The 69,433-nt window shown below is 42.3% G+C and overlaps 3 protein-coding genes across 7 annotated transcripts in view; 1 reads left to right on the top strand and 2 right to left on the bottom strand.

Moving 5' to 3' along the window:
- Nucleotides 1–13,482: 13,482 nt before the first annotated feature.
- On the bottom strand, nt 13,483–31,653 carry dtx3l.L (deltex E3 ubiquitin ligase 3L L homeolog). The gene is made up of 5 exons (XM_018235598.2): nt 31,028–31,653; nt 29,813–29,994; nt 25,229–26,638; nt 21,234–21,451; nt 13,483–14,332 (listed from the first exon to the last, which is right to left on the bottom strand). Exons 1-5 carry the CDS (start codon nt 31,233–31,235, stop codon nt 14,263–14,265), a joined length of 2,088 nt encoding a protein of 695 aa, XP_018091087.1. The 5' UTR covers nt 31,236–31,653; the 3' UTR covers nt 13,483–14,262.
- parp9.L (poly(ADP-ribose) polymerase family member 9 L homeolog) lies at nt 31,521–51,450 on the top strand. Of its 3 annotated transcripts, none has more exons than XM_041575577.1 (10): nt 31,521–31,588; nt 35,145–35,227; nt 37,038–38,097; nt 39,537–39,761; nt 40,170–40,385; nt 41,047–41,110; nt 41,944–42,474; nt 43,018–43,184; nt 49,933–50,089; nt 50,393–51,450. In XM_041575577.1, exons 2-10 carry the CDS (start codon nt 35,178–35,180, stop codon nt 50,683–50,685), a joined length of 2,763 nt encoding a protein of 920 aa, XP_041431511.1. In that variant the 5' UTR covers nt 31,521–31,588; nt 35,145–35,177; the 3' UTR covers nt 50,686–51,450.
- Nucleotides 51,451–63,819: 12,369 nt separating this feature from the next.
- faim.L (Fas apoptotic inhibitory molecule L homeolog) overlaps nt 63,820–69,433 on the bottom strand; it is an 8,093-nt gene continuing 2,479 nt past the window's right edge. For 2 of the 3 annotated variants that reach the window (XM_018234592.2, XM_041575748.1), the window contains 2 exons: nt 64,877–64,926; nt 64,117–64,561 (listed from right to left, as the gene is read on the bottom strand). In XM_018234592.2, the coding sequence (XP_018090081.1) occupies nt 64,412–64,561; nt 64,877–64,926 (200 nt within the window). In that variant the 3' untranslated portion in view covers nt 64,117–64,411. 3 annotated transcript variants of the gene reach the window in all.

Raw genomic sequence — 69,433 nt, 5'->3', positions numbered from 1 at the left:
CAGATGCTGTATGCTGCTATGCCGAAAAACCACAATGGTGTACTATAAAAGTAAAATGGGAAAGAGGTACAAGCGTTACTGGATTCAGAAAGTATGGTAACCGTAGTAACCCGTTCCCTTGTACCCCAGTGTAAAATTGATCATACAAAAAGAGTGGGAGTTGTCTGTGTTCATGGGGATAGACAGGATTATCCTACTGCGCAAGTCACCCTGGCAACCCCATGTGGGTCTATGGAGTACCAAGTCTGAGTGGTTCCCCAACTTGCACATGAAGTTGTGTTAGGAAGAGATTTCCCTTATTTCCTTGATTAATGGGCTTTTGTTAATAGTAAATCACAAGAACCCTTAGGTGATACAGATAACCTTAAGTATGTATTTCCGTTTGCTGATGTACAGTGTGATGAGGTCCCAACCCCTCTCCCTGGTTTGGTAGGAATTAGTGGGCCTAGAAGTCAGTCCTATAAATTTTAAAAGTGCTCAATGGGAGGATCCCACTTTGGTGGCACCAAAGCATAATGTTCAGGTGACAAATTGGGTTGTCAACCCAGATGTCTCACTTTCATATCCTTACTTTCAAGTGTCTAATGACCTCCTGTATCGTGTAGAAAAGAGAAATTATGTTGTACACACACAGTTACTGGTTCCCCGGGTGTTTTGTAATGCTGTACTAAGTCTGGCACTGTCAGGGAGCCGGATGCTCCCACCAGGGAGGTTGTCAGGATCTAGGAGGAAGCCCACTGTGGGATCAAAAGTCGCGGAGTGCAAAGAGGTAATCAAAAGGATTATCAGAGTCCAGGCAAGAGTTCAAGGGCAGGCAGATAACAAGCAAAATCCAAAGTCGAGGCAAGGGGTCAGGCAACAATCAGGAACAAGATACAGCCAAAAAGTAGTTCACGGGAAACCCAGGAAACACACAGTAATGAATCCTATACTTGGGCGCCATTCTGGCGTCTAGGATGCACTTTTATATTTGAATTTGGCGCCATAGTGACGTCACTGGCGTCCTTACGCCGGTGTGTTTGCGCATGCATTGGGGCTTTGCGGCGTTGGCGTCCCCGCGCCCACGTGGGTCGACTGGGCGCCGCCATTTTGGATTCTTCACCGCCGGGAGCGCTCCCGGCAGCCTTGACAGGCACGTAGTCACGTATTCGGAGGGCATTTAGGGATGGAGAAAACAAAGGAACGGTTTTTAAAGAGGTTTTACTGGCCTGGTGTATTTGTCTCCATTAGCAATTATTGTTCCTCATGCCGTGATTGACAGCATACTGCCCCCTGAAAGTTTATAGAAGCCCTCTTGTACCTCTTCCAATAATTGATGTTCTGTTTGATAGGATATGCATGGACCTAGTCGGCCCACTTATAAAATCTGCTAGGGGACACCTATATATTTTAGTTGTTGTGGACTATGCCACATGATACCTGGAGGCTATTCCCTTACGCAATTCATCAGCAAAGACTATTGCAAAGGAGTTAAGTAGGATGGGTATCCCAAAGGAAATTCTAACTGACCGAGGGACACCATTTATGTCTAGGGTCATGAAAGAGTTTTGCAAGTTGTTGCAAATAAAGCATCTTAGGACATCTGTTTACCACCCTTGTCGAAAAGTTCAATAAAACCCTAAAAACCATGCTCCGCAGATTAATTGACAAGGATGGAAAAAACTGGGACTTCATGTTGCCTTATTTAATGTTCTCAATCAGGGAAGTTCCCCAGTCTTCAACAGGGTTTTCTACATTTGAATTATTATATGGCCGGCACCCCAGAGGGTTGTTGAATATAGTGAAGGAAACCTGGGGGCATGAAACTACCCCTTTCTGAAGCATTGTAGAACATGTGGCTTAGATGCAGGATAGGATTGAGGCTGTTATGCCTATTGTAAGTGAGCATTTGCTAAAAGCCCAGAGAGCTCAAAGAGACTCATACAATAGGAATGCTAGGTTGCGTGTATTTCAGCCAGGAGACAGAGTACTTTTCCTAGTCCCTACCGTAGAAAATAAATTTCTAGCAACTTGGCATGGCCCATATGAAGTAATGGAGAGAATCAGAGAGGTTAATTATAAAGTATGTCAACCTGGTAGAAGGAAGCTGAAAAAGATATATCATGTTAACCTGCTAAAGCCGTGGAAGGACATGGAGGTGTTAATGGTGTCCCAATCTCCTCTTGAAGTGGAGAAAGCACCAGAGGTAAACATGGCTGATACCCTGTCGACTCCCCAGAAAAGGGAAGTCAAAGATTTTGTGAATCGTAATAAAGATGTGTTCTCAGCAATGCCCGGGTGAACTAAAATAATTGAACATGACATTGTTACAGATCCGGGGAAATGGGTACATCTCAAACCATATAAAATACCAGAAGCTCGTAGAGAGGTTGTTAATAAGGAGGTACAGAAAATGCTGGAGCTTGATGTGATTGAGGAATCCCAAAGCGAATGGTGCATTCCCATTGTCCTTGTCCCAAACACAATGGGGAGATTTGATTTTGCAATGATTATCGCAAGTTAAATGCTGTATCTAAATATGATGCTTATCCCATGCCCAGGGTTGATGAGCTAGTAGAGAGGTTAGGGAAAGCAAGGTATCTCACAACTATTGACCTGACAAAAGGTTATTGGCAGGTTCCTCTTACGAAACAAGCAAAAGAGAAAACTGCATTTTCCACCCTTGAGGGGCTGTTCCAGTATAAAGTATTACCTTTTGGCTTATATGGGTCCCCAGCAACTTTTCAAAGAAAGGTGGAACCTATTCGGAGCTGGCCACGACCTTCCACCAAGAAACAAGTCAGGACCTTTCTGGGCTTAACAAGCTACTATAGAAGGTTCATACCTGATTTTGCTACTATTGCCAGCCCTTTAAAGGAGAACAAAAGCTTACCCGACATAGTTTGCTGGAATGTAGACCTCCTGATAGTGTCCTGAATCGCTAGGTTTTTATTGCTGTAAAGGCATTCAGCTACCCATAAATCATGACTCTAGCTGTCCAAACTGCAGACCCTTTTGCGCATGTGCTAAAGTCCCTTCTACAGAAGGAGCATGAAGGATCAAAAGGAGCATGCGCCATAATGAGAGACAATGGAGATACTGCCTGTGGCAGTGGGGGTGTGGAATGCTAGCAATGCAGTGACTTCACTTTACTTCTACAGAGAGATTTGGAAGACTGGAGCGTGCAGAGAGAAAGGAAGCAAAGTAAGGGGAAACAGTGAGTGCTTAGAACACTGTTTGAAAATCATGTTAAAATAAAACAGACTTAATTTTAACCTTTCCTTGTCCTTTAAGTGACCTTGCAAAAGCTCCTGTAGTAGTACGATGGTCAGCAGAAGCTGAAGAAGCTTTCGTAAAGGTTAAAAGAAGCCCTCTGTGCGCATCCAGTCTTGGTGGCGCCTGATTTCACGAATCGATTTATTGTGCAAACAGTTGCCTTGGATGTGGGCTTAGGGGCAGTTCTGTCACAAGAAGTGAATGGGGACGATCACCCAGTAAACTACTTGAGTAGAAAACTTAGTTCCCAGGAGAGGAACTATTCAATTGTGGAGAAAGAATGTTTAGCCATAAAATGAGCTCTGGAATCATTGAGATATTATCTCTTGGGCAGACAGTTCAGGCTTATTACAGATCATAACCCACTTACTTGGATGAGCCAGAACAAAGACAAAAATGCAAGGGTTACCAGGTGGTTTCTGAGCTTGCAGCCCTACAGTTTCACTATGGAACACCGGGCTGGAATAAAAAAAGGCAATGCTGATGGGCTGTCAAGGTTATACTCTTTAATGTCCATGGTCACTCACTCCTCTAGGTCTAAGCTGGGGGGAGGATGTGTAACAAAGCAGCTGGGGTAGTTATAGATGGGCGATATGTTTCTCCCTGGGTGTTATTAAATACAACACCCTGGAACATGGAATAATTAATACAGACCAAAGCTGCTAGGTAATTGCTGCACCTTAAAGTACCTGACTGACCTTGGGAGGAGGGACCCCTCCCACCTCTGATTGATTGAGAGAGAGAGCAGGAGTTGCACTGCACAGGGAAGGTACTGGTTACCAGTGATTGTGTTGCATGTTTTGGTTCTTTTGCTGTTAAGTTGGTGTTGGGAAAGCCACTCAACTGTAGTTAGGCTGTCAACTGTGTTTAGCCAGCGCTCTGGTGCAAGGGTTTATTTTTCCTTGTTTTCATTTCTTTGTGTGCTTGTTACCAAAGACTGTGTAACAGAATAAACTGCAGGCACTTGCCTTTAAGAAGAGCAACTTCTGTGATTGCTTGGTTTACCCTAAAAGACTGTGGAAAGCAGCCCCAAGACACTGACCCAGATACCCCTAAAGGTCTAGTTGTCACAATGGTCATGGAACTCCTCTTATATAGCTGTTAATTTTCCTTAGTTACCTGGCATTTAACCTAACCACCTCCAACCTCCCATCTATATGCCATTTCTCTGTTTTGTTGTAGTCTCCTCAGTTTGAATTGCAAATGCATAGTCATGTCAATGGGTCCTCCCGATAAGCCACACACAAATGTCAATGCCCCCATGCAGCAGTTGCAGGTTGAATTTTTTGTTTATATTATCCTTATATTATATAAATAATAAAACCCCTCTGCAAAATATTAGGTTATCACCATTGCCTCTATTGCCCCTTTTTCTACCCCACGGAACTGATTTTACTTTTGCTAATTCTGTTGCTGAAATCCACTTGAGAAATAATACCACATGATTGACCCAATTCTCGCCATCTGGACAACTGATATATACACTTAGATTGTAAACTCTGAAGGGCAAGGATCTTTATATATGTATTGAGTGCAGTGTCTGTGTTATACAAGGGCATTTACCAATAGCACTATGTAAAGATATAGAGCAGGTGGACAGAGCAATACCCAGCCAGACAGTTCTCCCTCTCCAGTTGGCACCTTAGGCCCTTGGGACAAATTAATTTGTTTCCTCCTCTAAAGCATCAACTCTGTGTGTTGCATTGTAACGGGCAGGTTATTACATACCCCCATAACTAGCCCCTCATCCCATTTCTAACAACAGTTCAATTCCAAAGAGAAATAAGATTTTATCATTGAATTGAATCTGGGCAATTATTTATATAGTAACATAGTAAGTAAGGTTAAATATTTGTTTAATTAGTTTTAAATAACTGAACGATAATATGCCTTTAATCTCTGCCTTTAATTATTGTCTATTAAAATATGGCTGAAGGGGAAGTGTGTTGGGTAAGTTGTATATCAATATACTGCAGCCATGGGCTCAAAAATGTCTGCTTTGTTTGTCCCAACCACCCCACGATTATGCTTTTGGGGAGCTGCTAAGTGTGTGTAAAACCCTGAGCTCTGCACTTGCAACAGCAATAGTTTAGAAATATTGCTCTCCCAGCACTGAGATTTACCTGGGAGTGTAAGCCCCAGGTCTTTCGCCTCCAGGCTTAGCCTCCATTCACAAACTTATTTGGAAAATATATCAAACAATGGAATCCACACTCACCAATTGACTTGGGTGGCCTGGGTGCAATGCCTCGAACCCATAGCTTGGGGTGATACGCAGATGAAACAAATGAAGCACACACTCCTGCAGCCAACCGTTGAGGATAAAACTAGATTTTATTTCATGAAGTTAAAAAAACATCCTGATGCGTTTGTATCAAAAGCTACAGTATGTAATCATATGCAAATGTGGACTTAATAAAGGTTTTCGCAATGCAAGACTTTTATTGTTGTTGCCAAATTTCACCTTTTAACCTTATGCTAGACTCCTCCAACCTTTTCTCCATCAGCATCATTGAGGTGAAGCCCATCACTTCAGAATGGTCTGTAACTGGCTACAAAGTCTCAAGTTTCCATTAAACCCAAATGCAATTTACAAACAAATGTCCCACACAGCCCACAGTACAGATATAATTTGATTATTTTGTGCCCATTTCTGCAATCAATGCCTTGGGCTGTTTATGTGCAGTACCAACTAGGTTTCCCATCCTCGGAAAATAAAAATTCCTGTCTGGACATATGAGAGCAGGAGAGTGATGTTTTGGGTAGGGACAAGTGATATAGGAGGGTGGGACTGGGTGAGTTAGTAGGGTCTAAGAAATCAACCACTTGGCTAGAAGGTATATGCACCTAAGATATGAACACCAACATGCTCAACAAACACTGCTGTGCAACAACACTTCAACTCCTCTCCCATCCACTGTGTTTGCTCTTCAGCTACAAAACAGAATGGGCTGGATGTGCAGTATTAACAGCTCAGGAGAGAAGAGGCATGTGCCCCCACTGAAAAGATCATTGATTGGCAGGAAGCAGGGATTGGGGCACAGATAGGTGGGCTAGTGGGGAACAATACTAGATTAGAACCCATGGCATGGTGGGTGGGGTCTGTGAAAGCTCACCTGTAATGGCCACTGATTTAAATATATATGATTATTTTTTCATTGTGTGCACTATGTGTTAATCATGAATGCTTATATAGGGTAGAGGGCAGTGCACTAAACTGTGCTGTCATGTTTGTAATTTTCCCCAAATCTGTTTCTAACTGGGATATTCTTTCTATGGGCTTCAGGAATTTCCAATAAGCAGCTCGGATGATGTACCTTAATCTGCAACACTTGGGGGAATTACTATCTGTTTTATACATATAACAAGGCTGTATCTTTTATAGGCACTCAAGTGAGGTGTTCATACCTCATGCCAAGACTAAAAGTACCCACATTGTTCTCGTGATCAAACCTCATACAAACTTCTGGAGGGGCACCAGCATTGTGTCACTGTATGTAACACAGTATGAACTGTTCATCTTACAGTTGTCCTGATAGGTTTCCCTGTCTCTTGCTGTTTTCTGTCTTCCCTATGCTCCCTGTGTGGGCCATACTCTGCCTGCCCTATGCTTAGGGTTGCCACCTTTTTGCCCGGTGCAATCCAGGCAGGGGCAGGGTCGTGACACGTCAGGGCGGGCTGTGACATCAGGAGAGTGGCTATGATATGGCGATTGCTGATTGCCCCGTTGCCGCGTCAATCACAGGAAATCCATTTACCCTCTGACTTGGGGTTCACGTCCTCCCAAATCACCTATGAGGAGATCACATGAATCCTAATCATAATATACAGAGCCAATCAAAACCCAGAGTCTTGGTTTCTGGGTAGTGGGTCCTCAGACACTCCTCGTGTTGAGTATCATGCTAATCACCCACTTATGAAACACACCATGACAATATGTGGTACTGGCAAGTACTAATGCCATGCAGAAACTGTCCTGGAACCACCACACATTTAGCATGGTTTTATACATGACATGTTCCTTGGCACTCCTACCTCATGCATAGGCAATAAGAGGGTGTGGTAGAGTGACCAAGGAAATGTGTAAAAAGGTTTGTTTTTTCCTGTGATTTCTCCCCAGTAGGAGATGTAGGCACCATGAAGGGTGTTAATAAGCAGAGAAGGGTTTCTTTGTTTAAAGACTTTGGTGGCCAAATCCTGGAAGCTGCAGTATTCTGTGGCTGCCTGCACGAGAGTCTTGAGTGAGACATTGAGGAAAAGCCTGAAAGAAGGATTGTGAGTACCACGGTGAGCCCAACATATATATTTTTACTGGTAGTCCACTAGGGGCCCAGTTTAGTGAGGGAACATATCAAATGTGTGAAGTGCCCAGTGGGCAGGATTTATTTTTATGATTTTTGTTTTGTATCCTGAAATGGTCACCCCTGTGTGTAAATAAACTGCCTCAAAGTGAAAGAAAGTGTCTGTGTGTATCCTGCAAGCTTGCAAGGGGAAGGTGCATAAACATATGTTTACATGTATTATTGTTAAACACACCTTAATCCTCATAACATGATACTCTAACATACCATGTCCTAATGGTATCTCATCTTGTTTCATTGGGAAGTGGGGGATTCTGGGACTTGAAGTTCATCTGTTTTCCATAGTGTGTGGTGCACAGATTCTCTGGAAAGCATGGAGAGTTATGAGTATCAGTGCAGGGAACAGAACATCCTGAGGGGCAATACATAATAGTTACATAAGTTACACTGTAGTATGAACACATTCTACATGCAGGGGTCTGCCCCTGACGAAGCTGCTTGGCAGCAAAACGCGTAGGGCGACGTGGGTAGAAGGTGGTGTGGATAGCTCCCACTCTTCCCAACGTAGCAAGGTAGGAGGTGTGCTGGGGGAAGGGTGGGCACTTATGGTTACTGTACTCTGACAAGTATCCCTTGTGGAGCTGGCAATAACAGTGGATATTAGAATCCTTTACTATTATATGTCATTATCCATCACCGTTCCAGCCTGCGCAACTGTTTTTAATAGTGTGTGATTTTAGGGATATGGTCCCAGACGGAGTAGAGTTTTACACGCTGTGAGTGTTTATATTGGTGTTGCCAGAAAAGTTTTTTACTTTAATTTAAATTAAAAGTTATATTTTAATACATTGTTGCAACCCTAACCTGAACTGGTTGGCTTGCTACATTGTAGCTGGATGGGTGGTTGTTTTACTCCCCACTACTGAATGTAGCTGTTGTGTATTTCTTCAATTAAACAGTTTGTTGCCAACTTGCAGGCTAACGGCTGCATATGATTCAGCTTGCTCCCAATATCCTTTTGCACCTCTTACAGCTATTGCAAAAATGCCTGTGTTGAGACAGTACTATTGGGCAGATGCTTCCTGGACAAATCAAATGACACCACAAACTTGATTGGAGGCAAGATGTGCCCTACCCTCCTCCTGAAAATGGTCCACACTCTCAGGCAGTGGAACAGAAAATCTAGTACTCTAAGTTTTTAAATGGGCAAGCAAGAGAAGCCTACAGGTGAGTACGCGGGGAAGTTGTGGAAGTGAACGGGTGTTGGGACAAGAGGTACTTGTTTTGGGTGCCACTACCTCTTAGCCGGGCTCTGATTTGGAGTAAATACTTCTCTAACTTAATAACCCAGATTTGCACCTTGTATTCTAATGTATCAACCGGTACAACCGATTCAGGGACAGAATTCCACATATTCACAGCTCTCACTGTAAAAAAACCCTTCCGATTATTTAGGTGGAACCTCCTTTCTTCTAATCTGAATGGGTGACCTCGCGTCAGCTGGAAAGACCTACTGGTAAATAAAGCATTAGAGAGATTATTATATGATCCCCTTATATATTTATACATAGTTATCATATCACCCCTTAAGCGCCTCTTCTCCAGCATGAACATCCCCAACTTGGCCGGTCTTTCCTCATAGCTAATATTGTCCTGTTTGAGCACTGGAAACCAAAACTGTACGGCATATTCTAGATGGGGCCTTACCAGTGCTCTATAAAGTGGAAAAATGACCCCCTACTCCCCTAAGTCATTAATGAACAAGCTAAATAAAACTAGAAAGGAGCTGTGATGCCCTTATATATTTATACATAGTTATCATATCACCCCTTAAGCGCCTCTTCTCCAGCGTGAACATCCCCAACTTGGCCAGTCTTTCCTCATAGCTAAGATTTTCCATAACTTTTACCAGTTTAGTTGCCCTTCTCTGGACCTTCTCTAATACAATATTGTCCTGTTTGAGCACTGGAAACCAAAACTGTACGGCATATTCTAGATGGGGCCTTACCAGTGCTCTATAAAGTGGAAAAATTACCCCCTACTCCCCTAAGTCATTAATGAACAAGCTAAATAAAACTAGAAAGGAGCTGTGAAACCATCCAAACTCCCTCCCACTCCACCAATGCTTTGTGCTTTTCAATGATATTCATCTCCTTATTGCTTCTTTAGATAAAGGTGAATTTCTGTAAAAGAATAAAGTTCTTAATTTTTCTAAAAGTGTGGAGTTTTTCTTTTGGTCACATTTATCTTGCATGCTAGCATAGTAATGAAAAAAGTTGAAATCTTACCGTAATTTCGCTTTCTTTTTCAGTCAAATTGGCAGCACACAAATGGGTATTTGGGTCTCTCCCCTATTGATAGCAAAGTAGGAACAAAAAGTTACACCCCATAAAAGGACCCACCCCTTCCTCCTCCCCTCATGTTCTTTTCAATTAATAACCACAACCAGATTTAATGCATAGTAGTTTAATAGGGGATAGTTATATAATTTTGTGCTGCGTTTAACCTTCGCAGGTCGATTATCATCTGAAAAGTGCCACTTGGCTTTGGAACCAAAAATATTCTGGATTATGTTCCTAGACCTTCTTCCAAACATGGAACTTTCTCTAATACTGCCATCTGTAGAAATTTTAGCACAGATTTTCCAGTACTTGTTGTTTTAGAGGTGAATAGGCCCTTTTGTAATGCAAAATGGTTGAAGAGGTCTTCTTACAAATTCTCTCTTATCAATGACTTCCACCGGTGAAAGAAAAAAGCTAGCCTGCCTCCTACCTCTAAACTTCTGGCATCATGAGGTGAATCGCTGACCTCCTGAACTGCCTCTAGGTCTTCCTCGTGTATATCTGGCCATTCCTTGACCTCTAAATGATTGAGGTCTATCTTTCTCCTTTTCCCTCTCCAGAAATCTTGACTGTAGAACTCTGGGTGGGGATCTTCTTTGTCTATACAAAAAAAGAAACTCCTACCTCTTCTAGCTCTATCCTATGGAAGAGACTTCCCTTTCTCGTCAGAGAGTTTCTCCATTAGTGAATCTAACTTAGATCCGAATAAATGGCCCGCTTCAAAATCCATGTTACACAGGTTTAACTTAGAGGTAGAATCAGCTCTCCAGGGTTTGAGCCGAATGGTCCTTCTAGCAGCCGTTGCCAAAGCTATATTTCTGGATGCGAGTTTTAAAGCTTCAATGGATGCATCACATAAGAAATCAGCCACCTTGATCATTTTTACTTCTTTTATAAACTGTTCTCTAGGAATCTTCCTCTGCACATCATCTTCTAACTGGACAACCCAGTTTCTGAGAGCTCTGGACACCTCTGACGCTGCAATAAGAGGTTTGCATTGATTAGATGCTGTGGAATAAATGCGTCTAAGAGAACACTCTGCTTTGCGATCCATAACGTCCTTCAGACCTGAACCATCCTCCACCGGAATGGTGGTCCTTTTAGAGGGACCACAACATCCACCTTAGGAGGTAATTCCCATACCTTGGCTTCTTCACTGATCGGAAACAATGTTTTAAATCTCTTGCTAATTAAATGAGCCTTGTCCGGGTTCTTCCACTCAAACTCAATGAGATCCTTAATTACAGGGTGAACTGTAAAACTTTCTGTTTCTTCTGAGACCATCCCTTCTCTGCATCTACTGCTAAGGATTTTCCCTCTTGATCTTCTATAGCCGTTCTGACCGCCTTATTTAATTTCGACACTGCTTCTGCTTGGAATACTTCCATCTGTTTCTTCCTCTTCCGAAGAAGAAAATAATTAATCAATTACAGTGTACTCTGCATCCTCTAGAGATTCCAGAGACCTTTCCACATCTCCTGTCTCTCTCTGTATAATAGACTATTTCATCTCTGAAAACGACTGCTGCAGAAACTCTTTAAGCCAGACCATAGAACTTTCTGTCTACTGAGGTGCAATATCCGCTTTAGCCAAACAGTCTTCACAGCATCCTCTTTCATAATTATCAGGTAAAGGAACATTGCATTCCCGGCAAACCAGATGCATGGACTTAGATTTCCTTTTCCCAGAAGGAGTTTCCTGACTAGACATCTGAAAAAAAACCATATGAAAAAGAAAACACTGTGGCATCAGTATAACATCTGATATGAAGAGAGAGATAGATACCAAGGTAGGACAGAAAAAACATGAGGGGAGGAGGAAGGGGTGGGTCCTTTTATGGGGTGTAACTTTTTGTTCCTACTGTCCTATCAATAGGGGAGGGACAAAAATACCCATTTGTGTGCTGCAATTGGACGATAAAGAAATGTGAAAAAGTGATTGTGTTCATTCACAAAGAAAAACTTCATTGGTAAAATTAATATTGATTCCATTAATTTTTCAAAATCTAAATAAAAAATGTATTCTAAAAGAGCTTGAATACTTTTTCTAGGTTTTATTTTCATTCACATGTTTTCAATGGATACATCTCTTTTTATAACCTTCTTAAATTGCACTTTATAGGGGTTATCAAAGGTCGAGTTTTTTTATACCTTGAATGAACTCACAACTTGAATGGTATCTTATTTAAGAAAAACCCTATTGGCCAGTTCAAGTCCCAAACCTGAAAACTCAAGTTAATCAAGTTTTCCTTATAGGATGTCTTCTGCGCATCCCAGAATAATGTGACACAATCATCTTATCCTGCATTATTACTAAGGAAATTTTCCCAATTTTCTTTTAACATATTTTGAAAATCTGGTCTAGAATTTAAAAATGTTGGAAATCTTCCAAGAATATAGAGAAAAACATATTTCCCAATCATGATCAGAATATAAAAAATGTCCTACCTATCTACCAGCCAGACTTGCAGAGTGCCATATGGAGGCACTGACATCTTGGAATTTTGTGCCAGGACCTTGTGCCTATTGCCTAGTATATGCCCAGACTAGGGCACATGATACCATGTTGTTGAACTTGTGTATTCAGTAGCTACTGTGCCAAGGGGCTTCACATGCATCTGAAACAGCCTTGAATTCCAGGTAACACTGTGCCAGAATGTTTCCTAGATCAATTTCCTCAGCTATAGGTACCAGGGGAGGTCTGTGCTGTAAAACCCAAATAAAAGTACAACCCAACAAGTCCATGTAGCAAGCAGATTTATTTGGAGCAGATAAGCAACAGAGATAGGTAACAAACAACCCAAAATATAAATGTCAACAAGCCAATAAATCTCTTTCTCTTAATATGGCAGTGAGGGGCTCTGAGTGTGCCCATGAGTATAATCTATTTGGTGCCCAGACAGACATTGAAGTTACCTTCAAGAACCCATAAGGTACCCGTGTTGATAGGAGGCACATTATCTCATGTGTATCAAAACAGGGAACCTTACACATTTTAATATGTAACATTCCCAGATGTTAACGCTGAGGGACATATTTATCAAGGGTCGAATTTCGATTAAAAATTAAGTCGAAGTTATTTTTTTTGGCCAAGTAGGTCTATTTTCGATTGAATAGGTCCATATTTGGCCAAATTCGAATCGTATGAATCAAATTAATATCGCATTTGCTCAAATTTGATTCAACATTTGATTTTTCAAAGTCCACCAATTGACTCAAAATAGGTTCTAGGAGGTCCCCCGTAGGCTAAAACAGCAATTTGGCAGGTTTAAGATGGCGTATGGTCAAAGTCGAATTTTTAAAGAGACAGTACATGATAAATTTCAATTTTCGAATGTTTTAATTTTCTTTCAAGTTAGAATTTAATTTGGACTATTCCCTGGTCGAAGTACATAAAAAATAATTCGAAATTCAAATTTTTGGAATTTGAAAATTCACCTTGACCTTTGATAAATCTGCCCCTGAGTATCATGGAAGTGCAGGGAAAGCCAAGCTGATGGACCCAGTAAGTACCAACCTCATACATGTTTGAAAAATAGCAGCACTTCCATCCTTGTTACTTTGCACAATTTACTGCTAGGCTGCACGAAAAGGAAGGGGGCATTCACTTTAATTATACTTAAAGATTACCCTTTAAATTATTATTATTAAATTACAAATTGGTGAATTTAAGGGGAAATGTAATTAAAGTCACAACTGAACTTGGTCTAATAGCCAGGGGCAACAAAGCAGGTGATTGCTTTTAAATAGGTGATACTTGCTGATTGCTATGGTTTTAGGAGCCCAAGGCCAATAAGGCACAATGAAAACTATTTCTGCCCAATCCCAAGAATATGGGTGCAGACTGCAATGGTGACTGTCTCTACACACAGTTTCTCTTCTATAGTCCCCCCCAATAAGGGAACTATAGTTTATCTTGAGGAGACAGAGCTGCTGTTTGTACTGGCCTATATGGGATGAAAATGGAAACTGTGTTATTTTTAGTTTGTACTTTTTTTTTATTTTAATTTTTTTAATACATTTTATGACATTCGTGGTTTTAGTGAGTTTAGTTGTGGTTTCAAAAACTTCTAAAACCACTAAAATGAGACTTGATAAATAGGCCACCACGTTTCAAATGGGCAAGAAAGAGCATCTTGCAGGTGAGTTGCTGCTATTGGGGGTTGTGGAGAGTGGGTAAAGGGACAAATAGTACTTGTATTGGGTGCCAGTACCTCTTGGTTATGCTCTGATTTTGAGTAAATACTTCCCTAATTCAACAACCCAGATTGCTTTCAAAACTTAAACTCTAAACACCCTATCATTAATCATATATCCACTAAATTTCCCAGAAATGTGGCCCAGAATCTCAGGAGTCCCAACAGATCACTCAATTCCTTTGGCCTTCAGCTCTTCCCTTATACGCTTTAGATAATCAGGATCCGGATAACCAAACCTGAAAAAGACAAAACTGTGTAAAGGACAAAAACGACACGCTGAGCATCATTTGCAATCACACTTGAAAGTGCATTGGTCTTTTTTCCCCCATTTTAGAGGGGGCCACTATATCCTTAATAGTACGTGATTTCCTAAAATAAATTCTAGGTTTAGTGCTGAATTCCTTTCCTAATATGGGGTCTGCTGTGATATGGTGCCAATGTTTATAAATGGCCTGTCTAAACTTAGGGTCTAATTCATTATATCTGGTACAGAAGGTAGCCTTTTTTGTTCCATATTCCTGGGACCCATCGCAAATGATGTATAGCATGTTCTTTTGCTTTACCGAAAAGGAATATGGGGAATGATGTTCCGTTAACAAATAACTTAATCATTGTGCTTCTATTTATATTCTTTACTTAATTATGTTTATGCAATGTTTTATTTTGGCATAACAACAAGAAATGTGGGATGCAGGATGGGTGAGCATATCCCTAACATAAGGGCAGGAAAATGAATCATAGTGTACCACGACATTATAAAGAAAAACATGACAATAATCCAGAAGGCACATACTTTGTGGGACTTGAACAGATTCCAGCTAGTTTTAAACTTACACAAAGGGAGCCCTCTTAGATATTCAAATTAGACACTTTACATCGAAAAGGTTTTAACATTGATTTGGATTTAGCTGCTTTTTAATCTAGATAAGGTGAGATATTTTATATCTATTCAGCAGCCCCCTATGCCTGTTATGTATTTTGTATAAGGTGACTTCTATAGTTACAGCAGTTTTTTTGTTCACGGATCCGCACACACACAAATTTCTGCAGTGGGGAAAGTGTCCCCTTTTTTATTATTGTTTTATATCACCAACATCAACGTTTTGGGGGGTACAACCTCCCTTCATCAGGACCATATCACAGCAGACCCCATATTATAGAAGGAAGTCAGCACTAAAACAATAATATAAAACAATAATAAAAAAGGAGACACTTTCACCATTGCAGAAATTTGTGTGTGTGCGGATCCGTGAACAAAAAAACTGCTGTTGTTAAGGGGCCGTGCCGGGTCAACGGAAAACCAGCACCACTACTGCAGAGTGAGTAAATTCCGGGTGTGTAGTGTAACACGTACATTTCACTTGATTTCTATAGTTAGCCCTATACCAATATGGAATCAGCGCTATACATTGTATCATTTATAGGGGACATAAAGACAGTGGGGCTCATTTATTAAAGCAACGCAGCGCATAAGTGGACGCAAAAGATTGTCTGCGCCATCACAAGCGTGATCGCTAATATATTTGCGTGATATTGCGCATAACACAGAGCTTTTGCGATGCTTTTGTTTATTCGCATTGCGCAAAAGATTGGGCATTTATGTTGCAGACGATGCCGTGGTTGTTAGGGGCGTGGCTGTGGGCGTGGCTACAATGCGCTTGCACTGCGGCCGTCGCAGATTTGCGTCTGTATATGTGCAAAACTGCACCCGGGCAACAGCACCACAATTTTTACGACTGCCTCTTCGTGGCGTAATAGTAACGCTCTTCAAAATGCGCATTCCTGCCCAGCTGCGCTAGTATATTCACATTTTTGCGTTTCATGTTGCTTAAAAGAGAATTTTATATATGTGTGCAGAGCCACACTGCTAAACTGGGTTCTGGCAAATACAATGGTGCTGCTGTTGGTGGGGATGTTTGTTAACTCAAAGTTAACTCAAAGATGAACAACCCCTGTAAAGTGCATATTAACCACGCCTTCCACCCAACATGTTTATATTGACCAAGGTTCCTTTAAGGGTATCAGGTAGGCTAAACACCTTTGCAACCAAACAAATATTAGCACAGAAACAAATGCAGATGCGTCTAAGTGAACGCAATATGCGCAATATGTGACGCAACTAATTAAAGCAGCGCATTCATACATGAGCACAACTAATCCTTACCTTTGCGGTATCTTCCTGTGCGCACAATTTATTATAAGCACTGCGACAGCTGATACGCAGTTTCACACGTCGCACCTGTCTGTGTCTACATTAGCGCACAAATTGCACTGTTAAGGTATCGTGCACTACATTATTAAATACTCGCATGCGCTGGGCAAATGTAAGGCCACTGCGCTCTTTTTAGCGCTGCGCTGCGTTAATAAATGAGCCCCACTATTTTTAAAGCCATGTGTCATAGCTCACTTTATATCTCCTGAGGAAGCATGGTGTATCACGTAAAACGCATAAAGGATCTAAGAAGTTTCCAGGATTTTAAAGACTTATTATTCAATGCTTTTATAAAACTCTGTTTGGGAGTATCCCATTTTGGTTTTTATTTATGTCTTAAAATGCTATTATACTATTTTGGCACACTATGTTTTCAGTTGGTATCTGTAACGTTAGTTGACCGCCGGAAAGTACCTTTTGACGAGCAGGGTCACCCCTGACGATACTGGTGTTCACTAGGGATGGGCGAATGTTTTCGCCTCGTTTCACAGAAAAAATTACGCCCATAGACTTGTATGGCGGCGTGCGTCAAAAAAAAGTTCGCCATGCGACAAAATTTTTGACGCCCATAGACTATAATGGCCGTCTGCAAAAATTTTCCAGTGGCAAATTTTTGGCGAAACGGAATGGGTCAAATTCGCCCATCCCTAGTGTTCACGAATGCCCTTTTGGGGCCCCGGGCTTTGTGCTGCAGAATCAGTCAGGGAACCTGAACACTACAGTGGTACCAGACTTACAGACAAGGATAAGACATAGAGTGAAGTCAGGCCGGGCAAGGTTCGGGACAGTCAGCAAGTGGAATATGAGATTAACAGGGAATCCGATATCCAAAATGCAGCTGTTCTGTTTAAATATGTTTTAATTGCCCTCACAACATCTAGCTTGTGCAGTTGTGACTCCTTGTCATTAGTCGGGTTAGGACAAAAAGATGGCAAAATTAGTTCTCGATTAATATGGAACCAGGAAACTACCTTTGGTAGAAACCCTAGTAACGTTCTAAGGACGGCTTTATCCTGATGAAGGACCAGCCATAGCTCTTTAGAAGATAGTGCTGCCATTTCCGACACCCTCTTGACTAATGTTGTTGCTATCAGGAAAGTCACTTTCAAGGACTTCCACTTAAGGTAACACGAGCTAATAGGCTTAAAGGGGGCTTTATGTAGTGCTGAAAGCACCAAGGGCAAGTCCCAAGGTGGAGTAGGGTCTTTGAAAGGTGGCCTGGCGTGTAAGACTCCTTGTAGGAAACATTGTATGGTAGCGTTTTCTGCTCACTTAATGTTTGACAGTGCTGAAAGGGCCGAAATTTGTGACCTTATGGTGTAAGGCCTTTAGTAAAGCCGTCTGTAAGAAATTATGTAATCACTTGCGTGGTACTGTCCTTCCATAGCAAGTGCCTGGCTGAGCACCAGTTAAGAAAGGTACTCCATACCTTGTGGTATGCTTTAGTGGTGGAAGGTTTTCTCACCTGAAGTAGTATTTGTATGGTCCCTGGTGAAAACCCCGTTTGTGACCACAGCTGGGTATTAAATGCCAGGCCGTTAAACGAAGCATGGCCAGATTGTGGTGTCTAGCTGGTGCCTGAATGAGTAGGTCGGGCCGTAGAGGTAGTTGTCACGGCTTGGAGACTGACATATGGATCAGGTCCATGTACCATAGTCTGTTTGGCCAAACTGGTGCGATTAGGATGGTCGTAACTCGTTCCTGCTTTATCTTGGCAATTATTCTGGGAAGAATTGCTAGGGGTGGGAACGCATACACCTTGTTGAAAGTCCATGGAATTACCAATGAATCCGTGAACGCTGCTCCCAGATCCCTGGTTCTGGAGCAGTAGCATAGAAGTTTGAAATTGTGTCTGGATGCTAAGATAGCTATGTCTGGTATTCCCCATTTTTGTACCAACTGTCTGAATTCTTCACCGTGTAGTGCCCATTCCCCATAATCTATAGTTTGTCTGCTGAGGAAGTCCGCTTCCCAGTTTAGGACTCCAGGAATGAATAGTGCCGAGATAACTGGGACCGTCTTTTCTGCCCATGCCCATTTTGATGCTTCCTGCATTGCCAGGTTGCTTCGCGTCCCTCCTTGTTTGTTGACATAAGAACTGTTTGTTGTCTGTTAATTGGCTAATGTGACCTAACAAGTATAGTTTGTTTGGTATGCTTGTGTGCACCGTGAATCCTATGATCCCAGTGGGCTGTCCTTATTTTTTAAATTGGCAATTTTCTATTTATGATTACCCAATTGCACATAATACTGAAAAAGTATATTATTATGAAAATGGTTTATTTACATGAAGCAGAGTTTTACATATGAGCTGTTTTATGTAATATCTTTTTATAGAGACCTACATTGTTTGAGGGGTATAGTTTTCCTTTAAGTCGATTGAAGTCATGTAGTTGTTGGGCTCCATGAAGTCTATGGCAGAGTGAACTGTCAGAACAATATGGGGGTTATTTATCAAGATCCAAACTTATCTCAATATCGGCTGCTACAAACTCTGATCTAAGCCGCTCGGGTTTTTAACGCTTATTTATCATTACATTTTCCCGAAAATTACCTTTGCGGGAAAAGCTCCGATTTTCACAATTTTTTCTGGGAATTTTCCCCAAAAGCTCCGAATTTTTCAGAGTTTACATCTGAGAGCTCCGAAAACATTGTGGAATTGCCTGAAACCCGACACAACCAAAAATCAATGGGACTGTTCCCATTGACTTTTATGCAACCTCGACAGGTTTGAGAAGCCGTGTTTTTATATGCAGGCTTTTTAGCCCACGGGGTTTAATAAATTCCGAAAAATACGTGATTTTTTTTAAAAGACGATTTTAACACAAGAAATCACAAATTTTTCGGATTTCCGAGTTTGATAAATAACCCCCTAAATGTGTTCAGACTTCCTCAGAGTGTGTTTGCATTTTTTGCATTTAACTATCTTCTCAGCTCTTTTGTGGGTTTTCTAAGAGACTTGAATGTCCTCCCTTAAATCTTTGTGGGAATCTGACCTTTCCATGATGCGCTTCCTCTATGCAGGGTAAGAGACTTGTGTGTTGGAGCGAGATGCGCTGTTGACAAAGCTCCTTATGTCCTGACACTGTCGTCAGTACAAGTTCTGAGGCTAATGTGCTCCCTGCGGCTTATTCCATGTACTGTGCCACGCATCTATCGCCTAGCAACGTCAGGCACGTGACAAACGCAATGTAACAATACCGATATCTGCTCTCGCGTCATAACGTCAGACACGCGACTCGTGCACACTTGACATACCGCATTTGGCTTTCACACCAAAGGTGCGCCAATGAATTTGGCGTCAAACTCTAAAACGAATAGGGGAGGGGAGTAGGCTCTTCTAGCGCTCCCATCCCTATACCATGGTGTTACCGATTGTTGTGCAGACAAGTAGAGTGTTCAGAATGTAATTCTCCTACAGGCTAACCCATTGCTGCGAAGAGCCACCGTGCCTGAGGCAATATACACCCACTGTAAGGGTACCAACAAGGAGGAAACTGCAGACGGACAGTCCTGCGGTCTCTCCTGTCTCAGGCTACTTCCACTTGCTGCAAACTGCCAGCAAGGAGGAAAAGTGCCTCATGCTGAGAGACAGCTCAGCATGTCTCCAAATCCTGTGTATCAGCTACAGTCAATGTGATTCTGGGGACCTCCTTTTACTACAATCTGACAGCAAAAAGGGAGAATCCCATACGTTGGGAGACAGCTCTGCATGCCTTTCAAAACCTAAGCCTAGAATGTTGAATCTTAGGAAAAATAAAAAAAAATCAATAAAGAAAAGGAAAACACACAAAGGCACACAAAGAACTGGGGGTAGGAGGTGGAGCCAGACTATATATGCTAAGGGAGAGGTCAAGAGTCTTATCATTCTGTCCTGCCTCCAGAGGTTAAGATAGAAATAACCCAAGCGTCTGCACTGACAGGAGGGCCGACTAGAGAAATACAACTCTCTACAGTGCTGATAGTATTGTTCTCCATATAAAGACCTGTCTAGTCTTCTGTATTTTTCAGAAGTCACCCATATTTATACATTTGGTGGGGCAGAGCAGGGGCAGTGGTCTGGAGAGAACAGGGCATAGCCAAAAATCCCCTGGATTATATCTGGGGGTGACTTCTCTTTGAATCATACTAATACTGCCCAGGGTCTATAGTGCTATTGGTACATGTATGGGGCATACTGGTACTTCTAAGATTTCTGGTTAATATATCCCATGCAAGTATGGTAGAAATGGCACAGAAAGATGTACTGTACATGAGAGTATGTGTGAGAATAGCTTGTGGTCTAGTGGGGCAGCTGGGACTCCCGCAGCTGTCTGCTCTTCTAATTCAATTTAATTCAATGTATTCTCTCTGAGAGTCATTTTATGGCTGAAATAAGTCTCAGCACAGAAATTGGGCACTGGGAACACAAGTCACACTCTTGATGAAGTGAGTTTGAAAATGTTCTACTATTATTGCTTCTTGTCTAGGAGCTCAAGACATTATTCTGAATTTGGGGGTTACACATGTGAACTTGAGAACTTGCCCAGTCAGTTTATCTGCATAGCTTTACCCGAGCCAAACAATTTTAAATTTGTTTCAATACAGCTTGTTAGTTAGCGTAAAGAAGATTAAAATATAATAGTGTTCCTTTGAACAAACTATTAACCATTTCCTTTCGGAAAATGAATGCATATGAATGAGTAGCTTATAGTGATGCACCAAATCCAAGAATCACTTCAAGATTTGGCCAAATCCCATGAATGTGTTCAGGATTTGGTTTTAGGTGAATTCATTATTGCATACCTGAACTCAGGAAAACTTGTGGCAATAAATATATTATTTCACAGACTATGCCATTTTGTAGTTTGCCATGAAATCTGCATGTGCAAATTAGGGTTGGATTTAGACAAATATTCTCCTAATTTCAGCTAATTAATACTTACTCTTGGGGCCCGCCGACAGTGTTGGTTTTATGGTGAATGTCATTCCAGGTGACAGTGTTTTCAGCACCAGTTGTGCGGGACTCCCCTATGGTGAAGACTAATTTCTGCTTAAAGGCCTTCTCCAGCAGCTGTAGGACTTCTCTTCCCTCTTTACTATCAGGTAAGTAGGCGGTTCTGTAAGTGCCAGAATACGGCTTCCCAGGATTGGGGTGATTTTCCTATGGAATAACAAATAAACTGTCTCATGGAAGCTGTACAGGGAGAATGTACAGGGGGAATGGCTTACATGTTGGCAGCAAAATGCGTTAGCACTGAAAAACTGAACAATATTTCAGGAAAGTTTGAAAAACCAGGACACTGAAATAATTCTCAGGGAAAGAAATAAAAAATAGTGCGGGGGGCTAAGTGAAAGGCACACCAGGAGGAACAGAAATATGGGGCAATGATACAAGAATGAAGGGGAGCTGAAAGGCAGAAGTGGGAAATGAGGGAGTCAGGAGGAGCAGGAAATTCAAAGGAAGGAGGGGACAATTAGGGGCTCAGGGAAGAAGCTGGAAGATGAGGCACATAAGTCTAAGTAAAAAAACAAAATATGAGCTAGAGTGATACACAGTAAAAGGAAGGGGAGCCAAGACATTAGCCCAGGGACAAGGAAGAGCTGAGGTAAGAAGGGGATTGCTGAATAATAGAAGTTCAGAGAAAAGGTGGTATAAGAAGACTAGAAGACTTGGAAAATGGGAGAAGTCAATGGTCAAACAAGACTAATGGGTAAAGCTAGTGGTGTAACTATAAAGCCCCCTGCAAAAAATCTCTGTACCCTGACCACTTGTGCCCAGGTAGGAGAGTGGCTGGGAAGGGGGAGGGTTATATTAACTATAGAGGAGGCAGATACTGGGATCCAGCCCCCCCTCCCAGGGTCTGCTTCATCTATAGTTATTAGGGATGAACCGAATCCCCTTTTTTGGATTCGGCCGAACCCCCGAATCCTTCGTGAAAGATTCGGCCGAATACCGATCCGAACCCTAATTTGCATATGCAAATTAGGGGTGGGAAGGGGAAAACATTTTTTACTTCCTTGTTTTCTGACAAAAAGTCATGCAATTTCCCTCCCGCCCCTAATTTGCATATGCAAATTAGGATTCGGATTCGGTTCGGCTGGGCAGAAGAATTCGGCCGAATCCGAATCCTGCTGAAAAAGGCCGAATCCTGGCCAAATCCCGAACCGAATCCTGGATTCGGTGCATCCCTAATAGTTATGCCAGTGAGTAGAGCTCCACATCAGTGCTGATAGGACAGAAGAACTAATATAGCCAATGGTCTTTTTAGAAAGTTTCTTGGTTGGCGCAAGTCAATACTATTGTTGAGGCGTCTGGAAAAGGAAATTATATGTACTGATCACAATTTTATTCAATCCACACACTAATTTATTAGTACCAAGATTCATACACTTACCAAGGAAATTCATATATGGTTACTGGTAAAAAGCCTAGTTTAAGCAGTGCATATACTGATTTAATTGCTCCCAACTGGTGGAGTGGAGAGTAGGGTAAAATTAGGTCATATGATGTAATTAAAAAGAAAGAAAAGAGTGTCTAATAAACAGGATAGCATCTATCCTTTTCCTTTCTTTTCCTTTCTTTTAATTACTATCACTCATATATATCATGTGAACTAATTTCCTCAGTATATGGACTTCCTAAACTAGGTTTTTTACCTGCAAACATATGAATTTCTTTGGTTTTTAATAGGGATGCACCGAATCCACTTTTTTGGATTCGGCCGAACCCCCGAATCCTTCGTGAAAGATTCGGCCGAATACCGAACCGAACATTAATTTGCATATGCAAATTAGGGGTGGGAAGGGGAAAACATTTTTTACTTCCTTGTTTTCTGACAAAAAGTCATGCAATTTCCCTCCCGCCCCTAATTTGCATATGCAAATTAGGATTCGGTTCGGCTGGGCAGAAGGATTCGGCCGAATCCGAATCCTGCTGAAAAAGGCCGAATCCTGGCCGAATCCCGAACCGAATCCTGGATTCGGTGCATCCCTAGTTTTTAAAGTGTATGAATTGTGGTTTTACATTATTTATTGTGAGAATTATGGATATACATTTTACGAATTAGATTAGGCTGGCAAGCTAATTGTGTTAAAGTGATTGATAAACAGCATAAAATCTTGGTACTAATAAATATAAAGGTGGTTTAGGTGGTTGAGGCCTCAGCTGTTAGTACTAAGATTGTTTGTTTGAGTAGACAACTGAATGACTTATATAAAATAATTGTATTCATACCATGTTTTTTAATGAATAAAAAGTTGACAATGTAAAGGCTTTAACACTGGTAGTGTCAATATGCTGGATATCCCTCAGTTGCATACTGTGAAACTCTAGACAGTGTCATTCTGTTGCTACTAAAGCAAATAAAGTTCTGTCTTGCATTAAAAATAGCATAAACTCAAGGGATGAAAACATAATTTTAGTTCCATGGTAAGGCCTCATCTGGAGTATGCAGTGCAGTTTTGAACTCTATTCCTTAAGAAGAATATATATGAGCTGGAGAGAGTGCAGAGACGTGCAACTAAATTGGTTAGAGGGATGTAGGATTTAAACTATAAGGGTAGATTGTCAAGGTTGGGGTTGTTTTCTCTGGAAAAACACTTGTGAGGGGACATGATTACACTTTACAAATATTTTACAGGACATTATAGACAAATAGTGGGGTATCTTTCACCCCCCCCCCCTTGCCCTCATAAAAGGGATCAATGCACCAGAGGCCATCCCTTTAGACTGAAGGAAAAGAACTTTCATTTGAAGCAACAAATGTTCTTTACAGTAAGGGGAATTAAGGTGGTGGAATGCCCTGCCAGATGATGTAGTGATTCTGTTAATGCCTTTAAGAGTTGCTTAAATGATTTCTTGGGCAAGCATAATATCCAAGGCTATTGTGAACTTACAATCTACTGTTAGTTCTGTGTGTGTAATTTTTATATGCACTGATTTTCATTTGGAGGAGTTAGATGTAATGGATCAACCCAAATGTGCCTACCCATTGGTTTCAAAGAATACCTGGGCAATTTGGTACAACATGGTGACTCCATGTACCATGAGTTGGTGTGATTTTTATAAAAGATAACATTTTGGGGGGTTCTGTGGAAAGGGAATGAGCTATGTACGCTTGTCTTTTTGCCAAGGAAGTAGCTGGAATATAGATAATATAAATAGAAAAGGGACAAACAGAAAAAAAATGTGGCCGTGCCCATTTTATGGCCACACCCCCAAAAAGCTTTGGGATGCTGCAAAGTGGGTTCCATATGAAGAGGAACAGAGACACCTACTCTCATCATTATGTTATAGGGATTCTGTCACGATTTTTATGGTGTGGTTTTTACTCCTAAATTACAGTTTACACTGCAAGTAATTTACTCTACTGTATATAATTTCATTCTTAATCCTACAAGTATCTATTTTTTTAGTTGTAATATTAGTGTGTAGGCAGCCATCTCAGGTCATTTTGCCTGGTCATGTGCTTTTAGAAAGAGCCAGTGCTGCACAATGGAACTGCTTTTTGGCAAGCTATTGGTTCTCCTACTAAATGTAACTGAAGGAGTCGCAGTGGGACATGGATTTTTTCTATTGAGTGCTGTTCTTATATCTACCAGGGAGCTGTTATCTGGTTACCTTCACATTGTTCTGCTGATGGGCTGCTGGGGGGAGGGAGGGGGTGATATCACTCAAATGTGCAAAGCAACAGTAAAGAGTGACTGAAGTTTATCAGAGCACAAGTTACATGACTGTGGTACTGACAATATGTATAGCCCTATGTCAGATTTCAAAATTAAATTTAAAAAAATTAGTTTCCTCTTTAGTAAACCGAATTTCAGTGCAAAAAGTCTGCTGGAGCCGCATTATTAACTGATGTGTTTTGAAAAAAAACACGTTTTCACATGAATGTATCCCTTTAAGAAAAGGAAAAAGATAAGGTACATCTCTACTTACCCCTTGAACTCCATTTGGAAAATTATAGTTAAGCGTTATAGTGCCACAGTTATGGCCAGGCAATTTAAAGTTGGCTGCTGAATGTGACATTCTCCCCTCAGGTTGGTTCCCTATAACCACTCCATATATGACGTTACACACTGGGCAGACTGGTTTGTGCTTCATGGCTTGTTCCCAACACCCGGCACAGATGACATGTTTGCATTTCTTTAGAACCAGCTTGGGATGAGGCTCACACAGACATACAGGGCACTTATCTTCCTCTTGTTTCTTTCTTATTTCAGTTGATGGGGAATCGCTGGTGTCCATTGCCTCATCTTCCCCTCCTTCTGCACCAGTGGCACCACCATTTTGCCATTTGTGGAGTATCTTTTCAGCAGTGTGTATGTTACCCAGGGAGCCAATCAAAGTCAGGGAACCATTGTGCCAGTTAGTGACAATCTCTATATGGTTATTTCTCATTTCTGTTTGGAGAGAAGACAATTTGGTTTCCTGAAATCCTGGTTTCATTTTAATCTCTCTTTGTATAATGTTGGAGAATGTTTTGTGCAACAGAGTGAGAAAGATCTGGCAAGCATGAGGCGAGAGGTCAGGGGGGCCATTCGTTGTGGTGAAAGTGATTTGTACATGTTTATCCCCATTATTTCTCTTCTCAGTTATCATTACATTGTACTTATCTTCTATTTCCTTAATTTGATTGTATTTCAGTTCCTTCAGGAGGTCCCAGTGACTCCCATCCAATCTCAGGTCTCTTATCATGTTGTGGCTTGAGATCTGCACGAATCTCTGGGGTGCAGGGGAGTCTAACAGCCTCTTGGCCTCAGATAATTCCCGTTTAGGACCCCGCAGAGTAATTTTATCCCCATCCAATATGGTCTGCGTTTTGCTGCAATTTTCCCGCACTCTGCGTTCGATGTCACTCGCTGACATGTTTTTCTCTAACTCCACTGTTATTTGACTCCAGTCTGTAGTTATCCGCTGTATGGCCTCAATAAAGCACTGCTTGGCTTTCTCAATGCTGGAATCTGGGCTGGTTGAAAAAAAATGTATAACCGTATTTTCTGGTGTTGTGCAGTGATCCCTCATTTCCACCTTATATTGACCTTTTATCTTATCAACCACATCTGGGAAAATTGCTCTAAAGTATTGGTACAGAGCTGGCGACATACACGCTGTGTCTTCGCCTTGTGCTGGGGGCTGATTTTCTGCATTATATGGAAGGGAGTTGGTATCTTTGTGGCCCATTATTTGCTCCTTCATATAGTCGTGCACCTGCTGAATTGCAGAAAAGGAGCCTGTTATCTCCAGCTCCCCTTTAGGTGATTCCCTCACTTCCACAGATGGAAAGTTTTTCTTCTTCAACAATTCAGAGAAGGCAGGGTCTAAAAATGCAATGGCCTTTGGGAATATCTGCAACAAATGTACCAGAAACATTAATTCGAATTTTAAAAATATATTGCTACCAAAAAATGTGCAAAGTAAAGCAAATAAAGGTAATTTCTAGTTGCTCTCAATCTTTCCTTTTAGAACAGTTTGCTCTAGTCCCAAGCATATGTAAGTAACTAAGCAAGTCAAAATTGTAAGTAAATAAACAAGTTCAAATTGTATTCTATCTTTCCATCAAGCTATCTCCCCAGACCATCCACACATTCAGCACCATTTTGGTGACCAGTCCAACAATCTGGAAATGCCTGCCCTGTATTTTTATGCAGAGTTGTGCTTAGTACAGGTGATTACATATTCCTTAGTACAGTATGTATCATTGTATTAGAAATCTGGAATTTTTGCCAAAATGCTGCACTGTGGGTAAAACACATTGCCAATTGTCAGTTTCTTACACTTACTAGGTACCTGCTCCTCATGAAGGCTACAAAGAGCAGAGGGAGTCACCCCACCTTTAAAGGTGAACTTCACCCAAAATATATAACAATGTTGTTCCTAAATCACTCCCAATACCCTTTGCTATTGTCTGTCCCTTTTTGCACTGTTGGTTCTGATGCCTGAAACCATGTTACACTGCTTTCAATTGCCATTTACACATAATGATAAAACAATTTTCATTATGCAAATAATCAGTTTATGGGTGAGTTTGATCCTTTAGATTTTGATCCTTCAGACAAGACATACCAGGGTTTCCATGCACATGGATATTCAACAGAAGAATCTGATGCCCAATAATACTGTAATGTTACCCATGCTAGTCAGTGTATGGGTTAGGAGGGAAATGGGACTTGTTTTTTGCTGATACTACTGAATACTGGCTGTCAATCAATGTTATGACCATTTCCTGTGGAAGAATGAAAGGACGCCCATTCCTCATTTGTGCCTGGACACTGAAGTGAGAGGATCTACATGCATGTTATTTTTAGGGGATAAAATGCTTTTAAAATATTTTTTTCTAGATCACTATAATTTTAATAAAACGGGAACATTATACTAGTTGAGTTATACTAGTAAAGTGGAGTATAACACAATATGGCAACTTTAATAAATTATCTGCTGTAGCCCTTTCTCCACCAAAAGTGGTCTGGTACTGGTTATTCCTAGGTAATAATAGTTTGATTAACATCCATGCCTTCCTATCCCATGGCTATGAAATAAATGAGAGGACTGAGAGCACCTACATTGCTGAATATTTATCTCCTTGCCTTGTGCTAGCACAGCTCACCTAGGGGCCTGGTAAGGACCCAAAAAGAACAGCTATTGCAACATCAGTTTTCCCAGCCCCCATGCCTTGCATGTGATTCATTAACCAACGAGCCCCCCCCCTCTGTACTTTCCATAAAACATTGTGGCACCCACAATTCTGCTGGAATTCTAGGGAAAGATTTTACTTTGTAGTTACCAGGGGTTCCTGATTTGCTTAGCTTGAACACCTAGGGCAGGGGTGTCCAAACTTTTTTCACCAAAAATACACAAACAGCCGGGCAACTAACTGTGGCCACACCCCCTGATTACCATGTTCATTTTACAAATTGTAACACACATACAGACACACATACATACAGTGACACACACACACAGTGACACACATACAGACAGATACACACACAGTGACACACATACAGACACACACACAGTGACACACATACAGACAGATACACACACACAGATCAGATGCACGAAATCCAGCCCAGGTTAGGCAGCAATGTAGAAGGGGAATGGAGCCATGCTTTCAGTTGTTTACCGGCGCCCCCCTCCCTCCCAGCACTACACTAAACTAAACTCCAGTCACGGGGAGGGCGGAGTTTAGGACAAGCTTCTCAGAGTCTACACTGAAGCACTGTAGGTTCCTCCCCCCAATGACGCCATGGTAGGAAACTTTTTTTTCTTCTGGATGCTGAGGGACTTTTAGGGGGGGGAGGGATTTTTGCACGCTTCGGGCCAATTAAAAATGGATATCGGGCCGCATTTTGCCTGCGGGCCGTAGTTTGGACACCCCTGGCCTACAGTATAAATACATTTGCAGTCCAATTGTTGGAACTAGAGCAGAAACCTGACATGACAAGGATTTCACATAGCTGATGGGCCCTGACCAAATGCTGGAACATAAACTATGGCTTCAATCTGTCTTTTTCTGGTGTCAGTCAGGCCCAATACAGAACATTGCTAGTCTAGGACTGTGATTGGTCGCTTTTGAGGTACAACCAGATTAAACAACCACTGGCCTAAAGGTGGTCATACATGCAGAGATCTGCTTGTTTGGCGAGGTCTCCCCCATATGCCCACCTTCAGGTGGACAGATCCGAACATGGGCCCTAGGGCCAACAATCGGACCACCACACCGAGAATACAGGTGGTCACACCAAGAACCGCATCAACAAACCAATTCAGTCCTCGATCCGACTGGATTTTTAAACCTGCCCAATCGATATCTGCCTGATTTTTGGCCAGATATCAATCGGGGGAAGCCCATTGGAGAGCCCCCATACACTGCCCAATAAGTTGCTGACCAGTCTGTCAGCAGTTTATATCAGCCTGTGTATGGTCACCTTAAAGATTAAACCATTTTTACATCTATCATAGTATTGGTTATGTTTGCTACTTATAATTTTGCCATAAAGTATTTGCTCAAAGCTTTTACATTACCTATCTAACTCCCTGTGCTGGTCAATGAAGGGGCTGCTATATTTGTGCAGCAGGAGTCCGTTAGTTAGCATTAGAAAATTTAACTGACAGGCTGAGATGGGACAGTCAGGTTGGCAAAACAGTCAGGTTTAGGAACATCAACTAAAAATGATTTACAAAAACAGACCTCTCAGCAAAAAACAATCCCTAACATGACCTAAAGGTAACTTTTAATGTACATTCATATTTTAAAAACTAGTTGTTTAGCATCAGTATCACTTTAAGGCTCAAAAGGTCAGATCAGCTCACTGTATGCCTATAGAACCACTGATATAACCGAGATAGGTTTAGTTGTGTAATTAGCTTGAAACTGGTCACTGTTGGACTCTTACCCTACAATATACTCCAGAACTGATCCCTGCTGAATCCACATACAAGAAGCAAGAAGGGCAAATCGGGGGTGTTAGGTACCGCTAAAAGTGAGTCATGAGAAGAATCACATTGGTTTGGACTTACTTCTCTCTCCCCTAGAGGTTCATACCCCATCTTGCTGTAAGCCTTAGCCTCCATATTCTCCTCTGATTTTTGGCTGCTGCTGGAGTTTATCTCTTGCCTTCCATCCTCTTGCACAGATAATCTCAGTTCAGAACCTTTAAAGTGAAACGTATGCTCCTTTCTCTTAAGCACATTCTCCTTATCTGAGAATAAAGCAGACACCTGTGAGATTTACATTTTGTACCAATTTATATTTAGAGACACTTTATCAGTTTGTGTTACATACAGACACTGACAAACCTTACCAACTGAGTACAGTTGGTAAGGGGGGAACAGCAGCAAAGGAAGTAGCAGGTTATGGTTCCAGTGTGTGGTAGGGGCCCTCTGTGCCATAGAAGTTGGACAACACTGACCTAGGGGTTCACAGTGCTGCACAGTACCCAGGGTAAGAGTTGGGGGTCTGGGTGCACTGGCCTTGCCATCTCAAAAGCTTCCACACACCCTTAGGGGCCCCTGCCACAGTCTTGATCTTGTCTAGAGGACACAACCCCACCCCTCCTCCTCACTAGACGCATGTACCTTATCACTTCTGTCCTTTGGGCCTAGTGGTACCTGATATTGGACAATTGACCAACTACTGTGAATGGTAACAATACTCTGGCTGTGTATTTAAAAATGATCTTTTATGCCAATAAATAAAGGGAGGAGAGATATGTGGGAGGTTCAGAAAATAAGCACTAAATGATGTGTTTTTCTTTGTGCACCCAGGGCCGGGTTTACATAGCGGGCACCCCTAGGCCCGCTGTTGTTCGTCACCCCCGTTATTCGCTCAAATTTTTATCATTGGGATTGGGGCTATGGGGATTGGCGCACAGGAAATTTAAAAAACTATTGTATTTCCTGAGAATCCCCAGTGTTTCTGAACCAATGTAGGTGTGGTTGGGCAGCATGTCGCCCCATAAAATCTTGCCGGCCCAGTCCTTGGTGGCTTCTCCACAAATCCAGGCTTATGTGCACCTCACAGGTGCCAGTGGTGAGTGAGTGTGTTATTACTAATGCACACACTGCTCCTGGAACATGGGGCAAACAGCCTCCTTCAGGTGCCATCATTTATATCTATACTGTGACACCTACCACACCCTGGAACCATTCCCCCTGACTGTAGCTTAGGGTGTGTTACTAATGTGTGTGTGTGTAAGTAAGACTGTGTGTGTAGGGGGGGTAGGAAATACTCACCCTCCTTGTTAATGAATACCGCCCGGTAAAGCTGTGGGTTCTCGGTTGCGGTCACATCACACTGCCCTCCCCCGGATTCCCCTTTAGACTGGAAATATATCACTAAGCCCCGGCACAGTACGGTGTTTTTTAAGTTCGGGATCGGGGAGAGAACAGAGATCAGGATGGGGTATCTCTCGTCCCCCGAAATCAGCGCTGCTTCTGCCATTGGTACAGCTTCAAATTCCTCTCGGTTTCCGATACCCCCCAGCCCCACTAATGACAGTGCGTTCCCCAACTCGGCGTTTTTCCTCTCCCCACGACCTGCCGCTTATTCTCTCGCTCCCCCGAGTCCGTGTCTGACCCTCTGTCTGCCCTCCTGCACCCAGAACTACCGCACCCCCTATAAGTCCTACTCTCTATCCCCCGAACCAGTTACTGTTCTAGTAACGAGTCTGTCCCTTCCCCCCCGGGTAGCGGCTCCTTTCACTTTCGCTTTCCGATCTTGGGGAGGGGCCGGGGGTGAAACGAAAGTATAACAGGCCAGAGTTTCCACGAGACTTGCGGAACCCTCATACCGAGGTAACTACTCACTGCACCCCACAGACAGGTAAGTGCCCCCGATCCCAATGCTACTCTCAATACACGGAGACACTTAGCATCTGGGTTACAGAGCGGCACGACGCCTCATGCTCAGCTGGTTCTGCTTAAACCTCCCGTACCTCCTCCTCTCCCCCCCACCACTTATTAGGTATTTTATGCGCACCACCAATATACCCACATTATGTAAGGGAAGCAGCGCTTTAATCAATGAAGAGTGACCACCCAAATATAACTTGTCTGTTGACCTCCACGGTAACTCACAATGCTATTAAAGGCCCTCCAGCTAAATACTTTCGTTAACCTCCTATACACATTTGCTTTCCCAGTACCATAAATGCTTCCCCCTCAAGAGAGGTTAAACAAGTTAACCCCTACAGTAGAAAATGAATGTCCAACCCATTCCCAGCAAAGTAGTGTCTGTTGGATATGAGGGAGGAACCTCTGTCCATGTCCCACCCAGTGTCTTAGCTATTACAGTGTATTCATCCAGTCAATTGGCTAAAATGTAACTTAAAGGATAAGTAAACCTTTAAAATAATTGAATGCAGACTTGATGAGGGTGCTGTTCTAATCAGTTCTGCAATGTACATTCTTTATTTTTTTTAAATTCCAAGTTATTAAAGGATACATGTACTGTTAACATGAATTAATTTTGTTACAACAGCACCACCTGTTGGTCATTTTCCAAAGAGTCTGACCACCAAGTAGTCAGGAGAAAGAAACTACTTTTACCCCCCAACAAGAGTATGTGCTCTATTAGCCCGCACCTTTGGTTGGTGATAATATTTTTACCCAACAGGTGCCCTTTAATTGGCAGCAAAGTCTCCCAGAATGTGGCGCAATGAAATATTGTATTACCGCACACCTCATACCACTTTTCTGCGTGGTGGTGCTGGTCCTCCGTTGACCAAGCCCGGTCTCCTCACTGCTGTGCAATTTCAAAAAACGGTCCGCACACACCAATGTTGCAGTCGGGGATTGTGCCCCTTTTATTAATGCCACCAACAATCAACGTTTCGGGGGGAACACAGTCCCTGAAGAAGGGAGGCTGTGTTCCCCCGAAACGTTGATTGTTGGTGGCATTAATAAAAGGGGCACAATCCCCGACTGCAACATTGGTGTGTGCGGACCGTTCCCAGAATGTGGCCCCACTTAAGGGCAGGTTCTTATATCAGGGTAGATTTCCCTACTTAAAAGGGATGCCAACCTCACTCAGCCAGCTCAGGGGGTGCAGGGGAGCCAACTGGAGGGTGACAGGGCCATCTAGAGGGTGGAGGGGGTTATCCAGAGTGTTCGGGGCATGGGTGGAAAGGAGGATTTTTAACTTACCGGAAAATCCTTTTCTAGACGGCCCTAACTGTCAGTGCAGATCTCTATGGGATAAGTATCATCTCCGGAGGCAGGACAGAAGAAACAAAAGATTCTTGGGTCCACTTTCCTCATATAAGGCTTTGCTCCTCCTGTTCCCCTCAGTTTGCGTTTATCAGCTTGGTTAGGCGGAATAGAGTAGGAGAGTAGACAAGGAGCGACAAGAGATTACAGGTTCTACTTTTTGTGTTCCTGGGTGCACTATACTACTATTTCTACTGATTCTGATCTTGACCTCGGCCTGCTTCACAGTTTATTGAACCCTTGCTGCCTGAACTGACCCTTTGCCTGGACTTGACTACGTTGAACTTCTTAACCCCTTGGATACCTCAAACTGTGTTTGGTGGCAACCACTTCCTCCTTGGTCTGTAATTCCTAACCCGGAGCCTTTGGGCCCTGACAAGTGAGAACTGGTGTGATGACGTTGTTGTTTTGCAAATAGTTGACGATGGCTAAGAGGGGATTGTCTTGTGGTTAGATTTTGTGTGAGATGGTAGGTTATCAAATGGGATTCTGTACCCTTCGTTGATGATGGAGAGTACCCAATTGTCCTGTATGTGAGACAAATTTGGAAGAAATCTTGAAGAAGACCGCCTACCTTCTTGAAAATGGTCTGTGAGGTCAGGCCGAAGTGGTCTTTGATGGACCTGGTTTTCTGGTTTGTCCAGATTGATTGGACCAGACCGGTCTGCACTTCTTGTTATCTCCACTGGATTGTATGCCCTCCACTTCTTAGTACGAGTCGGGGGTTGACTGATGGATGTTTGAATAGTAATCCAAGTATAAGAGAAGGAAGAGGAACTCCAGCAGTATTAGTGCAAACAACTTTTTATTCCAGGCAGTGGTAAACACCGTTTGAATAGTAGATTTAAGCTGGCCACAGACGCAAAGATCGTACGTTGATTCGTAGGATCGGACTTTCTCATCTCTCGACCTGCCACTAACCATTCAGATCGAAGTCTTACCATTCAGATCAAATAAAGTAGTTAAAGAACAGATCAGCCAATGTTCTGCCCCTGACAGCAATCGTACAATAGTTATGTCCGACAAAAGCTAGTGACAGTCTCCCACTGAAAATCGTACGATCGGCAATACATGCAGAGATATTATCGGCAGCCAACAGAAATCTTTTAACCTGGCTGATCGACCAAACGACCGATCTCCGCGGATGAAAAATTTCGGGACTCTACACACACGGTCCAAAAATTGTACAAATCCTCAATTCGTACAATCGGATCTTTGCGTCTATGGCCATCTTTAATCCAGTCAAATAATTCCTCTAGTTGAGGAGGTTTTACTGAGGTAAAGAGGTCCTGTGTGTCATTGTTTTGAGGACTACCCTCTGCCTGCTTTAATGGGATTGGATGTTGTGATAGAATTGGTACGGAGTCTGATAGTTCTGAAGTGCAGTTGCTCTGCTTCCAACTTACGCACAATGAATGAATGAACACCCCTGGTACGTTGGTAACTGCAGCCAATCTCTGAGAGATCTCTCCTCTAGCCCACCAGTCCTGAGGAGTGGTGTTCGGGCTGTTGGGATCCTCTGGTAATCTGAGCTAGAAGTGTGTTTTGCTCATAGCACCCTCCTGCACACAGCAGCCTCTTGAGCTCACCCAGTAATAAAAATAATAACCTGTTAGAAGAAAATAAGATGAATAAAATACAATAGCGGTCCTAACCACCAAGCAAGACAGAAGAAAAAAAAACCTGAGGGGAACAGGAGGAGCAAGACCTTATATGAGCAGGGTGGAGCCGAGAATGTTTTGTTTGTTCTGTCCTGCCTCCAGAGGTGGATACTTAACCCCATAGTGGTCTGTACTGACAGGAAGGGCCGTTCTAGAAAAATCCTGCACTCAGGCCCAAGCAACTCTAGTTACATAAGAAATAAACCCATTAGTAGCACTCCCCCTACATTAATTTCACATGGCTATTGTAAGGGCCACACACTTACGCATCATTCTTCTGGTATGTGTTACATGGTATCAGTGATCACCGGTGATGTTGCCCATGGTAACTAATCAGCATTTAGATATTAACAGTCACCTACAAATTAGAACACAAAAGCAAGGATCTGATTGATTGCTATAGTCTGATTGTTTCCAAAATGAATTTGAACCTTAATGTAGCCAGTTGTCATCTTGTTGTTGTTGTTGTTGTTGTTATTTAGGTGTTTGTAGCTCCACCCTGTGTTAGAAAGGCCATGATGACCAGAGCGCAGACAAAGAGCCCAATGGAGGAGAAGTTAAACAGGTAACTGTCTCTGTATAGGGGAGGGCTTCTCAGGGCACCCACAATGTTGCAGGAACTCACTATATTTTTGAGGAATAATGTAATTTTATGTTTAGAAGCAGAATCATTTTTTGCCTAATGAAAGAAAATATAATTCTGTACAACTTCCAAATATTAATTCATTCCTCATTCTCATTAGGTCAATTGGTTTATAGTTATGTGTAACCGTCATTGTATCTGTCTGACCATGTCTGTTCTCTGCACTGCTGTATCTGACTCTTGAAGCAATGCTGCAGAAATCAGCTGATTAAAGGGGATGTTCACCTTCCAAACAATTTTTCCAGTTCAGATTGTTCCCCAGAAATAAAGACTTTTTTTAATTACTTTCCATTATTTATTTTTTACTGTTTTTCCAAAATCGAAGTTTAAAGTTGAATGTCGCTGTCTCTGGTGTTTGAGTCTGGCAGCTCATACATACATTTCTCAGCAGCATCTCTGGAGTATTAGCAGCTATTTTATCAATTCTAACAGCTGCCTGTAATGAAACCCAGAGATTCTGCTCAGCATGAACAAACATAAGAAATGGATCAACTAAATGTATCAATTTAGAACAGTTCACAGGATCGGTGAACCCCACTCCCCCAGAGCTGCTTTAGAAGGTGAAAAATTACACTTTACACTTCAGTATTAGAAAAACGGTGACACATAGAAAATAGAAAGTAATTGGAAAAAGTCGTTATTTCTGGTGAACGATCTGAAAACAACTAGTTGTTTGAAGGTGAACCACCCCTTTAATAGACCTGGGATAGATCTGAGTTTTGCTACATTGTATCAAGAGTCAGAGGCAAAGAACAGAAACGGATAGATAGAAACAGACAGAAACAATGAGATTTACGTATAACTATAAACCCAATTAGAATGAGGACTGAATCAATATTTTGATGTTGTGTGTAATGATATCTTTCATTGGACAAAATGCATTGTTAAGACTCACTTATTTTAAAGTAGAAAATATTATATGATATTAGCATGTTCTTCAGAACTAAGAACCTCATATTAAATGACAAGGAAACATAAAGTCAAGGGATGATGCCAATTTATTAGGCACACACCAGTGACTTATGGCTCCCATATACGGACAGTTATAAGCTGCCGACAGATTAAGTTGACATCTTATTGGGCAGTGTATGGGGCCCTCTGATCAGTTGCCAGTCCCCATACAGGCAACTTTTGATCGTCTGAACTTAACTCATATTCAGGGTCTGAACTTTTCAGTTTGGATCTGCACATTCCCCAAGTCTGAGTTGGTGCAGAGGATTTGCATCCAGGTACATAGTGTTGTGTTTATTTGTTCATTAATTATTTTGTTAGATTCAGACTGACCTGTCGTGAGGATGTAGCTGCCATGTTGTTTGTCTTTTTGTTTCCATTACTCCTTTTACACTGCTGATCAATAATAACCTCCCCAAATGCTGATTGATGCCTTGAGCCAGAAGGGATCTCGCTTGAACTTACAAGCAGGGGGTATTGCATGGGCGCCCAACTCTAGACATTGTTAAATCAGCAATAGTTAAATGGATGTTTTGTAAGTGCCCACATCTGTCATTTTGTGTATCTCAGAGCTGCAGAAATGTATATAGTGTACAAAATCCATTCATAATATATACAAAATATCTGCATAAATTGTGCCTATTGATGTCATATGTGATGATGTTCCGTCTGTTGTAAAGCTATAGCTCTGGTGGGGATTCTGTAGTCATTATAGCAGGGCTCATGCCTTATGATGATATATATGAATATACATAGTGAAGTGTGTGTTATTAAATTACAGCATGGAGACTAGAACCTTGAAACTCAAAGAAGACACTTACAGTTGCCTCTATCATATCCAGAGTGACCTCAACAATTTGTTTATTCGCAAATATCACTGCGAGATGGAACTGAAAGGTCCGAGACTTCTGGCGCCTTTTTCTGGATCAGAAGGTTCTGAGTTAGTGTATGAGAAGAAGCTGTCTGAAGGCCTCCGCGTGAGTGTCTGGAAGGGCGACATGACCAGACAAAATGTAGATGCTGTAGTTAATGCGGCTAATGAAGATCTTCAACATATTGGGGGCTTGGCACTTGCTTTAGTAAAAGCCGGGGGAGCAGTTATACAAGACGAAAGCAGGAGGCACATAGAAAAGTACAAAAAAGTGAAGTCAGGATCCATCGCTGTGACATCAGCAGGAAATCTGCCGTGCAAGATGATTATTCACGCTGTGGGCCCGGAATGGTCTCCTGGTATAAATGCTAAATGTGAGCAGGAACTGAAGGAAGTGATTAGGAACGTCCTTATGCAGGTAAAGAATGAAAGCAATGTCCGCAGTGTGGCCATTCCGGCTGTGAGCTCCGGGATATTCAGATTTCCACTGCAGCGTTGCACAGAAATTATCGCGAGTACTACCAAGAAATTCTGCGACACAGAGACATATCACAAGTTGGCAGAAATCAGGTTTGTCAACATCGATACCATAACAGTTGACGCAATGAAAGCAGCCTGCGAGGGTGTATTCGGAATAAGTGATCAGATAGATAGAATACAAAGCTCTGCACAAGATTCCTCCCAGCGACTCTCTGCCTATAAAAATCCTTCTTATTCCCACAATGCAACAGATCCTGCCCATCAGAATCCAGCTACTACCTACTCTGCAGCAGGTTACTCTTATCCAGCTCAAATGGTTCATTCCAGTCCTTCCTATTCAGGTGTCACTTCCTCCTATGGATCATCAGATTCTGCCTACCAAGTACCAACAACCAGCAACCAAAAGGAATATTTCTCAGGCTCCAAACCCACATTTACCATCTATGGGATGAACCTTTACTTAACAAAAGGGTACATTGAGGAACAGAAAGTAAGTTTAGTTTTTTTAACAGAAAATGGTTCTTGTTTCCTTGGTGCTGTATTAATTGTGGCCCAGAAGTAGTATCAGTAGTAGTAGTAGTAGTATCTGGAATGCAACTTTTGGACTTTCCACAGTGTGTTGTGGAACACTGTGTGTGCTAAACGAGAGTCTCCCCATTTCAGGGCTCACTAGAGAAACAAACTGCACCCTTAGCTTTAGAGTGGGTGGAGAACATACAAAGATTTGAAGTGATGTTACCATGCATTTGGGGGTTGGGGGTAGGAGGCAAATACTAATCTAGTACTTTTTGATGCCCCCCTTTAAGCCTATTTTGGGCACCACAAACATTTAGGTCTCAACACTTATTTAGTGTTGGGGAGGAGGGTCTAAGTGTCAAAGTCAGAATCACATATTTTTTGGGAAAAAAAAAAAATTAGTGATTGGATGAATAGATTCACTACCAGTTCAACCCTCAGATTATTTTTCCTTTCTTCAGTGCCCACACATTGCTCAGTGCTGTGCAGTTAGGGAGAACAAAATGAAAAATTCTAATAACATAAGTCATAAATAAATCGATTTAAGACAATACTTGAAGTTGCTTGGGGTGTACATTGATTGAAATTTTAAATTAGGGATGCACCGAATCCACTATTTGGGATTCGGCTGAATCCACGAATCGTTGGTGAAGGAAAGGAATACCGAACCGAATCCTAATTTGCATATGCAAATTAGGGCCAGGAAAGGAAAAAGTGGGAAAAATCTTCCTTTGTGACAAAAAGTCATGTGATTTTCCTACCCAACCCTAATTTACATATGCAAATTAGGATTCGACTTTGGTTCGGCCAGGCACAAGGATTTGGCCGAATCCCGAACCGAATCTTGGATTCGGTGCATCCCTATTTAAAACCCATCCAATCGAGAATGATAACGACTGTCCGAATATGAAATCTACAATTGTTCATACACAACTACACGATAAATTCACAACATTGTTGAATTATTGTGGAATCTGGTTGTTGTAGAGTAAAAACTCTGCCCTTACATGGCCTCCTTTAAGCTGGCCATAGATGCAAAGATCCGATTTTCGGATCATGTGTGGAGTGTCCCGACATTTATCTTGCCATGCCGATCGGTCGTTCAGTTGATAGGACAGGTTAAAAGATTTCTGTCGGCTGACGATCATATCTCTGTATGTATTGCCGATCTGACGATCTTCAGTGGGAGACTGTCACTGTCAGCTTTTTGTCGGATTGCTGTGGGGCAGAACATCGGCTCTCTTTTTACTGCTTTGTTTGATCTGAATGGTTAGTGGTAGGTCGGAGATGAGGACATGCGATTGTTCGTCCGATATTGCAGGGAAATCTTTGCGTCTATGGCCAGCTTAAGGTTGGAGTTTAACATGAAAACATATCTGTGCCCCTGAGATTAATTCATTTGTTTGTTTACAGACAGCCGTCATCGTAAATTCCCTTGGTGCCAATCGGAATCTGAATGAAGGAAATATCTCCAAAGCAATCCTGCGCAAAGCAGGGAATAGTCTCTCGCAAGAAGTGCTGGACAAAAGTAAATATGTTTCACCAACAGACATAATGATACCCACGCGTGGATACTATCTGCCTTGTGACTTTGTGTACCATGTTATATTGCAGCGTAGTGGTTCTGACCAAAAGAAGGTAAGTGTATAGACTTTATTCCTGGCACATTATTGCTTTAAATTGCACCTTCCCATAACTAACTGAACAGAGCTATAAAGTGCATTGCAGTAATCCTATAAGATGGCTTACAGGGAGGGTTCTGAGCAGTCAGTGTTCTGAGCAGTTGTGTTCCAACAGAGTGAATAAAGTGACAGAGTGAATAAATTGAAATGAACAGCCTGTGTTAACTCAGAGCCACTGCAGGGGAACACAGGACAACTACTTGGGAACAGCAGTGTGCGTGGCTCAGGTGCAGACAAACTTCTTTGTCTGAAGCCATTCTTAAAAATCAATTCTATTTTATTGATGCAGCATCATTTCAGAGGCACAGTTATGCCAACAAAACATCATGGGTATATTAATGAACATAGCCCACTTTCTTTACAGATCCTGAAAGACGGCATAAATGCTTGTCTCAATACAGCCCTCCGATATAACACATCTTCCATCTCATTTCCGGCTTTGGGAACTGGAATGTTGTGTTTCCCAAAACCTGTGGTGGCAAAAGTGATGACTGATGAAGTTCTAAGTTTTGCAAAAGAAAATCCGTGCAACATGGACATCTTTTTTGTGATACATCCCAACGATACAGATACTTACAGTGTGAGTATATTTTAATATATAATTGGGTTTTAGTGCTCTCTCGTCTTGTATGTAGCTAACTGGCTTCTGGGTCACTATTCTTTCAATTGTAATGATAATGCAATAGATATATGAAAGGGCTTCTACTTATATATTCAATGGGGATGCATAAAACCCAGTTTTTAATGGATCAGGCCAATTGCCATATCCTCCATAAAGATTTGGCTGAATATGGAGCCAAATACGTATTTCCATATATACATTTCGGAAAAATAAAAAGGTTGCAGCAAAAATTCAGTTGTTCATAGTCATGTGAGGTTTATATTCGGTTGGATTCAGGTTGCACAAGCTGGCATCATTCATCACAAGTACTGAAGTCCTGGAGCTACATGCTTGAATCAATAGACACAGCAAATGTACGGCTAAAGATTTAGGGACATTTTGATGTCAAGTGTAGAAATGACAGAATTCCGTAACCAAAGATTTTCAGTGAAATTGAGCCTGCCTTGTGTTAAAACTCACACTATTCAATGATTTTTAACATACCAACTGCAATTGCTTCAGACTCATCGCCACTTCACAGTTGAAATTATTGTGGGGAGAAACAATTGGCACACTGCACTTGCACTTGTAAATCACCCCTATCGTTAACCCTCTCTACCCATTTTAATGCCCTATTTAGGAGTTCAAGAAAGCATTCCAAGCCCAACAGCAACACAGTGCCTCGGCACCCCAGGAATGGAAAGGTAAAGTTAAAATAGAAGTTGGTTTACATTTCTTCTGTGGGTATCTTATTATTGCCAGAATAATACAAACATCCTGTTTTACTCTGTACACAGGCTTACTTATGCAGACATTTGTTAAAGGGATACCATTATCCTATAGTTACCCCGTATTATTTAATTACTAGTAGGGGGGGCATAAACTTATTGTACTTCCACACAAATTCAATTTTATTTCTTATGTATGCTTTCCAAGTCCCCCTATTTTCTTCTGCAGCCAATTAGACCTTAGTAAAAACTGCTGATGGCCTAGGGTTAAGAGATTGACACTGTCAATCCTATCAGCCCCAAGGCTGGAGCAATAACTTTCCCTGCTGTATTTTCCCAAATGTCACTACTTTACCCAATGTTACATGTTATTTTTTAGCCAGAAGAAAATTACTTGTATGCTGACAACACTATCTCTGGTCTATTAATCCTTTATGTGAAATTTGCAGCCACCAAATAGCCACAACATTTTTCAGACAAGTTTTACCATAATCCCCCTTCCATGTGGACATTTAAAGGGGAAGTATAAACTTTTTATAAGAATATGGAGTAGGTTAGATTAGTTCTAAAGTAAGTAGAGGCAGTCACTTGAGTACCAGGAAACCAACTCTCCCATGCAAAGGAAGTAGAAACAGTCACATGAGTACCAGGAAATACACTCCTACATACAAAAGAATGAGAGACAGAAATGCATTTGAAGTTTTTTTCCAAACAATTATACATATCCCTCACCCATGACACACAGTCACTGCTGTCGTAAAAAAATGTATGATTGTGATACATACACTTACATACATTTTTGTTGTTAGCCCCCCATGGACTGAATGCTGCAGCAGAAGAAATGTCACTGACCTTGAGTGGCCCCAGATATGAAGATGTTGAGGATGCAATGTTCTGGATGCAGTATATTATCAAGGCATCTGGCTCTGTTCTCATACAGAACAATCACATTTATCTTTTTGGCAAGAAAGAACAGAGAACATTATGCTCCCCACAGTTCTCTCAGGTTGAGATTTCTGAGGATCTGCGTGATGGCAAGGTCTCCCTAGAGATTACGGGTTCCCAAAAGGACGTAATCAAGGCAGTGATTCAGGTGGAGCTGATGCTCTTGGATGCACAGGAGGAACATGCAGAAAGCATGCAGGAGGAGCTGTTTGAGTCAGCAGTGCAGTGGATGTATGATGTACATAAATACCCAGCAAGAGAAAACTGGATGATAGAGACGGCCTATGTGTCCCACAACAACCACAAATTGGATATCAGCACAATCTCACACTCCATTGATTTTAAGGCATTCAAAGTAAAGGCTCCAAACAAAGAGTTTAAGCTATACAGAGAGTGTGAGTAGCAATGTCCCATTCTTTGGTAACATGTTCTGTAATTTGCAGAGTTTTCAGCTGGGTTGTTTTCTTTGTGAAGAAAAAAAGGGATGGTTTTGTGTTCGTCAATGTATAAATCAGGTAGTCTTGTACCTTTTAAAATGGGTGATAATCTTGGGGAAAAAAAGCCTGCGAGATAGTACTGTAGCTAAGAGCAAATTTGCCTAGAAATGCAACCAAGTAGGGAGGTGCCAGGCTTTAAATATATGTATAGTTAAATAGGTTAAATAGGGTTTCCGCTTTGATGTGGAGAACTTTTTTTAAATAATACACCCCAATCTTAGACAAGAATGGGACAAGGAATGTGCATTGATCACCATTTTCTGAGTGTAGCAGTTTGGGCCTTCCATTATATATAAATTGGTCTTGATGACCCCCCCACGGCACTCTATATGCCCCCATCTTACCTAGAAGTATTTTTAGGGCCTAGAGAAAGCAATATTGCTCACGGCTGGTTTGGATTTTGCTGCCTGCTTTATGTTGTTGTGCATTTCTCTTTTTCAGGCCTTTTACCTACAAAATTGGATTATTCACAGTCTAATTCAAAGTTTCACTGGAGAGGTGAGCAGCTGTCAGAACTCAGACTGGTAGAGAAGAAGCTGGAGAAGAAGCTTGATCTGTTCAGCTATTGTGAGAGGCAGTTAAAAAAATCCAAACTGGAAATAGTGAAGGTAGGAACACAAGAAAGACACTGCTATTTTCCACATTGTTTAATCTTGACTGAATGATACATAGGGTGTGCCAGTACAGAGCCAGAAAAATAGTTCCTTGTGCAAAATAGTCCAGTAGCAAACCGTCAACAAATGGAAAATCACTATACAAAATACTAATGCCTGATTAGTAGCTGGTTTCAATCTCTTACGTTTCAGTGAATACTTAGGGTAAGGGCACACGGGCAGATTTGGGGAGATTAGTCACCCCCGTGACAAATCTCCTCTTCTTCATGGGCGACAGTATCCCCAAACTGTCTTCCCCTACCTTCCCACCGGCTATAATGAAAAATCGCCAGCAGGATGGCACTCTCGGTACTTCGTTTTCCGAAGTCGTCTGAAGTTGCCTCACAAGCTGGAGAGAGTGCAGAGACGTGCAACTAAATTGCTTAGGGGGACGGAAGACTTAAATTATGAGGGTAGACTGTCAAGGTTGGGGTTGTTTTCTCTGGAAAAAAGGCGCTTGCGAGGGGACATGATTACACTTTACAAGTACATTAGAGGACATTGTAGACAAATGGCAGGGGACCTTTTTACCCATAAAGTGGATCACTGTACCAGAGGCCTTCCCTTTAGACTAGAAGAAAAGAACTTTCATTTGAAGCAACGTAGGGGGTTCTTCACAGTCAGGACAGTGAGGTTGTGGAATGCACTGCCGGGTGATGTTGTGATGGCTGATTCAGTTAATGCCTTTAAGAATGGCTTGGATGATTTTTTGGAAAGACATAATATCAAAGGCTATTGTGATACTAAACTCTATAGTTAGTATAGGTATGGGTATATAGAATTTAATTAAAAGTAGAGAGGGGTGTGTGTATGGATGCTGGGTTTTCATTTGGAGGGGTTGAACTTGATGGACTTTGTCTTTTTTCAACCCAATTTAACTATGTAACAAGGAAACTTTGGAAAACGAAGCGACGTGAGTGCCATCCCGCTGGCAATTTTTCATTATAGCCAGCAAAGGTAGGGTAAGGCAGTTCGGGGAGATTGTCGCCCTGAGGAAGAGGCGATTTGTCTCCGGGGCGACTAATCTCCCCAAATCTGCCCGTGTGCCCTTGCCCTTAGAGGCTACTATCAAAAATAGCAGTTTTACACTTTAATTTGTGTCTGTATACAGAAGGATAACAGCCTGGTGCCCCTCCCTATGTTGCCCTGGGAGACAGCACAGGTCAAACATCCCACGGGCTTATATTACTGACCCTGTGTAGAATTCCTCTTATTGGTTGGCTGGTACAAAGTTATTCATGTGTTAAAGGGGATGTCGGCACAAAAAGTATAAAACTTGTATAATTATTCTGTGCCTTTGGGGATGTAAAAGGAGGACTCCTAAGACTCTGAGAACAAGAGAATGATCCCAGGTGAAATTCTAAATCTAGAAAATGGTATCAATCTTCTTAGCACTTGGATAACATTTTTGAATAGGTGGAAACAAGCCCACTGAGTATGAGTCCACTAAGTACCTGTAAAAGCAGATATCTGCTCTTTAAGGGTAGAAACTTAAACTGGAGATCCATTCCCAACTGGAAAAACTCTACAATATGAGCATCATCAAATTTATCTTGGCATACTTGGAAGTTGTAAAAATCCCTTTTGATACCAAGAGGGTGGCCACTGCATTACCTGTGAGTCCTTTATTCTTTCAGCCTCCATGCCGTCAAAGCCACATTTTCTTCGGCCACCAAGCCACTACACTATAGAATGGATTTATTCCATCCTAAAAAGGTTTTACTGTAAGAAATAGGTTGAGGTGTTTTAGATTTAAATGACCTGAAAATCTGCATTTGGCTCCTTTCTTAGAAATCTAGATAGATTTTCTTTAGAAAAAAGGAATTTTGTCTGCATTCCAAGGCACTTATTCCTCTCACAGTATGATTTGCAGCAGTGTGGTAAGTGGATTAGCAGCCTGAAGAACATGCTCACGCACATGTTAAGATGTTAAAAGTGACTCCTTCTCCTGCTCTGGGCTTCATCATCCCCTGCCTCCTTCTAATACATTCAGCTTCATACTGAAGAAGGAGTAACTCACCCAGATCAGAGAAGGATTCTCCCCACCCCTTGTTGATAAAGCATTCCCAACAGGGAAAACTGTAACTTACTTGGTACCAACTATATATATATATATATGTATGTATGTATGTATGTATGTATATGTATATATATGTATATATATGTAATATATGTATATATATGTATATATATATATATATATATATATATATATATATATATATATATATATATATATATATATATATATATATATATAGACAAATACAAGATTCCTCTGCACTCAACCCATTATCAATATATTTAAGACAGCGACATTTTGTGCATACTGCTACTGAAAAATGCCTTACCCTTTAAACAAAACAGGGATTGTTTGTCCATATATTGCAATATATTTAAGCTGGCCAACTACGTCAAAGTCATCCCATATCTGGCCAGTCCTATGCTCAATTTTCATCTGATTCATTAAGAATTCTATGGTTTAATTATACATTTTATAAAAGGGACGAATACGTTTTACCTGCAACAGTGCAGTGGAATCACCTGACTAAAGTTGGAGAGGGTGGGAGCTACAACATGGAGCTGGTCACTGCTCTTGTAGAACTATAACAAACAAGGGAAAGTTGTGCTCACCACTAGTTTTTAAAATCATTAGGCGGGGGTGCAATGAGGGTGTGACCACAAAATACATATAGACAAATACAAGATTCCTCTGCACTCAACCCATTATCAATATATTTAAGACATATATATATATATATATATATATATATATATATATATATATATATATATATATATATATATATATATATATATATATATAATCATCTTTAAAAGGCTCCTCAACCATTTTGACATTGCCCAAGCTGGTTCCAGTTTTACTGTTCCTGCCGAAGCATTTGTTTGTGATCTGAATTCCTGTTTTTTTACTCCCGTCTGAATTTTTGACTCTGATTATTGCCGCCCGCCGGGAAGCTCTTGCCTGATTCTTGACTACATCTTCTCATTATCCTTGCTGGTACCTCATTAACGGACTTGTTGTTGTCACACACTCTTCCTTGTGTTTTCTGCAGCAGAAAGCCCGGGGCCCCAAAAGGGCGTTGGTGAACACCGAAATCCCTGCATTGTGAGTATACCCGCAGCCAAGCAGAGTTCCCGATAACGAGATTGTTACAGTAACTGCCAAAAGGAATGCTACCTTCTCCGTCAGTGTGGACAATGGAATGGAATCCAGGGGTTCATAGGGATCCTCTTGTAGGACTGACAGAACCAAGTTCATGGATGGAAATGGAACCATTCTGGTCACCCCCTGTAAAAATGTCTTTACATTGTTGCTCATTGCCAACTTTTCTTGGAAGAAAATGGAAAGTGCTGAGACCTGTACTTTTAGAGAGCTTAGGGCTAGACCTCTGGCGAGACCATCCTTCGGTCTTTACCTCTGGCTACACACCATCGATGAACGTCTCCCACACAAATTTTTGCTGAGATCGGTTTTCAAGCTCTTAGCATTGTGGGAATCACCTCTTGGGGCACTCCAGATTTCTCTAGTACTAAGGCCTCAAGAGCCACGCTGTGAACTCTATGTGAATTCGGGTGGACAATCGGTCCTTGTGTAAGCAGGTCTTCTCTCAATGGGAGATGAAAAGGCTTGTCTGCCTCCATGCCTATGAGATCTGCGAACCACACTCTTCGGGGCCAGTAAGGGGCCACCAGGATGGTCTGAGTTCTTTCCCTCTTTATTTTCTTGATGCCTCTTGGTAGAAGAGCCAAGGGGGGAAGATGTAGGCTAGGGAGAACTTTGTCACAAACTTTGGGACTTTGTTGTTGCTTCGAGACGCCATCAAGTCCAACTCTGGGAAGCCCCACTTGATCACTGTCAGTTGGAAGACCTGTGGGTGTAGGGTCCACTTGCCCTGGTCTAGGGTTCATCTTTTTAGATAATCTGCCATCCAGTTGTCTACTCCTGGCAGATATATGGCCGATATTGCCGGAACGTTGCTTTCTGCCCACATGAGGATCCTTTTTGGTTCCGCTAGAGCCGTCCGGCTCTTGGTGCCTCCCTGGTGATTTATGTAGGCCACTGTTGTCACATTGTCTGATTGTACGTGCACGGCTCTCCCTTGAAGAAGGGATGTACAGTGTTCCAACGAGTATTGTATGGCTCTTAGTTCTAGGAGGTTGATTGGGAGAAGTCTCTGCGCCTGGTCCCAAAGGCCCTGGACTGTTTTCTGGTCCCATACTCCTCCCCAACCCCTTAGGCTGGCATCTGTTGTTATCACCATCCAAGAGTGGTTGGGGAAGGCTTTTCCTGATGTCACATGATGAGGTTGGAGCCACCAGTCAAGTGACAGCTTGACTTGTATTGGAATCTTTACCTGTCTGTCAAAGTTTTCTCGATCCCTCCTCTGATGCCGTAGTATCAGCTGTTGTAGGGGCCTGGTATGAAGCTGGGCATAAGGAATTGTCAGAAACGATACCACCATAGTCCCCCAAGTCCCAAAGGGGAACCTTGTCGGTCTTTTCCCTTGGGAGGAAAACATTTTCCCTCTTGGAGTCCAGGATTAATCCTAGATATTCCATGGTCTGTGCTGGGATGAGTTTGTGTTCCTCCATTGACATCAAGATTGATTGATTGATTCCATTTTGAAGTGGTATGTTCTTACGAACCGGTTGAGAGTCTTTAGGTCCAGCACCGGTCTGTAAGAGCCATCTTTTTTGGGTACAATGAAGAGGTTTGAATAATATCCTTTTCCCCTGTCTCGTCGTGGAACAGGTTGGATGACCCCTGCCTTTGCAAAATCTTGGACGACTTTCAGAAAGGCTTCTCGATTGGGAAGCCTGGGTGAGGAGGGTGTTGTGACAGGTCTATCAAATATCCGTGAGACACTATTTGTAGGACCCACTGGTCTGTTACTTGACTCTGCCACACCTCCTGAAAGGCACTTCGGCCGCACCTAAGGGTACCCCTCGAGGGGTGGTCATGCTTTGGCGACCAGCTTTGCTGAATCTAGGGCTGCATCACAGGTGTAAGCTGTAGCATCAGATGCTTGGGACAGTAGCAGGTCTGTCGTGGGGTTCTCTGAACCAATTCGTTGTGCCACCTGCTCCACACAGACTTCCATCGCTTTCGATACCCAAATGATTGCAAACATTGGTCTGAAGGCTGTTCCTGAAGTAGTAAAGATCACTTTACAAAAACCTTCAAGCCTCTTATCTGTTGGGTCCTTGAAGGATGCTGCATCTGCTACTGGGATGGTTGTAGCATTTGACAGTCTGGAAACCGGTGGATCGACTGTAGGAGGTGAGGCCCAGAGATCTATACACCCTTGCGGAAAGACATATGCTTGGGAAAAGTGTCTGGAAACTTGTACCCTATGATCGGGGGTCTTCCACTGAGACCTTGAGTTGTTGTATGCTGGAAAGACATAGGAAGTTTTCTTTTGTCTCTTAAAAATGTTCTTTCCCGTCTCCGTAGTGGACATGGTATCTTCACAATTAAGTGTTTTGAGAACCACTTGTATTAGTACAGCTGGCTATATGTGCCATGCGCCTGGTGTTCCCTTAAGGTCAGAGATAGAACTGCTTTGCGTTTGTGTGGAGTCCCTGAAAAACATAGCGTTGTATTTACCAAGGGCATATATTATTATAGCAGCACCCTGGTCTTTCCCCACCGAAGTGTTAGGGACTTGCCTCGGTATGTTCAGAAAACTGGGGTGTCCTCATGACGCTACTCCTGCTGTCCACCCGGTAGGTGAGAAAAGCGCGCCAACCCACCAAGCTGTTTGCGCACGGCTCTCCAAAATGGCGGCGGGAGGCGTGGCAAATAGAGTGTGAGGAAGGCGGACGTGGCAGAGATGGACCGCTAGATGTGGTCGGATGCGCTGTGGTAACGCTTGTTGGTGAGCGATGTATGTACCTGGTTTGTTCCTGCTAAGGCCTTAAGTAAAGAGAGTGGGTGACGAAAGTGGTAGCTCCCTTCCCTGTGAGGCGGCATGCGGTAGAAAGGCCAGATACCGCATAGAGGGGGGAGAGGGAGGGGGGTGAGACAGGCAGGCTCTGTTACCTAGAGGTTTCCTACCTGTTCAGCCAGTCCGTTTGTGCCCTGAAAATAGTTCTGCTTCCCTGTATGTCTAGGCTGGTGCAGACCTCTGTGGAGCAGGAACGGCAGCCCTAGGGAAGGTTGGAGCTTGCCTGCAGTCCCCCCATAGAGCGGTGAGGCAGATGGGCAATCTTTAAAGGTATTTACCTAGCTGGGTGAGGAGGTGCTGGAGTCTTTTCAGCTCTCTGGCCACAGTGTGGCATGACATGATCCATACTATAGATCATTTGCTCCAGCCACAGTGTTGTGTCTTCCTTCTGAGGACATTAAAAAGAAACTGAATGTACTAGGAGGAGGCAGGGGATGAAGCCCAGAGGAGGAGGAGGAGTCCCTTTTAACATTTTAGTGTCCGCTCTCCAAGCTGCAGGATCTGCATCCCCATGGTGCCTGTGTCCCCCAATCTAAGTAAGAGAAAAAATTTAATTATTGACCATATTAGGAAGTTGTTTTATTCTGAACACTCAATGATACCTAATAGCAAATAGGTATCTCCTTTGATGAGCCCATAACTGACAGACACAGTGGTTGGTTTATGTTCAGTTTAGTTCTGCTCTTAATAAGTGAATGAATGCTAATGAGCTTAAATATCCCACATTTCAGGTGGAACAAATCTACAACCATGTCCTGTTGGCCGTTTTCAATTCTAAGAAAAATTCCATTGGTGACAAAGAAATGCAGCTATACCAGCGGGTACCTGGGCAGTTCCGAAACCTGATCTGTAACGTGGGATTCCATAGGTACTACACAGGTGCAAAAGGTAAGAGGGGAAACTCCTTTTTTATGCACAAAGACCACAACAGCCAGTCACATGATTGCTTTCATTAATAGTTTGCACCAGATCTGTGCAAGATAACTGCTGGTTGGTGGATATCTTCCAATCAGCAGACAAAATTCCTAGTGATCTCTAAACAATAAGTGATCATTATAATCTGTCATTCCAGATTATATTCCAGGGTCTCACTATTGAAACTTTATGGACAGAATCGCATGTGGTAGATAAAGTTGGCTCTGTACAGAGACATTGCTAATGTGTTTTCTGATCCTCTGTCCCCCATCTCAGATCCGATACAAGGGCCCGGCATCAGCTTTTACAAGGAGCTGGAAAGGGCCCTTCAGGCTGTGCAAGAAAACTCTGAAAAATTGGTCTACATTTTCCTAGCAGAAGTCGTGCTTGGAAAAACTAAAGAAGCAAAGAATAGCCCCTTCATCCCCCTGGATGGGGCAGATATTTTCAATTCCTATAACAGCCTTGTCGACTCCAAACACAGTCCTCAAAGCTTCGTCATTTTTGACAGTTACCAAGCCTATCCGAAATATCTGTTCACCTGTAAGAGAAATGGCACACCCATCTAACCATTTAATCGAATTATCAAGAAAAGGGCTTGTAAATACAATATTCCAGCTTCTTAAAGGTCACATACTGTATATCCACTCAAACAACTTAATGGATAGTGCTCTTCTGCACACTTTTGCAATGAACATTATATTTTTAAACAGCAAATACTATGAGCTGTTGTTTGTTTCCTCTACGGTGCCAGATTTCCAACAATTAAATTGACCTATTGGGGGGGCGTAATACAGTCTCCTAGTGGCATGTATAAAATATAGGTGGGGGACCTGGAAGGGACAAGGGTAGTTTCTTTCTCCTGCTTCATTATCCACTTTTTGGGAATGAGGAAAAGGACCAGATCAGTGTTGTGACCAAACTGCAAATGCAGTATTAAAGAGTGGGTCGCAAGTTGGTCGTTCTTTAAGTTGCAGGCTTTATTCCTTTAATGTGTTTGGATGTGTTGGTAATATTATCTAATTCACTTGAGAATAATAGAAGATTGATTTTTACACTATTTTTCTGGGCTGTGGGGAAGGGGAACATATGACCAGAGCTGATACTCAGAGGGAGAGCCTACAAAAAAAGACAATGGCTCCATATAGAGTATTGAGGAGGTGACCATTAGCTGTAAGAAAAATTTTAAAACAGGGCAGCCTTTGCGCAGTCTCCTTATTTAGGGATATGGTTTTTTAAGGGGTTTTATTAGTACTGATTATCCTAATAAACATATTTAACTGTTAGAAATGATACATATGGAAAAGTAATTTAATAAAATATCTGAAAATGTCTGTTTCTTTGTGCTTTATGAAGCTATGCATAAAAAAGGAATGGCAGGTTTCCATTTTAGATTTAAGTGTAAAGACACACAGAGCTACTCGTAGCAGCTACTTGTCACGTCTACAAAATAGACAATTGGCTTTGCTAAGACACGTGTGTTTTTATCAGATGAAATTCTCAGTATTGTCTATGGCATAGTATTTTTTGGCTTGGAGCTACTAGTAGCAGCTACTTGCTTAGCAGCTACTTGTTTTAGCTTGGCTAAAAAAAAAACTGCCAAAGACAGTACTGAAAATTGCCTCTTCCAAAACAAATGTAGTGTCTTAGCAAAGCCAATTATCTATTTTGTAGCCGTGACAAGTAGCTGCTAGTGATGGGCGAATTTATTCGCCAGGCGCGAATTCGTGGCGAATTTGCGCGATTCGCTGCCAGCGAAACGCCCGCGAAAATTCGCCTATCCAAAAAAAAAACAGCCGCCGGCGTCAAAAACGAGACGCTGGTGCCGTTTCGCAAATTTTTCGCCGTTTCACGAAATTCGAGAATTTTTCCGCGAAATGGCGCAAATGCACCCATCACTAGTAACTGCTACAAGTAGCTCTGTGTGACAGGCAGATTTCTGTCTCCCTGTCGGCTAAATGTAAATCGTCGGCGGGGTGGCAATTTGGGGAGATTAGCTGCCCCGAAGAAGAGGAGATTTGTCGCCGGGCGACTGATCTCCCCAAATCTGCCTGTGTGCCCTGACCCTAAGGCTAGGGCCACACGGGAAGATTCAGGGAGATTGGTCACCTGGAGACTAATTGCCGTGTCTTTGAGGCGACTAATCTCCCTCAGTGGTTGCTGGTATCTCGCACCCGCTAAAGTCGCCTGCGCCTATTCACACACGGCGATACATTTTTCAAAGTCGCTCGAAATTGCCTCGTGAGGCGACCAATCTCCCTGAAATCTTCCCTTGTGGCCTAGCCCTAAGGGAAGTTATTCAAAAGCAGATCTGTTAGGGATATTGGGGCTCAGGACAGGACTGCTGCTTACAATGGGTATCAGGATCTGTACCACTGTGACAGAATGCTCTGTTATACAGATAGCTAGAATCTCAACCATAAAGCAGGACAGGACTGCTGCTTAATGGGAATCAGACAAGACCTGTTCCACTGTGACAGAATAAGAGATGGTGGTTTATTGCAACATGTCACAGACCAACATCACCTGGTACGTTTTGGGAGGAACTCCTTTAATCATAGGCTTACAAATTCTCAAAAGTCACTTCCTTAAAGGGATACTGTCATGTTTCAAAACGCATCAGTTAATAGTGCTGCTCCAGCAGACTTCTGCACTGAAATCCAATTCTCAAAAGAACAAACAGATTTTTTTTTTATATTCAATTTTGAAATCTGACATGGGGCTAGACATATTTTCAGTTTCCCAGCTATCCCAGTCATGTGACTTGTGCCTGCACTTTAGGATGGAACTACTTTCCGGCAGGCTATTTCTCCTACTCCGTGTAACTCAATCAGTCTCAGTGGGACTTGGCTTTTACTATTGAGTGTTGTTTTTAGATCTACCAGGCAGCTGTTATCTTGTGTTAGGGAGCTGCTATCTGGTTACCTTCCCATTGTTCTTTTGTTTGGCTGCTGGGGGGGGGGGGGGGGGCGAGTGGGGGTGATATCACTCCAACTTGCAGTACACCAGTAAAGAGTGACTAAAGTTTTATCAGAGCACAAGTCACATAATAGGGGCAGCTGGGAAACTGGAAATATGTCTAGCCCCATGTCACATTTCAAAATTGAATATAAAAAAAATCTGTTTGCTCTTTTGAAAAATGGATTTCAGTGCAGAATTCTGCTGAAGCAGCACAATTACCTGATGCGTTTTGAAAAAAACATGTCTGAATTTTTTTCAATGATATAAACATGTACAAATTGCCAAATATAAAACACAATTTATTGGCACACATTAAAAACCAATACATAACTGTTAAAACCAAATACAAAATCTCAAAATAATGTGATGTTGTATTGTTAAGATGAGAGAAGAGCCTGTAATAAACCTTTAATAAGTACACAATTATTATCAACTATTTGAGGCAGAGGCGTCCACAGAAAATTTTCCGGGGGGGGGGGGCATGAGGGAATGCATTTTAGGACATTGTCAGGGGAATCATTGTCCTGCATGCGCTGTCCTAAGCCAATGGAATGCATGATAGAAAGCTTTTTTACTCACCCATCCTCAAAGGCAGACGTCACACCTCGCTCCTCCATCCTCAGCCGTCAGCTCTTGCTCCTCACTCCTCAGGGTGTGCATATTCATCCCTGCGCCCTGATTATAGTTACTTGTTCTTGGCGCGTTTTTTTTCCATGTGATGCCATTTCTTTTAGCCAATAGGCATTACTGGAGAGTGAGGAGCAAGAGCTGACGGCTGAGGAGGTAGAAGCGAGGACACAGGACGGATGGCTGAGGAGTAAGAGCTGATGGCTGAGGAGGGAGGACCCAGAACAGAGGTGTGATGTCTGCCTTTGAAGATCGGTGAGTGAAAAAGCAGGTGACATTGCAGCCCCCCCCCCCACGTTATAAGAAAATTGGTGGCCAAGGCCCCCCTTAAACATCCATGTAAAAAAACTTGCACCCCCCAGAACTTCACAACAAGGACCACAAAGGGTTACCTTTAGGGGGCCCTGCCATGTTACACTTACTTCATTAGTGTGGCCCACCTGCTGTCAGTGAGCTGCCAACTACAGAAGGGAGGAGGGAAGCACAGGCGGCTGCATCTTCTTCCAGTGACAGCATTTTCTTCCCTTATTGGTCATAGAATTTCAAGTCCTGGTAAAGCTGCATGGTGATTGGATGAGCTGGAGGAGAAGTTCAAACCTCAGCTATCCAATCCCTGAGCAGCTCAACCGGGACTTAAACTCAGTGACCAATAAGGGGAAGTAATGGACAGAAGATACCTCCCCTTGTGCTCCCGCCCTGCCTTCCCAAAGTCAGCAGCTCTCAGAAAGCAGGGGGGCCCGGCTAATCAAGAAAGTGCGGCATGGCTGGGCCCCCTCCTTACCCCCTACAACTCTCCCCCCTGATGGCTGCTCTGCATGTGATCTATCCGTGCTTTACACACAGCTTACTCAGAGACTGCCTTCAGGGGGTTTTGCCTTAGTCAGCAGTCTAGACCTGGATCCACCCTCTCTCACTGTAAAGACAGTTTGGGCAGCAGGCAGGGAGCAGAGATAAACAAATGGCTGGTCTCGGAGGATCAGATACAGGCGGAATAAAGGACGGGTCAGTGGTTCACTGACATTGCTACCTGAATCAGTCTAAAATCACCAAGGCTTTCTTTTTGTCGCTGGCTTGACATTTTCAGAGGAGGAGGAAAAGGATTTAAGGGGTAAGGAATCTATTAAACAAGAGAAGTGTTGTTTCGGCAAACAAAAAAGGACAGCACACACAAGTTACACACAGAGAAAGTATTTATCCTGATGATGATAAAACACAGCAGGGAGAGGCAGAGTTGCACTATGTTACAGGAGGGGATTGGGAGGTAGTGGTTAATGTTGCACTTGGTGAGGGGTGGGAGGGGTTAATGCTGTGCTATGTATGTATATTGCCATTTCTTTAGAAAGGCCCTCCAGTCAGTGCAGACACCATGGGGTTAAGTATCCACCTCCGGAGGCAGGACAAAAGAAACAAGAGTACTCGGCTCCATCCTCCTCATATAAGCTCTTGCTCCTCCTGTTTCCCTCAGTTTCTTTCTTCTGTCCTACACGGAGGTTAGGACAGTCATTTTTATTTTTTTTGTGTTAAATATTTTTTCCAACAGGTTTTTTATTTCAGATATACTGGAAGACACTGGTTGCGCTGTGAGCACTAGCTTCATCAGCAGTATCAGTCTACGGATCCCTCAAGCCCTTAATACCACTCCTTCAGGACTGGTGGTCCAGAGAGAGAGAGGGGATTTGTCCCGTAGCGCAGTAACATCTCTCAGAGATCAGTTCTGCTGTTACCACCAGTCAGAAGTTTTCAGCTTCTGCTTGTTTCCCTACCACATTGAGTCGCTGAGTCGCATACAACAGAGCGGTCACTTCCGGGTACAGCATTTTGTCACCATTACCGTGTCTCACGCAGCACGTAATGTGTGCCTCTGAACTGAGCACATAAGGGTTTGCCATCTTGGATGGCACTGCGCAGCCTGCTACCGGAACAAAGAAAGAGCCAGAGGATCCTCAACAAGTGCACAAAGCACCTCACTTTACAAGGGGCAGTACACAGCTCTGACTACCTATTCACAACTGAGAGGAGCAAATAAACAGCCTGCAGGCTAGTACATACTGCTCAGGCCAACAACCTCACCCTTCCCCCTTGCTAAGAGTTTCCTTATCCATACCAAATGCCTACACGGCAATAAGGGTTAAAGGCTAAAATTCTTAAGTCCTATTATTTCTGCCCACAGATCATAATATGAAGACAGATACAGCCTTGGATGATCTTAGGAATGACATGTCCAGCAACATGACTACATCCAAGACTAAAAAGGCATCAGATAAAAGATCTCATGGCCAATTAAAAAAATGCAAAGTTTGCAAACACACATTATGTAAAAGTGAACAAGGGATATGCCTGGACTGTTCAGAGCCCCCAAAATCTGCACCAACCCTTTCACCACACTCAATTCCTTTGCAACAAGCAGAGAGTAGCCCCCTTAATGACGAGACACAGGATCCATCTACCTCAACAAAACCTCCTCAACTAGAGTAACTATTTGACTGGATAAAATCTACAATGCAATCATAAGTCACCCCCCTGCTCATAGCAAGAAGTGGGAGGCTCAAAGGATTTTAGATACAAATTCTTCTGAGTCAGAGGAAATTAGTGTTCCGGATAGTGATCTAGAACCGGGAGAACTCTGTCAGTGAAATATCCTCTGAGGATTCGGATAGGGAACATCGATACCACTCAATTTCGGGCCCTAAAACAGCCAAGTGCCCACTGCGTGAGATGTTAGCTACGCTAGAAATCATGGATGAAACAGCAGCTACCTCATAAGCTGAGTGTCAGATGTTCAACCAAGGAAGTCCAAAGCCTTCTCAAATTTTAAATCAATGTCTCAGCTTATAGAAAACGAGTGGGCAAAGCACAGAGTTACCCTAACTCAACGTTTTCTGTTTCAATATGTTTATTGACAGAAATAAAAAAGAAATTAGCGTAACAGACAATGCAAAAAAATTTACATCACCTCTGGGTAAGTACAATCAAATACTGGAATCATAATACAACGAGACGATGGTGTAAATAAAAACAAAAGATTAACATAAGTCAAATGACTGTCCATCAGTGATCGTTAAAACAGAGCAAACTTGCATTACATATATTTATGAACGTGGTACAGAGAAATCAAAGACACTTGTCAACAAAGAAATAAGAAAGAAAAACTGATAAAATAAAAAAAATAAATAAATAAATTAAAAAAAAGGGGGGGGGAGAGAAAGGAAAATAAAAGGGTAGACCACCAGGTAATCACACAAATCAAACAATCAATTGTATCAAATGTAAGTTACAGCATATATATGGGGAGTATAAGCAGAGTCAAACATCAGCATAGCAGTTCCAAGCAATTGCCATATAAAGGAGCCATGTCAATTCAGTCAGAATATGGTACAAAATACTATGATGGGTCCCATGTTAAAAGGGTTGCCTGTCAAAACCTCATAAGGAAAGAGTAGAAACCGGTAGGGTTCCGTGGAATCTGTAATCTATCCAAGGTTGCCAGACGTCAACAAAGGCCTGATATTTATCTAGGTGGATACTAGTCAACTTTTCATTAATGAGAATCCAATCCAATTTCACTCTGACATTATTGTACTGTAGGGACGAAGATTTCCACGCCTTAGCAATAACCTGTCTGGCGGCCAAGAAAATATGATTAAGTAAGCGGACCTGTTTCCTGGGGACATCACGAGGGACAGCTCCCAATAAGGCAACATATGGGTCCCGTTTTAAGTTAAGATGTAACACAGAAAAAATAAGGGTATAAATCCGTATCCAGAATCTCACAGCTATGGGACATGTCCACCAGATATGGAACAGGGACCCTGATGCAGAACAACCCCTGTAACATGTATCGTTGCAATCGGGATAAAATTTAGCTAATCGTACTGGGGTCAAATACCAGCGAAATAATACCTTATAACCTGCCTCCAGCATAACTGTGTTGATAGAACTTTTGCGCGTATTGTCCCAAAGTCGGAACCAGTCCTGTTCAGGCAATGACTTTCCGATATCCTCTTCCCATTTAGTGATATAAGGTAGATCGAGCAAGCTGGCTGGCGTGTTGAATTGCAAGTATAGAATTGAAATGGCTCCTTTAGGGGCTGTACCCTTTGTACACCAACGTTCATAAAACGAGCTAGATAAATCATGAGTTTTGGTAGAATTCCAACATTTCTGTACAAAATGTAAAACCTGATAAGCTCTGAATCTCTCCGAATCTGGAAGTTGATAGTGATCTAAAAGATATTGGATAGTGTAGGGACCTCTGGAGTGTATTAGGGATTTAACAAACACCAGCCCATTTAATATCCACCAGTGAAAAAGGTGTTTTTGCAAACCAGCTAAGAAAGCAGGGTTCCCAAATATTGGTGCTGCAGGAGTATGAGGTGTAATAAATGGGTGCTTACGAGATACTATATCCCATACGTGCAGGGAACAAGCCAAGCAAGGGCTCATAGTTTTAGGACGGGATTTCCTGGGCAGCCAAAGCAATGAGGAGGCAGTACAGGGGGTAACAAAGGCATTCTCGATAGCAACCCACTGAGGAGGGTCAGAGGTGCTATGTAAATTCGGGAGTTGACACAACTGCGCTGACCAGTGATAGTATCTAAGATTAGGCAGACCTAAGCCGCCAGTAGATAACGATCTATAAAGGATATTTCTATTCACCCTGGGAAATTTATTGTTCCACACAAATTTGAGAATCTTAGATTCAAAATTCTTTAAATCCTGAAGGTTGAGCGATAAGGGGAGCACTCTAAAGAAATACAATAATTTAGGGAATAGTGTGATCTTAATAGCCCAAATGCGACCTATCCATGAAATATGATATTTGCCCCAATCTTCCAGGCACTTGCCCAGTTTGCGATAAATATTGGAATAATTAACTTTGTATAAGGTATCATAGGAATTTGTCAAATGGACGCCTAAAAAGGAGACTGAGGTCTTCTGCCATTGAAAGGAGAAATTAAGGGTAAGCAATTTGGTTACATCATGGGGAAGTCCTATATTGAGAGCCTCAGTTTTTCCTGGATTAATAGTTAACCCTGAGAGGTTACCAAATTTGGTCAATATGTTGTAGAGATTAGGCAGGGACGTCATGGGCTGAGTCAAAAAGAGGGTCACATCATCAGCAAAAAGGCTAATTTTGTGTTGTCTATCATTGATCTTGAGGCCTCGAACATCTGGGTTAGTCCTGATCGTCTCCGCTAGGGATTCAATGGCTATATTAAATAATAAAGGGGATAAGGGGCAACCCTGTCTGGTGCCTCTTAAGATTGGGAAGGATTCGGATACGTTGCAACCAATACGAACAACTCAACGTTTTCTTAGCACCTACCCTGTTCGAGAGGAACAGCAAAAAGTTTGGGACAAGGCCCCAAAGGTGGACTCGGCAGTAGCCCATCTATCTAAAAATAAAACACTACCAACAGAGAAGGCGGCCTTTAAGGAACTGTTGGAACACAGAACACACATGCCACAGCAATTCTAAGACTGGCAGTAGCATCTGCAGGTTTGGCACGCACGGCTAGATTTTGGTGCCAGGAATTACTCAAACATCCTAATTCACCAGAGGAATTGCAGGAAGAGCTACAGCATATTAGCTCAGCATTAGCTTTTTTAGAGGATGCAGCTATGGATACTGTAAAGCTGGCAGCTAAGTCCAGTATTGACACAATAATAGCCAGATGGGCTCTATGGCTACGCCAATGGTCGGGAGAAACCGCATCCAAGATCAAACTGCTTGACCTCCGATTTACAGGCGATACACTTTTTGGGCACGACCTAAAGCAGATTATTACAGAGGTTACAGGAGGCAAGAGCTCTTTTCTTCCATCAGGCAAGAGACCGAGGTCAGAACAGCCTAACAGACCATATAATAGACAATGGGTTTCACAGGGACGCCCCTTTCGTCCATTTCGAAACTCCACTTTTCGTTCTTCACAGTCAAGCGGAGACTCAAAAAGGGGCAGGCCATCTTGGTCCAATCAGTCAAGACAGACCAGGAAAAAGGGCCCCACAAAAGCCACTTCTGCCTGACTCACACAGAACAAGTTCAACAGGGGTAGGCGGTCGCCTTCAGAATTTCCTTCCAATATGGCAAAGACACATACAGGACAATTGGGTACTCTCCATTATAAGCGAAGGGCACAGAATCCCATTCGACAGCCTACACCTCACACATTCAAATATTCGACTACTCCAAAAAATCTAACCAATAAACGAGTCCTCATAGTCAGGGAACTGCACAGCAACAACGTCATTACACTAGTTCCCTCGCAGTAACACTACAAGTCTACTCAAATTTTTTCCTGGTATCAAAAAAGGAGGGCTCCCTCAGACCAGTACTAAATTTGAAAACTCTAAATCCATTTGTGACAAAACAAAAGTTCCGCATAGAATCAATCTGATCAGTCTTAATGTCTATTAGAGAGAGCTGTTACATGACAAAGGTGGATCTTCAAGACGCTTACTTGCATGTACCCATCAGAAAAGAATCTCAAAAGTACCTAAGGTTCACAGTTGTCAGAAAGCATTATCAATTCAGAGCACTCCCTTTCGGCCTCTGTACAGCGCCCAGAGTGTTTACAAAGATACTCAGCCCACTCATCGCACGTCTCGGGCAACTAGGGATTACAATCACTCATCACTCACAAGAAAAGCCAACTCACACCAACACAACGCATCCAATTCTTAGGAATCTGGTTCAACTCATCTCTCCAGACAATATCACTAACAAAGGAGAAAATTCAAAAGATTATATCCACAGCACAGCAGGTTTGCCTACAGAAAACAATCAGCAGTTGTGCCTCCAACTGGAAGCCCTACCATTCGGCAGATTTCACATGCGGGTTTTCCAAAACCATTTCTTAAACCACTGGAACAAGAACCACTCAAATCTAACTCAACAAATTCCGGTCATACAGGTCAAGAGGTCACTGTGATGATGGACCCTACCACACAACCTGATACGGGGAAAGTGGACAGTGGTTACCACAGATGCCAGCCTGACAGGATGGGGAGCGATGTTCCCCCCCCCCCGCACGTGCCAGGGAACCTGGTCACCGGAAGAATCATGTCTACCCATAAACGTTCTGTAGATCAGAGCAATAAGGATGCCATACTACATTGGTCTCAGGAATTGACAAACCAACCCCTCAGAATTCAGTCAGACAATGTGATAGCAGTGGCATATCTAAACAAACAAGGGGGTACTCGCAGCAACCGAGCAATGAGGGAGGTCACACAGATACTCAGTTGGGCAGAAACTCACGTACCAGCCATCTCCGCAGTCTTCATTCCAGGAGAAAACTAAACTAAACTGGGAAGCAGACTTTCTCAGCTGGCAATGAATAGACCAAGGGGAGTGGGCACTTCACCCAGATGTCTTACAACAGATTGCGGCCAGATGGGGGAGGCCGGACATAGACATACTGGCATCCAAGCACAACTTTAAGGTACCTACATACTGCGCCAGGTCTCAGGACCCGGGGGCAGCATACGTGGATGCCTTAGTCATACCTTGGAATTTCAACAAGGTTTACACCTTTCCCAAGAGGGGACATTAACCATCCTCATTGCCCCACATTGGCCAAGGAGAACATGGTATTCAGAGCTGGTAAATATGTCGGCAGCTCCACCATGGCGACTGCCCCTCCGAGCAGACTTGCTAACACAGGGACCAATCAACCATGACAATTTGCCACATCTACATTTGACGGTATGGCTATTGAATTCGAACTCTGGTGTTCTAAGGGGTTTTCCAAGCGATCTATAGACATTCTAATAAAGGCCAGAAAACCATCCACAACCAAAGTCTATTATAGGACATGGAAACATTTTTTAGAAACATTTTTTAGAGCGGTGTGATTCCACCAATGTACCCTGGCGTCAAGAGTCAATTCTTAACTCAAGGTTTTCATGTAGGACTATCCTTGGCCACATTAAAGGGCCAAATTTCAGCCCTTTCTCTGCTACTCCAACATCAGTGGGCAACAGAACCTGATCTTATACAATTCCTACAGGGAGTAGGGAAAGTCAGACAACCATATAGGGATCCCACGCCACAGAAAGCATCTGTGGATCTTACTACAGTACAAATTGCTCTACAAGGGCCTCCCTTCGAGCCCTTAGCGTCCTGTGCACTCAAGTTCCTTACTTGGAAGATGAAAAAGGATTTTCCGGTAAGTAAAAAATCCTTATTTCTTAGTGCTACTTGTGTACACAGTGCTGCTTCCTATGGTTCATGGCTTTATTCTCGGCTCAATAGTATTATTATATTATTGCCCCCTAAAAATAACTTGGCGATAATATATAAGATGTATAGGTCCAAGTTTTAATAGTGGCCCAATTATTACTACAGTGTTTACCTCTTTGCATGCTGTAGATTTATTTGCAGGATTTCTATTTACCAGGCAACATGTGATGCCACGTTGATATAACCATCTAGACTAGGCAAAGGGGAATGGTAGATAGCATGGAAAACGAATACAGTGGAACCTCTATTTTACATCCTCTGATTTTAAGTTTTCCCCCATTCTACATTGTTTTCTAGTGGTCTCACCTATATAATACATTTCCCTGATTTTACATTTTCCTGGATTTTACACCATTTTTTTCCGGTCCCCTGAAAAACTTAAAAATGGGGGTTTTACAGTATTAGTATATTAATTAACAGCTATTTTTTTTAGAAGGTAGTATTATAACTTTTTATGGGCTTGTCGTACAGTAGACAGCCCACTATTTTTATTTAGGTAGATCTCCTGAAGGGGCCCAGGTGTCGAGAGTAGATTCCAGGGTAACAAAGTCTGGGCACCCATGCTGTAGAGGTTGCTGTTGTATGGCCTACTTAAGGAAGTGACATTTGAGAATTTGTAAGCCTATGACAACCTTTTCTGACAGAATGCTCGGTTATAAAAGATACTTTGAAGAGTGACAGCATGGGATCCTCAAAGCAACTCTCAAAACTTCTGAAAACAAAGATTGTTCAGTATCAAAGGCTATAGCAGGCGTCTAGATGTTGATGTAAGTATTGATGTAATATCTCTGTTGGGGTTCCCACATTTATGCACCTGTGTAATTTTGTTTTCTGTTAATCCAATAAACTTGATGTCACTGCTGAACTACTGCTGTTTCAATAAGGCATGTTATATATTAAAAGGAAGTTGCTACTTTAAAAGCTCAGCCAATGATAAACAAAACTCCAAAGAATTAAGAGGGGTTCCCAAACTTTTTCATATGAAAATGTTTCCAAAAACTCGCTGTTTGTAAATTTCAAGTTTTGCATTAAATCTGTTCTATGTTCTTTTAGTGGCCCTACTGTGTTATCAAACATGACCCTGACATCTCTACTATTGCACAGTTAGGTCAAGAATTTGTGGGATCTTTCAATGTGTTTGAGACATTATTTCTCATTGTCCCGACTCACACTGACAACTCTTTGAAGGAAGCTCCTTGCTCATTTAGCTCAGCTGTGAAATTTCATGTTTATTTATCTAAAAATGACAAAAAAATAAAAAAAGGAGAATATAATTGTATAGTTAAGAAACAAAGTAACATTAAAAAATACAGCCAAATTACAGGTTTTGGAATCTATTATGCAGAATGCTCGGGCCTGGCGTTTTACTGATAAGGGGTCTTTCCATAATTTGAAACTCTATACATAAAAAACATTTAAACACCCAATATGAATTCATGCAGCTCAGTTAGTATCAAATACAATGTACTGTTTTATTATAACAGACAAACAGAAATACTCAGAAAAGAATCGTTAGTTGAAAATAAGACTATGGGAGATGCCTTCCTGTATTTTTGAGCTTTTTTAATAATAGATTCCATACCTATAATAACACACATAGTGCCATGCACTTTCACTTTAGATCTTCCATTGTATAATGGCTCTGATTTGCAAGTGACTAGCATTAAATTTAAGACCAATGGCACAAGGGTCGTGCCTGCCTCTTCTTGATTATGTGGGTGCTGACACGGGACCAGACCATCAGCGCACACAGTGGATTTTGTTGCATAGTATAGCGTTTCTGTGCTGAAATCCACTGTGTGGGTGCTGATAAGCTGATCCTGTGCCTGTCAGTGTACACATTTAGGAAAATGGAAAGCAGCAGATCAGCTTTTTTAGTTTCGGTTTATTCATTATTGGTGAAAAGACATTGGCCTAACAAGATTAATCTGTGAATATCCAACCTGTAGCCCCTCACATGTTGTTTAGCTACAATACCAGCAACTATGCCAGTTAAACAATTGGTGGTTGTGGAGGATGGACCTCTCTTTGCTAATAACACTGTTAGGATATGAGTGTGTGTCTTAGTTTCCATTCCGTTCACTATGAGAAAGACAAAGTCACTACTGTAAATTATGCCTAAAACTTTTACTAAAATATTGAGACTCAGCAAGTAAGTATGACTCACTACAAAATCAAAACATTTATTATAGGTATATTGTATGATCTCCCAGTTGATCTCAGTATATTTGAATTTCCTAATAACAATGTCACATGATCACTGAGGAACTTTTATTCACATACTTTATCTATTGGCTGATTGAGCAACTTCCCTTTGAATAGATCCAGTTCATTCCTGTACCTGCAGTAAGCACAGCACTACAGGCATTCTGGGGGAGAGGTGTGATACAGTCATTATTATGCAAAACAGTTCATCACATTTCTCTGCTGGCTGTCCGCTCACACAGCAAGGGTAAAGTCTGTTACTCTGTGCTCTCTGGGATTTCCCGGTCATCCACAATGAGCGTGTGGATAATTCCTTCCCTTCGCTTCCCGCTACTCACAGCTTTGATGCAGCAATCGTGATTCCCGATGCTGAAGTGTGTTTCTGTGCCATCATCCACAAACTCACCCTGCAGGAAAGAAGAGGAGGCAAGGGTGCATTAGGGCCATACTGTGTGGGTAAGACTCATACCAGGAAATGTATAGCACAGCATAAAACTTGTAGTGCTGCACATCAAATACACAAGCATCTCATACGTGAAAGACCCGCAGATCACTCTCAGCCTCATGCCAGCAATGAAATTATCAATGCTCCTTTTTTCAACCCCCAGCATTGCATGACAGTGCCCCCAGCAAGCCTTGCTAGCTAACCTAGTAAATAATAAATCTTGCTTCTGAAACCCCTGAGAGTGGAATTACTTTGTGAGTCCATGTTGGACACCTACCGCTGTCTCCATGTTTCTGCCGTTGCACCAAACGTCCATGGTGTCCTTCTCTGAAACAAAATAAACAGTCAGCCATAGAGGAAAACAAAATGAAATCTCTAACCCAGTGCAACGGCCACCACGCAGACTGAGGAGGTGCCCACATAACCAGGGGTTTGGCCATGTGAGCCAAAGAAAAGAGTTGGCGCTAATATGGGGGCTTTATGGAGTTGATGTTATTACTTCAAATCTACACTACAGATCTCCCTAAAGGTCAGAAAACATCAGTATTCTGGGCAGGTTCATCTGGTTCTGATACACATCCCCTCCAATTCTAACTGGACAACCTACAGACCAGGGAAGGATATTAGGTTGAGGTATTAGCACTGGGGATGGATAAAATACAAAAGCCACGTATATCTTGTAGTAATTGTTAGGTGTTATCTGCACGACAGTTGCCTTTTGAAACCCTAATTAACCATGTGCCACTCAGTAATATAATTTAGGAATACCCATAATAACTGTGGGAGATGATGGGGTGACTACCATACAGAAGGCCCTGTGACAGCAGGAAGGCCCAGGGGAGAAGAGAGAGAGAAAATCCTCTGTATGGTTCCGCCATGCACCCTCCTTCCTGACTGTTTTGCCACAAAACAGTATTTGCACATGGGGGCTGGGTATGGCTGAGGGTGCATTAGTGGGAGACCTGAAAATATTTTTGTAAGGGAACCCAGCAACATCACTTTACTTTAAAAGTTATTACAGTTGTTGTGAATTCCTCTGATGTTTTAAGTATATGTATGTCTTTAATGTTGTAACAATAAAGTGAGCTTTTTTGATAACAATGCACCTGTGGGAGCCCTCAATATGGTGATTCCTCCGTTCTAATAAGGTTCTTAATTTGCATTTATTGTTTAAATACCCGGAGGATCTGCCACTGTATTTATAATGCTGTCAGGTGGCTTAGTCATATAATTAGTGCAGTCTTTGGTGATTTGTATATATATATATATATATATTTCTCTAGTCGGCCCTCCTGTCAGTGCAAATGTGTGGGTTAATGTCATCTCATCTCTAGAGGCAAGACAGAAGACCTCCCCTTGCCAGTTCTTTGTCCTGCCTCAGAGGTGAAGGACAGAAAATTTCTTCTTACTTTATTTTCTTCTTCTTAGGTTTTGAATTTTACTTTCAAGGATGGGGAACAAGCTGAGCTGTCTCCCAAAGTATGGTGTTATTCCCTCCTTGCTAGTATCTTGCAGCAAGCTGGATCACCTGAAGCACACTGCTTGGGGCAGTTATTCATGGATTATGGAGGCATGCAGAGCTGTCTCCCAAGGTATGCGTCTTTCCCTCCTTCCTAGCAGAATGCAGCAAGTGGAGTAACCAGAAGCATGTCAGCCCTAGATGCTGCACAAAGGAATGGAAGGCATCCAGACAAAGGCCAGTAATTACCCTACTTGCTTAGATTACAGCAAGTGGAATCGGTGCACAACATGCTGTTTGTAGGCCCAATACCAATCAGCAGCACTAGTACTTGGAGTAAGGTATGCTGAGATACCTAATTATTACTCTTTATGGCCAACACATGCAGTATAACTGGATAAGGGGAGGGTAAAAAGAACTAGTTTCTATCAGTCCCTCTTCTACTTTTAAGGTCAACAAGTATTGTACCTCGTTTTGGCGCCCTTTTTTGCTGGAGCTCTTGGCGGCATTTGCGTCACGTGCGCGACTACAGCAAGGTACTACCAGCTCCCTTACAGGGTCAACTGTACGCCCAATTCCAACCCTACAAGAACAACCTTTTTGGAATGGATAAAAGCCACTTTTCAACCCCCTCCCCTCAGCATACACCACATGCTAGGAAGCGGAGTGCCCAGGAGATAATTTCAGACTCCTTTGAACCCGAAGCCACTTTTCCAGAAGAGGAGGTGGGGTTAGGCAATACGTCTGATTTGCAAACATCAGACCACCAGGAATCCGATTTGAGACAGATAATTACAGGGGTGACAGGGGGTAAGAGTACATAACTTCCAATGTGAAAGAAAGGATGACTGGACCAGCCAAATAGGTTTTCTAACAACAAAAAAAAACATGGTCTACCCCACATAGGAATTATCGATCCTCATCCTTTCGCAATACCAACGGTTACCAGGGATCATGGAGAAATAGACCACAATGGCAGCAACTAGTGAGACTATCCAGGAAACCGACTGCCCCAAAAGCCATGTCCTCATGACTCACCTCTACAAGAGTCTCGGGTAGGAGGTCGCCTAACACAATTCCTCTTCTACTGGGAGACACACGACACAGTCCAATGGGTACTACAAATCATCCAATTTGCATACAAACGTTGGAACAAAAATCACCAGGATCTTCAACAGATCATTCCCATGCTCCCACAAGCAGAGACAGCTTGTCAAGGTGGAAAGTCTGTGCTCATTTGTCCTCAGGTAGAAGCTGGACACAACCTTTCTCAGCAGACAGACAATACGCCAAGGGGAATGGGCACTGCACGACAAGGTATTCACACAACTACTATAAAAGTGGGGTGTACCAGAAATAGATATCTTAGCATCCAGACACAATTTCAGACTTCCCTGCTATTGCTCCAGGACCAGAGATCCGAGAGCAGCATACACGAATGCACTGGTAATTCCATGGACCTTCAACAAGGTGCATGCGTTCCCACCACTGGAGATCCTTCCCAGAATAATTGCCAAGATAAAGCAGGAACAAGTCACAACCATCCTCATTGCGCCTGACTGGCCAAACAGACTATGGTGCACGGACTTAGTCAACATGCCAGTGTCCAAATGTGGTGACTACCTCTACGACTGGACCTCCTCTTCCAGGGTCCAAAGTGTGGTATACATTTCTTACCTTGTGTTCAGCCAAACATTTGTACAGACAAAATATCAAGGGCTATTGTGATACTAAACTCTATACTTAGTACAGATATGGGTATATATAATTTATGTGAAGGTATGGAGGGGTGTGTATATAGATGCTGGGTTTTCATTTGGAGGGGTTGAACTTGATGGACCTTGTCTTGTTTCAAACAGATTTAACTATGTAACTATTTGGTATGGACGGACAGTACAACACAGGTAATCACAGATTTCCTTACAGATGTCTTTACGAGAGGCCTTGCACTTAACACACTAAAGTCTCGAATCTAGGCTTTATCTGCACTTTCAAATGTTCGGTGGGCAGAAGACTCCACCATACAAAGTTTTTTACAGGGAGTTCTACATGCCAGGCCACCCTTTAAAGATCCTACTCCCCCTTCGGACTTACCATTGGTACTCTCCACGCTACAGAAACCTCCTTTATACAGGTAGAAACAATAGAATTCTACCTGTATCTGACGATTCAACACTAACAATTACCGATGTTTGGGTGCCTTCAAAGGCATACACTCCAAATTTTCCGTCCAGCCCGATCAACGAGCCGACCGATATTCAAGTCTTCTGCTTATATCGGTCAGCTCTTTTCCCACCATACACGCACCAAATATCGTACAAAAATTTGTTTTGTACGATATTATCTGTTGCATATATGGCCACCTTTAGTCTTTCCATCACTGTGCCCAAAACCAGCTAATGATAAAGAGAAACAGTTGCACAAACTAGATGTGGTGAGAGCAATTCGGATATATCTTAAACGGACTGCAGTTATGGAAATCAGACTCTCTGTTGATATCATACTCCACAACTTACAAAGGTCAGGGAGTTTTCAAAAGAACCATTGCTAGATGGTTAGTAGAAACAGTCAATTTTGCTTACGAAATTAACTAAAAACTGAAGGCATTCCAAGTCAAGGCTCACTCTACTAGCGCATAGGGCACTTCATTGGCCTTGGAGAACTTGGCTACTCCTGAACGAATGTGCAGGGCAGCCATTTGGGCTTCTCCCAACACTTTTATAAAGTTTTATAAACTACATGTTTTTGCTTCAACTTCGTGTTTGGCTGCAAGGTGTTACAGGCTGCAGTAGCACAGTAAAGCCTCCACTGTTTAATGACTACACCGTAACAGTATTTCTTCAATGTTTTATTGTTGGCATTGTAAAAATACCACTGTTTTTATTGAATTATACAGTAAAACTTAAATGTTACAAAAAGTTTCTGTTTACCCACCCTAAATTACGGGACAGCTTTTGGACGTCCCCACACGTTTGCACTGACAGGAGGGCCTGACCTTATATACTAGAGGAGGTGTCAAGAGACTTATTCTTCTGTCCTGCCTTCAGAGATGAGATGACATTAACCCACATGTTTGTACTGACAGTTCGGGCCTACTAGAAAAGGATTTTCCAATTAAGTATAAAGTCCCTTTATTTTCTCTGATGGGAGCCACAGGGATGTAAATAAAATAGCCTTTTGTCTTAAAGAAGAAATTGCCTTCTCTCTGTGTGTATTGCCCTTCAAACACATTGAGCTAGATACACCATATGGGGGTGCTATTATGAATACAGTTTCCCTGCAATTGAACGACTTTTTAGAAAAAGGTTGTCTCTGATCCAGCACAATATTTTATGAGACAATGCCTAAACTGCCCCCCCACTGTAAGAGCAGATA

This window comes from Xenopus laevis, chromosome 9_10L, assembly GCF_017654675.1.
Source record: "Xenopus laevis strain J_2021 chromosome 9_10L, Xenopus_laevis_v10.1, whole genome shotgun sequence".
In the NCBI taxonomy this organism is placed as follows: Eukaryota; Metazoa; Chordata; class Amphibia; order Anura; family Pipidae; genus Xenopus; species Xenopus laevis.
Note: the sequence above shows the minus strand (reverse complement) of the source record. Positions and strands in the feature narration are given on the sequence as shown.

Bases quoted from the DNA above. Each gene is read 5' to 3' on its own strand.
- parp9.L (XM_041575577.1), top strand. From the start codon at position 35,178: ATGATGACCAGAGCGCAGACAAAGAGCCCAATGGAGGAGAAGTTAAAC. The intron at 38,098-39,536 runs GTAAGTTTAGTT...GTTTGTTTACAG, and splicing joins GGTACATTGAGGAACAGAAA to ACAGCCGTCATCGTAAATTC. The intron at 41,111-41,943 runs GTAAAGTTAAAA...TTTTGTTGTTAG, and splicing joins GGCACCCCAGGAATGGAAAG to CCCCCCATGGACTGAATGCT.
- dtx3l.L (XM_018235598.2), bottom strand. From the start codon at position 31,235: ATGGCAGAAGCAGCGCTGATTTCGGGGGACGAGAGATACCCCATCCTG. The intron at 29,995-31,027 runs GTGAGTATTTCC...CTTTATTCTCAG, and splicing joins GGTATTCATTAACAAGGAGG to ATAAGGAGAATGTGCTTAAG. The intron at 26,639-29,812 runs GTAAGTCCAAAC...CATTTGTTGCAG, and splicing joins AACCTCTAGGGGAGAGAGAA to ATATTCCCAAAGGCCATTGC.